Consider the following 72,089-nt stretch of genomic DNA (forward strand, 5'->3'; position numbering starts at 1 on the left):
AAAAAATAATTCACAACCTCCTTTTTGACCCTCAGGACCCCATAGAGAACCCCCAGTCTGAAAATGTCAAACGACTAACTGAAAGGCATTTTATCAGTCTAATTCCCTCCACAACAACACGAGCTAACGTGCAAAAAAAATGCCGTGTCTGCGCCAAAAATGGGCGACGCAGAGATACCCGTTACTTTTGTCCCTCATGCACCTCACAACCAGGCCTGTGTATTTCTTGTTTTGAGAGATACCACACTGTTGTTCATTATTAGAGCTCTTCCCCAGAAAATATTCCACTTCTAATTTTGTGGTTGCCACCAAGCCCCATTTTTTGCATAAACCTGCAAATTCCTATTGTTATAAACTCTAAATTCCCTAAATTATACCCCTAGATGAATACATTGGGGAACAAAAATACTAATTACATTTTTTGCATAAACCTGCAAATTCCTATTGTTATAAACTCTAAATTCCCTAAATTATACCCCTAGATGAATACATTGGGGAACAAAAATACTAATTACATTTTTTGCATCTTTTTCAACATTTCACAAAAAATCTGGATACTCTAAGAAGATGCTACAGCACTTATTGAATGCCTGCAAACTATTCTAGCAAAATCTGGCCTACAAAATCCAATTAGCGCTCCATCCGTTCTGAGAGCGACCGTGTGCCCGTACATTCGGGTACCAGCACATATGGGGTATTGTCACGTTCGGGAGAAATTGGGTAACAAAATGTGGGGTGCAATTTCTCCTTTAACCCCTTGTGGAAATGCAAAATTTGGGGTAAAGCAACATTTTATAGCAAAAAATGTCATTTTCCCATTTGCTGGGCCAATTCTGTGAAACAACTGTAGGGTCAAAGTGCTCAATATACCCCTTGATAAATTCCTTGAAGGGTCTAGTTTCCAAAATGGGGTGATATTTTGGGGGTTTCCACTGTTTTGGCACTTTGGGGGCTCTGCAAAAGGGACATGATGCCTGCAAACTATTCTAGCAAAATCTGGCCTACAAAATCCAATTAGCGCTCCATCCGTTCGTACATTAGATTACCAGCACATATGGGGTATTGTCACGTTCGGGATGAATTGGGTAACAAAATGTGGGGTGCAATTTCTCCTTTAACCCCTTGTGGAAATGCAAAATTTGGGGTTAAAACAACATTTTATAGCAAAAAATGTCATTTTCCAATTTGCTGGGCCAATTCTGTGAAACTCCTGTAGGGTCAAAGTGCTCACTATACCCCTTGATAAATTCCTTGAGGGGTCTAGTTTCCAAAATGGGGTCATTTTGGGGATGTTTCTACTGTTCTGGCACTTCAAGGGCTCTCCAAATGCAACATGGTGCCTGAAAGATATTCCAGCTAAATTTGCCCGCCAAAATCCCAACAGCGCTCTTTCTGCTCTGGACCTTACAGTGTACCCATACATCACTTTACAGCCACATGTGGGGCATTTCTGTAGTTGGGGGAAAATGCGTAACAAATTGTGGGGTGCATTTTCTCCTTTAACCCCTTGTGGAAATGCAAAATTTTGGGTTAAAGCAACATTTTATAGCAAAAAATGTAATTTTCCAATTTGCTGGGCCAATTCTGTGAAACTCCTGTAGGGTCAAAGTGCTCACTATACCCCTTGATAAATTCCTTGAAGGGTCTAGTTTCCAAAATGGGGTCACATTTTGGGGGTTTCCACTATTTTGGCACCTTGGGAGCTCTGCAAATGGGACATGGTGCCTGCAAACTATTTTATCAAAATCTGGCCTACAAAATCCAATTAGCGCTCCATCTGTTCTGAGAGCGACCGTGTGCCCGTACATTAGGGTAACAGCACATATGTGGTATTGTCGTGTTCGGGAGAAATTGTGTAACAAAATATGGGGTGCAGTTTCTCCTTTAACCCCTTGTAAAGATGAAAAATTTGGGGCTACAGTAACATTTTATTACGAAAAAAGTAATTTTTCATTTTCACGTCTCAATGGTAAAAAAAATCTGTGAGACACCTGTAGGGTCAAAGAGCTCACTATACCCCTTGATAAATTCCTTGAAGGGTCTAGTTTCCAAAATGGGGTCACATTTTGGGGGTTTCCACTATTTTGGCACCTTGGGAGCTCTGCAAATGGGACATGGTGCCTGCAAACTATTTTATCAAAATCTGGCCTACAAAATCCAATTAGCGCTCCATCTGTTCTGAGAGCGACCGTGTGCCCGTACATTAGGGTAACAGCACATATGTGGTATTGTCGTGTTCGGGAGAAATTGTGTAACAAAATATGGGGTGCAGTTTCTCCTTTAACCCCTTGTAAAGATGAAAAATTTGGGGCTACAGTAACATTTTATTACGAAAAAAGTAATTTTTCATTTTCACGTCTCAATGGTAAAAAAATCTGTGAGACACCTGTAGGGTCAAAGAGCTCACTATACCCCTTGATAAATTCCTTGAAGGGTCTAGTTTCCAAAATGGGGTCACATTTTGGGGGTTTCCACTATTTTGGCACCTTGGGAGCTCTGCAAATGGGACATGGTGCCTGCAAACTATTTTATCAAAATCTGGCCTACAAAATCCAATTAGCGCTCCATCTGTTCTGAGAGCGACCGTGTGCCCGTACATTAGGGTAACAGCACATATGTGGTATTGTCGTGTTCGGGAGAAATTGTGTAACAAAATATGGGGTGCAGTTTCTCCTTTAACCCCTTGTAAAGATGAAAAATTTAGGGCTACAGTAACATTTTATTACAAAAAAAGTAATTTTTCATTTTCACGTCTCAATGGTAAAAAAATCTGTGAGACACCTGTAGGGTCAAAGAGCTCACTATACCCCTTGATAAATTCCTTGAAGGGTCTAGTTTCCAAAATGGGGTCACATTTTGGGGGTTTCCACTATTTTGGCACCTTGGGAGCTCTGCAAATGGGACATGGTGCCTGCAAACTATTTTATCAAAATCTGGTCTACAAAATCCAATTAGCGCTCCATCCGTTCTGAGAGCGACCGTGTGCCCGTACATTAGGGTAACAGCACATATGTGGTATTGTCGTGTTCGGAAGAAATTGTGCAACAAAATGTGGGGTGCATTTCCACTTTTAACCCTTAGTAAATGTGTAAATTCTAGGGCTAAATGAATATATTAGTGATAGAAATTGAAAAATGTAAATTTGACCTCCATTTTGTTTTAATTGCTGTGAAATGCTGAAAGGGTTAAAGAACTTTCTACCTGCTGTTTTGGATTCTTTCAGGAGTGCAGTTTTTAGAATGGGGTGACTTATGGGGGTTTTTATTACAGAGGCCTTTCAAGTTCCCTTCTGAACTGAACTGGTCCCTTGAAAATTGTGTTTTGGAAATATTCTTGAAAATTTGGAAAATTACTGCTTGACTTGTAAGCCTTATAATATCTGAAAAAATTTAAAGAGTGATTAAAATTTGATTGCAACATAAATGAAAGACATGGTTAATTAGATTTATGAAAAAATTTGGTTGGTATGACTTTCTATTTGGAAGACTTGCAATTTCAAAGTTTGAAAACTGCATTTTTTTCGAAATTTTCGCCAAATTTCATATTTTTTAATAATCAAAGACATAACATACCGACCAAAATTTACTATTGACATGAAGTACAATGTGTTACGAAAAAACAATCTCAGAATTACTTGTCTATGTTAAAGCGTCTCAAAGTTATTGCCATTTAAAGTGACACATGTCAGTTTTGAAAAAAAAGGCCTGGTCTTTAACATACTTTTGGGCCTGGTCCTTAACCGGTTAAAAAAAAGTCCCAGAAGATTCTTTGCCAAGCCAACATATGGGTAAATATTGCCATGTTGGAAGAACTAGCAAATTCAATAGGTACAATTGTAGCATTTATTCAGTTAATAGTTGATATGTTTTAAGGAGGAAGACTTCCTCGGTCATCAAATTATAATAACATGTTGCAAACAATTCACATCACATTTAACAACACAGAAAAAAAGGCGAGCAGGTGGAGACTCGAACCTCGGCCCCCTGTGGATCACAGAGACATCATAATCAATAAACAACCTGAGGGCCCGTTCACACGGAGATTGTGGGCGCAAAATCTAGCACATATACACGTGTCAGAGTTTGCGCACTGAAATCAGATTCCATTCATTTCAATGTCGGGTGACGGGCGTATAACACGCGTAATTTTGCGTGCGTAATTTTGCGCCCGCAAAATTACGCGCGTTATACGCCCATCACCGACATTGAAATGAATGGAATCTGATTTCAGCGCACAAACTCTGACAAGTGTATACGTGCCAGATTCCGCGCTCGTAATCTTCGTGTGAACGGGCCCTTAGGCTAAGGCTCCACGGGCCGTAATCGCAGCGCTAAAGCGCTGCGGAATGAACCGCTGCGTGATCGCATTGCGGTTCTTTCCGCAGCACTTTGAAGAGAAAGTTCACAGAGTTTTCCTCTGCGGACTTTCTCTTCCCATTATATCTACCGGAAAGCCGCCGGCGTTTCCGTAGATATAATTGAAATGCTGCGATTTGCAAAGCCGCAACGGCTTTGCAAATCGCAGCGTGTCCTCACTGCGTTTTTTTCCGCAAAGTGGGCATGAGATTCATATAAATCCCATCCCCTTTGCTTGCACTGTAAAATGCTGCGATTTTTCCCGCAGCCTCTCCGCTGCGGGAAAATCGTGGCGTTTACGTCCTGTGGGGCCCCAGCCTTAATGTACTAACGTCTGCTAGTAGTTGTGGAATGCAAGTCCACTTCAATGTCCAGAATCCTAGGATGAGTTTTCTGCTTTTGGTCAAAGCTCAGTAAAAAAAAAAAGTGTCGGGTCAATGTCGTTCATTGTCTCAGTTGCCAAGGGGACAAGTCCTCATTGTCTGAGTTGCCAGTAAACCAATGCCGGAGTTTCAGGAGTTGTGCGGTTCTTTCATTGTTTTGGCTTGATTTGTATTTTTCACATCAAAGTACATTGAGATGGAAAACAACTTCTTTCTGAACAGTATGATGGCTGCATGGTCTCATGGTGCTTAAATTTGCGTATTATTGTATAAACACATAAACATGGTACTTTCATATGTTCAGAAATTGTTCCCAAAAATGGAAAAGACTTGTAAAGGTTACTAATTCATTTTCTGACATCTTAGCTGATTTCTTTTCATCTTCCCCTGGTGTCATGCAAAGAGGCAAGTGGGTCTCGAAGATAGGCCTTAACCCCTTATACTAAGGCCCCAAGTAGTGAAATCCTGCAAAAAAATGCTGCAGAAAAAAACACGGTTTAAACGCTTTTTTTGGGAAGGGGTGTCAGGATTTTTCATTGTGTTTACATTGAATGTCTAAATTTCACTTCCTATTGTATTAAAAGGATTCTATTATTGGGAAACCACTTTTCACTAACACCACGTCGTCAGAATAACCTTTAGAAAGACTATTCTTCTCCTACTTTTATTTTTCTGCTCCGCGCCGCCATTTTGGAGAATTTTCGTTTTTCTTCTTTATTCAATTGAGTGTTGAGAAAGCATAATACATAATACAGTGGGGGCAGTACTGATGAGCATATAATACAGTGGGGGGTACTGAGGAGTATATAATACAGTGGGGTGGGGGGAACGTACTGATGAGCATATAATGCAGTGGGGGTGTACTGAGGAGTATATAATACAGTGGGGGCGGTACTGAGGAGTATATAATACAGTGGGGGGTACTAAGGAGCATATAATACAGTGGGGTGGGGGGCATACTAAGGAGCATATAATACAGTGGGGGGCGTACTGAGGAGCATATAATACTGTGAAGTGGGAGGATGTACTAAGGAGCATATAATACAGTGGAGTGGGGGGTGTACTGAGGAGCATATAATACTGGTGGGGGGCACTACTGTGGAATATATCATCTTAATTTTTTTAAAACTATATTTCGGCCCTCCAGTGTTTTGAGGGACAGTGAACTGGCCCCCTGTTTGAAAAGTTTGAGGACCCCTGTTACACTTCCTTGCTCCACCATATTTTGAACAAATTTTGACTATGCATTACAAGAAACTATACCTTATTATTACAATTGAATTCTTCCCCCATCCCTTTATGTGACCTAGTATCTACCAATTCCCAGAACTCTTTTCATGTGTTTCTACTGTCTTGGTACAACCCGAAATGTTGTAATCATAACACTATTAAACTATCTAGAAGCATAACTTTTTTGGAGTGCGGTTCAACTTTCTTTGTTTGCCCCTCTGAGCCCTGTGACACCAGCTTGTAAGGAGTTAAATGGAGTTTGTCACATTGTTATCAAACCAGTCACACTGCATTATCGGGGACATTATGCTGAGCATCATCATATCTTTAGACAGGTGCAGTTGTTAAAATATACAAATAAGGCTCAAGTGCAAAAGGTGAATGTCAGAGCCCCCAAAGAATTGTGTAGGCAAAGCATCATTTGCATATTTTTAAAAATGACTTAGATGGTGCGTTTCTAATACTGTATCGCTAAAGGTATGATGGTGCTCAGTATTATGTCTTCTACCATGCACTGTGGCTGGATTTATGGGTTTCCTGATGATGACTATCTGTAAATCACCAGGACCAGAGCTATTTCCACCCCTGGGCTTTAGAACCAGGTACCCCATGGGCATATCTTCCAAAGTAGCAGACATAGTAACTACTATGGGGCCCCACAACTGTGGGGGCCCATTTCCACTGAGACCTAGGGTATAATTTCTGATCATTATGGATGATGCAAGTGGATGTGAAGAATAGATGCTCCTCCATTACTTTCCTACAACAATAAAACACAATGACAGTGGCACTCCCTGGTATAATACTGATAAAACATTCTGTGTGTGACAGGGACAGGAGGGAGAGGCTCTCACTGAATCCACTGAATATGGAGCGCACGTCAGGAAATGAAGTTACCAGCTGCTGCTCACACCTTGTGATACTTCAGAGAAGACCACCTTGGGATGAAGTGGCTTGAATATACACTTGTGGTAATAAACTCACATTTTGTACCAGCGCACCTCCATTATGTTCATGGAACATCATAATGTCTGAATATAACATCATTATAATCACTTTCTTCATATTCTGTTATGTCACAGTGTACACAGTGAGAATTTGGTGTGTGTATTATTCTTATACTATGATGTCATAGTGAGCATTATCCTTGTACCATGACTTTACTGTTTTTAGTATCCCAATACTGTGACATTAGGATATGCATTATCCCAATACTTTGATATCAGTGTGTGTAAAGGAGTGTAGTTGCTGCTTAAGGTGGTCAAGGTAGAATGAGGCCCAATTACATATTGTTATTCCCCTGCATGTACCAGCTGCATTATATCATGGTATAAATATCACTGCACCATTATATTATGGCAGCAAGAATTATCTATCTTTCCTCCATGCTGCTATCTACTATTATGGTGCATAGCAGAAAAGGGATAAAAAACAGTACCCTTGAGGCATGCAAAAAGTGTTGTGAGCCTATCTTTAAAGAGGACCTTGCACCACCTTCAACAAGTCCAGCTTTATTTATCAATTAATAGTCGCTGCCCCACTGATTCTGGCACAGATGGAATTTTTCCTCTAGCCCCTACCGTACCCAGGCAATGAGTGTTGTTAGTTTTGGTGCCTGATATGCTATTTAGGCTCTGTAGTGTCAGGAGGGCGGGGTCAGACAGGAGCTGCCAAGGGGAGTGATTCTGAGCTCTGACACTGGCTGCCTCTGATTGGAGCTGAGAATCACGCCCCCTGCCTGACACTGCCCTTCTAACATTATACAGCTGAAATAGCACATCAGGCACCTAAATTACCTGTGCTTGTTGTTCTGAAACGGTGAGGGCTACAGAGATAATTCCAAATGCACTTATATCAGGGAAGAGGCAGCTATTAACAGATGCTAAGAACTTGAATTGCTGGAGGTGATGAAAGATCCTCTTTATGTAAATAATTCACAATCTCTCTTAATATATAAAGGCAGGGATTCTCTTTTTTTTATAAGGTAAAACAAGAGTGTTATGCAAAACAATATATAAAATACGAGTGCTATGCAAATCAAGCTCCAATTACATATGCCTGGTATATCCTAGTTCAACAATGTATCTGTTTACTTTAAGGCGGTAATGTTGATATAGCATCATCAGACTATTCGTAGTTACACAAACATTTTTATACCGCTCACTTCCTATTTTACGTGGCAATAAAGGTCAACGTGTTTGTAGTAAAAAAGAACAATATTTTTGCCATATCAACCATAGATACATAGATATTTTTGCAATATATCAAGATGATTTATTTTGTGTTTGCAGCACAGATAGAGTAGGTTGTGTGCACAAGCCTCTGCACCTGGCAGAGAATCTTAACCACAGTCAATTCAATGGGACTGAGCTGCTATCACACCTGTATGTATAGTGCTGAGCCTGTGTAAACCATGATGCACTGGTTTCTGGGGTCAAATCCCCATAGATAAAAAATGTTACAATATTATAAGGATAAGGATTGATATTACAGTCTTGGAAAACCTCTAACCATTTCAGGACTGAAGCATTTCCCAGGTTCAGAACTGGACATTTTATTTTTGGGGGGTACATGTGGTTTTGAGAGTTATAGCATTTTTTTCATTGGGATTATTCAAATAATTTTTCTATCTTTTTTGATGACACATTGGGCTTTATTTTTGTGTTTTAATAATATCTGAGAATGCAATTTTTAAAAAATAATTTTCCCTGCCTGTTACGCAATTTTTTGTAGGTGACACATAGGGGTAGATTTATTAACAATGGCATTGTCCCAGCGTCAGAATGGAAATCTAGGCCAGTTATGGGTGTTGCTAGATTTGGAAGACTAGAACAATGGACAAATGGACTGCTAAAATAGTGGTTCCATACAGAGCTCAAAGGATTCCATTGACCATAATGCGGTCCATTGGTTGTCCGTTATTTAAAGACTGAAAGCAGAGGACAAAATAGTGCGAGTAGGACTTAAAAGTACTTGTACAAGACCTTGTGGAGATAGATGTCATACTTGCACACATAAATGGATGTACATAGTCAACGCGTGATTGGCTAGGGACACACTGACCATACATACATGCTCAGTAAAACTGACAGCAATAACTGACTTTTTGTACTAAGGCCACTTTTACATGGTTAGTGTTTCACATCAATGTTTAGAAGCCAAATCTAGGAGGGGGGTCCAAAAGACTAAAGAAGTACAACTTTTTCAGTAAGACGTTTACGTTATGTAGGTTCCATATTGCAGATAATGCTGTGTGAAAGTGACCTAAGTTTTTATTGTAAGAAATGCCCATGTGGCCAGAGCCTGAAGGGTACGTTCACATGGCAGTATACTGCTGAGTATTTGCATAATTTTCTTTTTTTTCAAGCCAGTAATGGATGCTATAGACAAAATGTATTATGGGAAAATTGGCTTCAGTGTAACTCCAGAAGAAGCTGCTGGAGCAGAAGAACCAGGAGGCGTGGGAAGACCCTGGAGCATCGGGGACAGGTGAGTATGCAATTTAAAAAAAAAAAAAATTCATTTTGTCCTGGCTGATTTAAAAGTTAAAAGGGTTGTCCATTTTTGCCTGGACAACCCCTTTAAAAAGGAGCAAGGAGAAAATCCTTCTGGGGGCTAAAAAACCCTTTAATATTGAAGTCTCTGTTTTATTTCTAAACGGTGTATTTTTATTCCTCTTTATGCTGAATATAAAAGCAGAGCCTTATACATGTACAGTATATGCTATGCACCTCATTGGTGATGAAGCTTGTTGTAAAATTTTATGATGTATGAGGCTGAGTTTATACTTAAAAAAATCCAAACATTCTATATAACATAATTTTTGAACAATGATACATTGCTTAATGCAGCACTAATGTAAGTTCAGTTTTGTTGCAATCGATATGGTTTTGTTGGAATGGAACTAAAGAAAATCCTGAATGTATTCATCTCTAGAATAAATTGCCAGAATACAGTCAATGCTCTGTTTGTTAATCTTCTGTGCAAAGATATTGGCCTAGTTTCATCAAAGAGTCAGCATTAACACTCCTTATTCCCCAAAGGAAAGCAACTGAGTGCCTAGATTTAGCATGATTTTATAAATCTAGGCCACTGCTCTCACATGCCAATGAATGGGAAACAAACAGCACATTGGCTGTCACTGTACTTTAAAGTAACTCATCTCAAATCATATTATCCAGTGCCATTTTCCATAGGAAAAATTACTGTTTTTAGTATATGTTTTACATAAAACATGCATGTCAGATTACATGTATAATAAAATAGAGCACCAGGGAGATTTACACATTTGCTGAACTAATAAAGGTAATATAAATCATCATCATGCAGATTTGGCTTTGTCTTTCCCTATATAAAGCTTTGAAAAATTAATAGGATGGTCTTGTGTAATTTTTAAAGGGGTTTCTGAGACTTACATATTAATGACATTTCCTTAGGATAAGTCATCAATGTGTGATTGGTGAGGTTCTGACTCCTGGGACCCCAACAGATCAGCTGGATGAAGAGGCCACAGCATTCAAATGAGTGCTGCAACCCATTCACTCAATGCCAGGCACACAACTGAAATAGTCAGAAGGGAAAAGGGTAAAGAATAGGAAAAGAGTAGTGGAAGGAAAATAAATAAAATGTTACTTTTATCATTAAACCTATAATATGTTTAAAAATAAGCACTAGAGTGAAATAGTTCCCAGTTATTCCCTCTTCAGGGTACAATTTTAAATAGGCATGAATCTATCTCAACATAATAATATTAATAATACATTTTATTTATATAGCGCCAACATATTCCGCAGCACTGTACAACATGGTACAACCACTGCAATCCAACCCTGCTATATAAAGGCACTAAGAAATGAACTTATAAAGTTAGTGTTGCTATTAGTAAGTATTCATAGTGTATGGCCGTCACTTCATGAATTTATAGCAGATCCACTAATATGTAAGTGCTACCTAAAATAACTGGGTATATAGTGGGTATATTTCAATATATTACCCGGTGCTTTTACCACAAAACCCCAATAGGGGAACCTTCCGTTTCCAAGTGATCTTGTTAACAAATGACAAAAGATAAGTGTTATGTACCCCCAACCTTAAGACACAGACCACTGCGGTCTCCCTTCATCACAGGCTGCAATTGTGAGCTACAAGACATTTGGAGAGACACTGTTTTCTCTGCCATCTCGTTGAAACAGCTCCCATGCTCGCCTAATATGCAGTGTGTGTCTCCTTATATCAATAGGGAAATCAAATTCAGAGGCAGCTAGACACTTGGTGAAACAGCCTGCCATATTACACTCTTGTCCACTGGCTGAGAGAGGTGAGGGAGGCCAGTGGATTGTAGTGGGTATAATTCTATGCACAATGGAAACATTGTAAGCTGTCTCTGCTTGTATAGATGAGCTTTTGCCATGCATAGTTTCCAGCTTCTTCTGCAGGCAAATTCACCTGAAATTAGGGACCCTTTTATAGGTTAAGAATCATAGACAGTTCAAATCACTAATCGGTGATGGAGGCAAGCACTTTGTATGCACTTTGTATGCATAATGAGTAAAATGTCCAAGTTCTCACTAGGATATGTCTTTGTGTATAGGAAAATAATAAATTTTTTAAGGGATTGTAAGGGAATTGCTAGATGAGCAACTCCCCAGTAGCTGTTGGTGAAACCTGGGAGGAAGGGAATGACAAGACAGAGACCTAAGACTGAACCCGTCCCCAAGGCCTGCCTATTTGCCTCACCTACCGTAGGCAGTAGAGGACAACTGGGCGACAGTCCCTTCCTATGATAACAGTGATAACACATAACACAGACAAGATGAAGAAGAAAAAACGGGAGGTCAATTAGCCAAGGGTCAGAACTAGTCAAGCAGTGAGGTACAGAATCGGAATCCAAGAGAGTAGTCACTAGAAAATTCAAAGGTCAGAAATATAAATGCAAACCATATAGAGACAGCACACACAGAAAGGCAATAGCAAGCATTAGGGAGTGGGCTGGAAAGATATTTAAAGGAATCCACCCTAGACCTGGCCAGGAGAAAGTCAATCAAAAGCACTAAGTTAACTCCCTAGTGACCAAAGGAACAAAAGCACTGTCTGGACTGACACACAGCAACGGATCCTCAGCTGTGCTACAACAACAGGTGCAAAGGATCACAACTGACACCCCCACACGCCTCATATCCTTAATCTGTAGCACTCTCCTCAGTAAGGCAAATCCAAGCGACCCCCCTCATACACCGAACCCTGGGAGCAGGATTTGCAGATGCACCTCTCTCCTGCTCACTGTTTACTTGTAAATTACCCATGCCATGTAGTGCTCAGGAGAAGAACTTTAAGGTTTTAACTTGGTGGTACCGTTGTCCAGACAGAATATATCCCGGTGTGTCTGATCATTGTTGTCTCTGTGGCATGGAGAGGGGCTCTCTCTTCATTATCCGGTGGAACTGCACAAGGATATGATCATTTTGGACATCTGTATTTGACCTGTATAATAAGGTTAGTGGTCATGCCCTTGCACCTTTTACTAAATTGGCCTTCCTATCCATAATTCCTGGAAAAATCTTTGAGGTAAAGGGTGACCTCCGGCGTCACTTCCTCATGGCAGCTAGAGCAGTCATCTCCAGACTCCCCAGGCGTAGTGTAGCCACCTCTTCTTTGTAGGAATGTCTCCAGGAATTCCTCCATATAGGGAAGATGGAGAAACTAGTCACACAGGACTCTGCTGACTCTTTAAACTTCGATGCTCCCTGGCGGCCATGGGTATTGTTCCAAGAATTAGTCAACTTTGCTAATTCTTTCTCCTGAGTTCCTCCGTCTTGTCTATAGCCTGGCTCTGATCCCTTACTTGATGATTTCCCTTTTTTCTCCCACTGTTGTGTCCCCCTGTCCTTGTCTATTTGTATAAGTTTCTGCTTCCCCTTATGTTTTAGTTTAGTGTATTGGCTCTTTCATCTAGTGCTCTGTGCCAATACTGTGTATTATCGTGACCCTTGATTTGGGTCTTTGTTTTCTGTTACATCTTGTTGGACCTGCCTGTTTTCCATGCCATGTTTTTGTGTGCCGTGTCTGTTATTCCATTATGTGATACTTTGTACTATTTCACTTTTGTATTATTTAAAAATCTTTAATAAAATTTGATTATACGTAAAAATATCCACATTGATTTCTAACCTTTTACCAACAATGCCATAACAATTCAGTACTCACCCACTGAACACGGAACACCAGGTATCTGAAGTTTGTGACAATGGTTGTCTTCCTGACCAGAAGGTTCACTGGCAGGAACTGCATTCATGCTAACATATCACAGCTGTAGTTCTGTCACAAAACATCTGAGATTTGTGTTAGAAATACTGTGTGACAAGAATGGTGAATATTATATTTTCTATACACAAATTTTAGTTAAAAATGACTTTTCCCAATGATAGAGGCCCTTTAAGACAAAGAGTAGCATCTATAAGGTTTCTGATAGTAAAGTTAGCCAACTGTGCAGGTAATCTGCCAGCTCCTTTACGTTTCTATAGCGTCAACATATTCCGCAGCAGTTTACAAATTGTAGGATAAAAGTACAGACAAAATAAGACTTTACAGTCTAATAAATCAATTCACACAATGGAACTGAGGGCCCTGCTCGCAAGAGCTTACAATCTATGAGGTAGAGGGGGTGACACAAGAGGTAGCAGGAGTGGCATAGGTAGTGGCATTGCTTATATAGTGGTCCAGCCATTTTTATGCTAAAAATGTATATTACTATGTACAGTATATTAGTATTATAGCTATCACCCATCGGATATTTGATATAAGTCATAACGGTTATAACACCACATTGCACCTACATACATATTTTATATATTTTACATCTCATCTACAATTGTTTTAGCACTGTTATTACATGTATAGCAGTGATCTTATTTACCATTATTGGATTCCTGTGTAGTGATAAACTATACAATATTTCTATAATCCGTGTTATTTGGTACTTTCTATGAGATTAATCCTGAATGTAATTGATATGCTGTACATGTTCTCTTATGATTTGAAATCTTGTTATTACTGTTTTTCTCAATAAGAAGTTGATCTGGACCTTTGGTTCAGTTCTATCCATGCTGTTACCATTTATCTATATATGTGACTATGCATTGTGTATATGCATGTGCATATTTGTACATATATATCAACATTTATGCTGGTCTTTGTTTAATACTGCGTACATATACTTACTGTAGAGTCTGAGGAAAGTCATGAAGTTAACCAAAACGCCACTCCAAATGTACTCTACAATCACGTGTAATGAATAAAATGCAATATTACATACCAATTTGGTTTGGAGTGTGAAATCCTCTTGTTACTGTACTGTATGGGTTGGGACCCTATTTCTACACTCTGCTTTGTTACTGGAGTGCAGACTACAATTTTGTACATAATATACTACCATGGCGCTCTACACAAGACAATCCAATCCATACACTCTTCCTTATTCCCTTGGTGACCGTCACATTTCCTAGTTCCAAATGGACCCATCATCTTGGTTCACAACATGGCATCTTTCTAAATTTTGGTCCACAGCATGGCTTCCTTCTCATCCCTAGTTGCCAGCATAGTTTCTTTCTTATTCTTGGTTCCGAGCACAGTATCCCTTCAAATTTTGGTCACAAATATGGCTTTCCCCTTCTTCCTAGTTGCCAGCATGTCTCTTCCTCTTATTCCTGGCTGGTCCCCATGTTATCCCTTTAACTCATGGTCTTCAGCATGCTTGGTGTGTTTGCTGGATAAACTGACCTGTCCTTCCAACCAGAAGTGGGAGGGACTCCTAGCATTAGAGGTATCTATGATGCTAGGAGTCTCTACATCCCAGCGACACACTGTGCCATACTGATTACAGAAGGATCTTTGGGACCACCTTAGCCTGCAGGGTGCCTGAAGATTTAAACATTTTTGTTTGAGAAATCATTTTTAATCTTGCAATAAATGTGTAATTTGACTGTATTGCCCCATTTTACACAATTATATATGATGTTTAAAGTGTACAAGCTATTATATGTTCCCTTTGAATGAATCACATACACTTGTGGATCTTTATTTCACTTCTTTGTTGGTTTAAGCTATGGGTGACGTATGGCTTTCATATGTTTTATAATAGTACTTTTCCATTATAGGTCTTATATCTATAGTAATAAGTATTTTTTACTGGTGAATGTGATAGTATAAGAATGTAACAGCTAGGTATTACAATATAGAGCCATGATGGGGAGCCTATGGCATGCGTGCCAGAAGAGGGTACACAGAGCCCTCTCTTTTGACACGCGCACCATCACCAGGAAAGCTCACTAACAGGAAAACCAGTACAGGATTTCCCATTAGTGAGTGATCACTTCTTTCATCTGTATGTACATTTCCACATACAGCTGAAAGCTGTCAGTGTAGGCCACGGGTCCACAGCTTACACTGACTGCAGAGTGTGACCTCTGCCCCGACACAAGTGCGATGAGGTAAGTCATCAGGGTCTGCAATCAGAAGGGGGACACCCGGCTGCTCTGCATGGGACTTCAGGTAAGTATAATATTGTGTGTGTGTGTGTGTGTGTGTGTGTGTGTGTGTGTGTTGGGGGCGGGGGCTACTGTGGAGCATATAATACTGTGGGGAGGGGCAACTGTGGTACATATAATACTAGGGGGGCTTACTGTGAAAAATAAAACACTGTATGGGGACCTACTGTGAAGCATATAATACTGTACTCTCTGGAGTCCACTGTGGAGTGCATTTTACTGTGTGGGGGCCACTGTGGAGCATAAAATTGTTATGACCCAGTCTTTGCAGTCTCAGCCTTTTAGGTTCAGGTGCAGAATGCCAGACTGGCATTCGGGTCATGAACATCTGACGCGCTGCAGAGGAATATTCACACTGGCCATGCAATTTCTGCGGTAGTACTCATGCATGGATGAGTTGCATTTTGGGTCAGTGCTTTAGTGTGTCTTTGCCTCTGAAGGGGTTAAGTCCTCTGCAGTGCTGAGAACTCATTACAGGCTGTGGACAGTTCTGCTTCCAATCCCCTCTCTGGTTACTCCTGCTATTGACTATTTAAATCCGCTTTGCATGCTGTCAGATGCCGGTCTTAAATTCCAGGTTCCAGTGTTCCTGAAATGATCTGTCTGCCTGAATCTGCTTCTATCATCAGTGCCTGAGTCCTGGCCAGTTCAGCTTACCTTGCTTCCTGTTCATACTATCTGGATTTTGATAAGTATTGAGCACATATTTCCAAGCATGGTGTTACGGGTGGACATTTTGTAGGGTTTTTTGTGTGATACTAAGTTCTGTTTTTCCTATCCCTTTGCATAGTGTCAGTTTTCTTTGTTTCACGTTTATTTTCTCCTCCATACTTTTGTTCCCTCATATTCACTGTCAGTTCAGTTGGACACCTGTGGGGGGCTTTTCTCTGTATCTTACTTCTACCTCCTAAATGTGAAACAAGACAGGTTTCTCTTGTAGGTGAGTTATTTCTCTGGCTGTGTTCGCACCCACTCAGGTCAGTTAGTCGGGCACACAGCTAGTTCTAGTGTGCAAGGCAGAGATTAGGAGTATCACACACAAGTTATTCCAAACTGCTCATTACACTAGTTTTTGTTTTTTTTCTTTTGTGTTTTTCCTTACACTTGACTATAAAGTTATCCGTCAGGGGCCAGTCCATGGTCAGAGATCCCCAAATCATAATAATAATACTGAGTGGGGGCCACTGTGGAGCACATTGTAGAGCCTGGGGACCACTAGGAAGCAGATTGTACTGCATGGGGGTCACTGCTTGGCAGATTGTACTGCATGGGGGTCACTGCTTGGCAGATTGTACTGCATGGGGGTCACTGCTTGGCAGATTGTACTGCATGGGGGTCACTGCTTGGCAGATTGTACTGTCTGGGACCCATTCACTATTTATATCACACAGTATCTGTTTTATAGTAGATGTGATATTAGTTCAGTCTGTAATAACATTGCACGGTCACTATAAAACAGATCCTGTACAATGAAAATAGTGAACATTAATTGTTCAAAGTACCAAATGCAGAGACCTTTACCTTTTAGTACAAAGTTGTTTGTATTATTGAAAGCTCGGTAAAGCCCCATTTACACAACTGTATTTTACGGGTCCATAACTGTCCGCACAGTATAAAGGTTAAATTGCTGTGTTGCACTTTGCGATAATTTAGTGGGTTTTGGGTTGCAGTTTGGGCACTCAGTCTCTAAAAGGTTCACCATCACTGGTATAGTGTATGTGCAGTGAGGACTAACTGGGTGATAGTATAACAATGTAACAGCTAGGTATTACTGTATAGAGTATGTACACTGAGGGGATCAGTAATGACTTCTGACATTATATATACCCCTGTACACATTGATTAGATTAATTTTAGCCACACGGTATACATAAAGACGGTCCTTATGCAGGTTTTATAAACGGCCAGGTCTCGTGAGTGATGAATTCCATAGACTGCTCCGGATACCCAGAACAATGTATAGGGTGTTAGTATATGAATCGCTGAATAAGTGGAATATGAAACATCAGGATATATGATTGATGAGATCAAATAGAGTCCGAGTATCTTGGAGTTCGTTTTTTTAAGTTTACTTACCTGACTTCAGTTGGAAAGATCTGTTGTTTATAGCCGATCGCTTGGAGCATTCCGAGAAGCGATCATGTGATATCCGAAGTCAGCTGACCGGAGGAAACAGGAACGCCTCCCAGATGATGTGGATGGGCTGGGCAGGCACAGATGAACGTGATTGGTTGTTTGTCCGGCAGTCGGCGAGAGAGGGGGGCATGGCCTAGATACGCTCGGCACTATATAACGGTGCGAGTATAGAGGCGAGACGTCAGACACTCTAAGTATTGGGGCACACCAAGAACCTCAAGAACTGCAGTTTTCACTGCACATCAAATTTAGTGCTTTCCATGAATCAATGAGGGTCATTGTACATACAATTCATCTAGCTCCTGATGAGCCTGTATAGACAGGCGAAACGCGAAGAGCCAGTTCATAGCTATCATATGTCCCAGATAGTGCTTTATATCGCTTCTGCTATCTGGGATACTATTCAGTTTGGAGCGTGGTCTATGTATTTATTAACCCGCCATTTATCCTCATTAATGAATGCATGGGGTCATTAGGAATTGTATATAGGCTATATTCCTCGAGTGGAACCACATCATAGCCTGGTGTAATGCCCCTATGACAGTGTGGGGTTAAGCCTTGAGAGATACAGCAGCGATAGCCAGCTACCATCTGTAGCTTATCGCGCTAGGACTGTATCGAATCATTACGGCAGGGTTGTTTGATATACATGGCCTTCATAGCACTGGTTTTTATCTAGAGCTATATGCTCTTCTAACCTCACCCGCTATGCAAGTGATATGGGTGATATGGCTCATTGATTTGATCATGTGCTGAGTCAATAAACCAAACAAATCTACAGCAATTGATCATATGTTGAGTCAATAAATCATATACACTCACCGGCCACTTTATTAGGTACACCTGTCCAACTGCTCGTTAACACTTAATTTCTAATCAGCCAATCACATGGCGGCAACTCAGTGCATTTAGGCATGTAGACATGGTCAAGACAATCTCCTGCAGTTCAAACCGAGCATCAGTATGGGGAAGAAAGGTGATTTGAGTGCCTTTGAACGTGGCATGGTTGTTGGTGCCAGAAGGGCTGGTCTGAGTATTTCAGAAACTGCTGATCTACTGGGATTTTCACGCACAACCATATCTAGGGTTTACAGAGAATGGTCCGAAAAAGAAAAAACATCCAGTGAGCGGCAGTTCTGTGGGCGGAAATGCGTTGTTGATGCCAGAGGTCAGAGGAGAATGGCCAGACTGGTTCGAGCTGATAGAAAGGCAACAGTGACTCAAATAGCCACCCGTTACAACCAAGGTAGCCAGAAGAGCATCTCTGAACGCACAGTACGTCGAACTTTGAGGCAGATGGGCTACAGCAGCAGAAGACCACACCGGGTGCCACTCCTTTCAGCTAAGAACAGGAAACTGAGGCTACAATTTGCACAAGCTCATCGAAATTGGACAATTGAAGATTGGAAAAACGTTGCCTGGTCTGATGAGTCTCGATTTCTGCTGCGACATTCGGATGGTAGGGTCAGAATTTGGCGTCAACAACATGAAAGCATGGATCCATCCTGCCTTGTATCAACGGTTCAGGCTGGTGGTGGTGGTGTCATGGTGTGGGGAATATTTTCTTGGCACTCTTTGGGCCCCTTGGTACCAATTGAGCATCGTTGCAACGCCAAAGCCTACCTGAGTATTGTTGCTGACCATGTCCATCCCTTTATGACCACAATGTACTACTGATGGCTACTTTCAGCAGGATAATGCGCCATGTCATAAAGCTGGAATCATCTCAGACTGGTTTCTTGAACATGACAATGAGTTCACTGTACTCCAATGGCCTCCACAGTCACCAGATCTCAATCCAATAGAGCATCTTTGGGATGTGGTGGAACGGGAGATTCGCATCATGGATGTGCAGCCGACAAATCTGCGGCAACTGTGTGATGCCATCATGTCAATATGGACCAAAATCTCTGAGGAATGCTTCCAGCACCTTGTTGAATCTATGCCACGAAGAATTGAGGCAGTTCTGAAGGCAAAAGGGGGTCCAACCCGTTACTAGTAGAGATGAGCGAACACTAAAATGTTCGAGGTTCGAAATTCGATTCGAACAGCCGCTCACTGTTCGAGTGTTCGAATGGGTTTCGAACCCCATTATAGTCTATGGGGAACATAAACTCGTTAAGGGGGAAACCCAAATTCGTGTCTGGAGGGTCACCAAGTCCACTATGACACCCCAGGAAATGATACCAACACCCTGGAATGACACTGGGACAGCAGGGGAAGCATGTCTGGGGGCATAAAAGTCACTTTATTTCATGGAAATCCCTGTCAGTTTGCGATTTTCGCAAGCTAACTTTTCCCCATAGAAATGCATTGGCCAGTGCTGATTGGCCAGAGTACGGAACTCGACCAATCAGCGCTGGCTCTGCTGGAGGAGGCGGAGTCTAAGATCGCTCCACACCAGTCTCCATTCAGGTCCGACCTTAGACTCCGCCTCCTCCGGCAGAGCCAGCGCTGATTGGCCGAAGGCTGGCCAATGCATTCCTATGCGAATGCAGAGACTTAGCAGTGCTGAGTCAGTTTTGCTCAACTACACATCTGATGCACACTCGGCACTGCTACATCAGATGTAGCAATCTGATGTAGCAGAGCCGAGGGTGCACTAGAACCCCTGTGCAAACTCAGTTCACGCTAATAGAATGCATTGACCAGCGCTGATTGGCCAATGCATTCTATTAGCCCGATGAAGTAGAGCTGAATGTGTGTGCTAAGCACACACATTCAGCTCTACTTCATCGGGCTAATAGAATGCATTGGCCAGCGCTGATTGGCCAGAGTACGGAACTCGACCAATCAGTGCTGGCTCTGCTGGAGGAGGCGGAGTCTAAGATCGCTCCACACCAGTCTCCATTCAGGTCCGACCTTAGACTCCGCCTCCTCCAGCAGAATTCCGAATTCCGTACTCTGGCCAATCAGCACTGGCTAATGCATTGTATTGGCGTGATGAAGCAGTGCTGAATGTGTGTGCTTAGCACACACATTCAGCTCTACTTCATCGGGCTAATAGAATGCATTGGCCAATCAGCGCTGGCCAATGCATTCTATTAGCTTGATGAAGCAGAGTGTGCACAAGGGTTCAAGCGCACCCTCGGCTCTGATGTAGCAGAGCCGAGGGTGCACAAGGGTTCAAGCGCACCCTCGGCTCTGATGTAGCAGAGCCGAGGCTGCACAAGGGTTCAAGCGCACCCTCGGCTCTGATGTAGCAGAGCCGAGGGTGCACAAGGGTTCAAGTGCACCCTCGGCTCTGCTACATCAGAGCCGAGGGTGCGCTTGAACCCTTGTGCACACTCTGCTTCATCAAGCTAATAGAATGCATTGGCCAGCGCTGATTGGCCAATGCATTCTATTAGCCCGATGAAGTAGAGCTGAATGTGTGTGCTAAGCACACACATTCAGCACTGCTTCATAACGCCAATACAATGCATTTGCCAGTGCTGATTGGCCAGAGTACGGAATTCGGCCAATCAGCGCTGGCTCTGCTGGAGGAGGCGGAGTCTAAGGTCGGACCTGAATGGAGACTGGTGTGGAGCGATCTTAGACTCCGCCTCCTCCAGCAGAGCCAGCGCTGATTGGTCGAGTTCCGTACTCTGGCCAATCAGCGCTGGCCAATGCATCCCTATGGGAAAAAGTTTATCTCACAAAAATCACAATTACACACCCGATAGAGCCCCAAAAAGTTATTTTTAATAACATTCCCCCCTAAATAAAGGTTATCCCTAGCTATCCCTGCCTGTACAGCTATCCCTGTCTCATAGTCACAAAGTTCACATTCTCATATGACCCGGATTTGAAATCCACTATTCGTCTAAAATGGAGGTCACCTGATTTCGGCAGCCAATGACTTTTTCCAATTTTTTTCAATGCCCCCGGTGTCGTAGTTCCTGTCCCACCTCCCCTGCGCTGTTATTGGTGCAAAAAAGGCGCCAGGGAAGGTGGGAGGGGAATCGAATTTTGGCGCACTTTACCACGCGGTGTTCGATTCGATTCGAACATGGCGAACACCCTGATATCCGATCGAACATGTGTTCGATAGAACACTGTTCGCTCATCTCTAGTTACTAGCATGGTGTACCTAATAAAGTGGCCGGTGAGTGTATACATACAGCCATTGATCAACTATTGTGATTGGGCTTAATGTTGGGATTATATATGTTGATATGATAGTGTACCCACTTTCAGCTCTTATCACTACTTACTGTATATCATAGGCTGATTCAGTGCTGGAGTAGGGAGGCACTCTCTCCCACTCAGCAAATGCAATACATGCGGGTGTTATATATGTAATGTGTGTGGACGTTTTTTAGCCTAGGTGGCAATTAATAAAAGTTACATTTTATTTATTTTTTCATCAGTTTAGATACCATTCAGCCAGACTGTGAGATAGTGTATGTACTGTGAGAACTAACTGGGTGATAGTATAACAATGTAACATATAGGTATTACTGTATAGAGTATGTATACTGAGGACTAACTGGGTGATAGTATAACAATGTAACAGCTAGGTATTACTGTATAGTATATATACTGTGAGGACTAACTGGGTGATAATATAACAATATAATAGCTAGGTATTACTGCATAGTATATATACTGTGAGGACTAACTGGGTGATAGTATAACAATGTAACAGCTAGGTATTACTGTATAGTATATATACTGTGAGGACTAACTGGGTGATAATATAACAATATAATAGCTAGGTATTACTGCATAGTATATATACTGTGAGGACTAACTGGGTGATAGTATAACAATGTAACAGCTAGGTATTACTGTATAGAGTATGTGCAGTGAGGACTAGCTGAGTGACAGCATACTATAGATAGGGGCAGGATTTCCCTAAATTGGAGCACTGTGATGCTGCTGTAGGTCAGACTGTCATATGATCCCAGATGCAATACAGGCAGGAATCAGAGCCACAGAGTTGGTGCAGCAGTGAGGACACAGCAGGGGCTTGAGGAGCCAGGGCTGGAGGTGACTGTGGTAGGGGGTGTTCCTATGACAAGTACAGAGGCGAGGTACGGTGCACATGAGGAGGGGCGCTGAATGCAGTGCCAGGCTCTTGGTCCCGCTCCGGACTAGTACACAGGGTATCACTATGCGGCTCTGACACTTGGCAGTATGGGCAGGAACCAGGGAGCCTGGAGGCGGCAGGTGGTCAGAGCCCGAGTCAAGGCTCCCGCAGTGACCATCTCGCAGCCGCTGCCGGTATGGATGAGGCTGTATTTCTATGGCATGCACGGCCTGACCCTGGATGTGCTGAGCTCCTGTATACGGCGCTTCCCGCACAGCCAGGACTACAAGCTGCTGGGCTTCTCCTCCCCATACCGCTGCCTGCTCCATGCCCTCGCCCACCTGGCCCTGGAGAAGATCTACCTGCAGAGGAAGAGCTTCCCGGACAATGCCCTGGCGTTCCACTTCGTCTTCTACCCCTCGGTGTATGTGGGCCTGCAGATCCTGCTCCGGAAGACGCTGCTGCAGTGCTGCCCCCAGGACCGGGCACTGAGTGCGGCAGAGCTGGGGCTGCAGTATGCCCTGGCCATTTACTACTCACAAGTCTTCCTCCGGAGCTTCTTGAGGTTGCAGTACCACAGCTGGGAGGGGCAGGGAGACGTGTGGGCGAATGTCGGGCACCAGCTGCCGCTCAGCCTGCGCTTCCTATTCTTTGGCATGCACGGCTTCATGGATGAAGTCTTCTTCACGTCCGCCTTCAACCTGCTGGAGAAGCCGTGGAGCCTGGTGAGCGGGCACACGTCCCTGTGGTCCTTCTTCATGTATGGCAGCTGCAGCCTGATCGTGGAGAAGCTCTTCTTCTACCTATGCTATGGCCGGGGCTGGGGGGCTTGGAGGAGGCTCCCTGTCTACATCCTCTTCGTCTACACCTGGGAGTTTTCTTGGGGGTTAGGGCTCCGCACTTGTAATGCTTGTTCTTGGGATTATTCTCATTACCCTCTGAACTTTATGGGCCTGGTGACCCTCATGTATTTACCAGGATGGATATTTCTAAGTTTCTACCAGGACCTGCTGTCCAAGGTGCTGCTTCGGATACGTTATGTATAACAGTGAAGCCTACAGAGATCTTGAGGAGTTTGCAGCCTGGAGCTCCAGCACAAACTGGGGACATCTAGTTTACAAGACTACTTAAAAAGAAGTTGCATGGACTTTCAAGGAATGATGGTATGAGAGGACTTAGGAAACTTCTCCATTTTCACAGCAAGGTTTTAGTTAACCCTTAGTGCGACCAGCTGTTTTCTAATTCTTACCAGTTGTAAGTAGAAGACCCTGCTTACCTTCTGTCTGCTGGGTCCATATACAGTTTACAAGCTTTGTGATTTACCGATTCCTATTTTCTTACACTATAAATCATAAAACTACTTTATAAGATATCCTGGAAAGTTTTTCCTTCTAAATTAAAAGTGGACCAATTCTGAAGGTGATTTTTTTTTTTTTCTGGTGCATCCAGTTATAATGGGGATTGTGATTTTTAAGAGCTTAGACTTTGTATAATAAAGAAAAATATATAGAATTTTTAAATACAATCATTGTGTCCTCAAAGTTTCATTGTGTCAAAATCAGTGAGATCTGCAAACATTACAGCTGAATTGGACCTTAAAAGGGACGTGGGGCTTTGAGGTTTAGAATGTGCTACACAAGGTCAGAGGTCACAAGTTACTGAAATTAAAGCAGCTACTTTACACAGAACTGATTTTCTATAAATATGTAAATGTGCAAAATTAAATTGATTTTACAAGTTACACTATACTAACTTATCCTTAGGAAAATACTTCAAAATCAGATCTGTGGGGGGTCCAACTCTCCACATTAGGTGTTTGAGGGTGCCATGACTTCTTCAGTGTTTACATCAATCTGTCTACACACAGTCTAGTACTAGTGCCGGTGCAGGGTACTGCAATGTTGTCCCATTCAAGTGAATTGAGCAAAACTATATCATGAACAGACAGAACCGATACTCCACAGTCAGTGCCACTACATCACTGATTCTTTCTGCTATTTATTGTTTATGCCTGTCAAAGAGCCAGAACATTTTTATTTTTATTGTGACGTGTGTGTGTGTGTGTGTGTGTTTGCATGCTGTATTTTTTATTATTTTTTTTTAATTTTCCATATAATGTACTAAACGGTCACTATTTGTTGGTCAAAAGCTTCCATTTTTATGGCATTCTCTAGTAATAGTAAAATTAATATCTGAAAGGGAGTCCTTGACCAGGAAAACCGATATCAAACTAATGACCGTACCTTCTAGTGTGGCTTCTACACTTACCAAAGATGCCTTTCTTATTATGCATTGCAGCTCCATTTTCATGAAAATCAGCCTTTAATCCTATGCAAATTATCTGTAATGGAGTGTTTCTTCTGTTGCAAAGCCTTTAGTCTTTGCTTTAGATAACTGTCCCTAACTGCTGAAAGCCCCTGCCCTGCAACCCCCATTGCTTGAGTGACACCTCCCACTTGCATACTCTTTCTGCAGTTAGGAGCAGTTATCTAGAGCAGACAGAAAAACCCTTTTCAGATAATTTGCAGAATAAAACTCTGATTTTCATGAAAGAGATACAATGCAGAATAAGAAAGGCATCTTGGGAAAGTGTAGAAGCAACCCTGCAAGGTATTGTGATTAGCATGATAATTTTCCTGTCACCAAGGTAAAGCGTATTAACCCACAAACACAAGCTCTTCATGACAGCCCTTACAGATCCGGAGCGATTCACTGTTGAATACACTATTGCACTATTGACTACACATTGCAGCTTTCAATTCCAGACAGCGTTTTTGACAGATTCGCTCTGAATCTGTCATGGCTATCATGAAGATCTAATTTTAGAATGAATCTAAAATCATTTTCACAGCCCTAACTAATCCTGAGATATGGGGCTCTAAAATGTCCTGCCTCAGGTAGCATCTTAAGAGCTGCAGTAGGAGGAAGGAGGGGGAAGGAGCAGCACTACAGACTGCCCAGAGGTGATAAATCATCATCATCATCTGTGTATAACCTGTATGTGACAGGGGGTAGCATGGACTTCTGTCCTCTCCTATCAGTCAGAGAGCATTCTATACTTTTGCGCTTTGGTTGTCATATAGAGGGATAATGTAATAACCAGGAAATTTATTGGCGCTGTGATCCAGATGTTTACCATTGTCCAGGTTGCAGCACCAAGAGAGTTGCACCAAACACTTAGGGGGCATTCACACTTGTGCCTGTGTCCACCTGCCAGGTCTCCTTCGTATTCCCTGAAGAAACTGAATAGGGGACGGCTTCCCGGCGGTTAGTTTTAAAACGCATTCATTTGAATGAGTATTTAAAGCAAATCGCCTGTGTCTATATGCAGCCTCGCCGCGGGAAAACCATTTTTTGTTTTTTTTTGCACGGACACAAAGTCGAGATGCAGGACTTTGTGTCCGTTCAAAAAAAAAAAACGGTTTCTTTGCAGAGACACTGCATATGGACACCAGTGGTTAGCTTTAAAAACCTATTCAAATGAATGGGTTTTAAAACTGACCGCTGGGAAGCCGTCCCCTATCTAGTTTCCCTGGGGAATAGGATGGAGACCAGACGGGCGGATACAGGAGCAAGTGTGAACGCCCCCTTACACAATAAATGCACAAAGTCATAAATAAAGTTTACATTTCACCCAATCCCTGTCCTATCCATACCTGATCTTTTATAGAGTAAAATACATCCACCACCTCTCTAGCGATATCCTTTACACGGTAAAATGGTGATAACAATTATCACTTATAAATTGCTACAATTTTTATATGGGGATAGAAAATTATATTTTTATGTAAACTCCTATTTAATTTGCATGCACAAAATTGGTTGGTGCGGGTCTGCGATTTTTGGCGTTTCTTTAACACCCGCACCTGTAAATAAATAAATTAAAAATATATATATATATTATATGGTATGCATGAATTCTTCAGGGTTTTTTTTGGTAAATTTGTTTGCAGAGAGGGATTGTTGAGCCGCACTTTAGAGGCAAATATGAATTTTTATGCAATTTTTGCTTGTAATCTCTGTTTGCTGCAAAGATGCATGTAGGTGGTTATATATATATATGAAACATTAAGTTGTGTTTTTATACACTCTATGCTGTGCAATCTCACAATCTCAAAAATGTTAGATTTTGGTGTCACATTTAGTTTGCTAGGTGCAGTATAGATTTTTAATCGTGAACAGCAAATTCTTGCTTGTATTCTGTATCAGTGTTTTTGAGAGTATAAGCTCTTGTAGTTTATGTTTGTGAATATATATATATATACTGTATATACATACCTTAATCCATGTTTTGTGTGTGAATGTGCAATTGAATATGCGATTTAGATACAAATATGTTTTAGTGCATTCTTCTAAAAAAAAAAAAAAAAAAAAAAAGATTTTTTTTTTTTTGTTAGCCAAGGCCATCTTCATGTAACTTTGTGACAATTGATAACCCATTGAGACAAAATCTTCAGGTTGTCTACTTTCAAAAAAATATATAGGGTTTTGTGGAGCACTTGCTTTTCATGGTGTGTAATCCCTACATTTTATAAGATGATATTTTAACATTTCCAGCTTCAAAGCAGATTTTTGTTCCTTCCAGTTCTAGTGATTTTATGAAGACATGTGCATGCGGGTGCAGGCCATAGTGATATGTATGAACTCTGCACATGTTGAACTCTTATTTTTAGGACGTTTGGTACATATAACTTTTTGTTTGGTTTCCACTTTTAGCAAGTAATATACACTGCTCAATAAAATAAAGGGAACACTCAAATAACACATCCTAGATATGAATGAAATATTCTCATTGAATGCTTTGTTTTGTACAAAGTTGAATGTGATGACAACAAAATCACGCAAAAATCATCAATGGAAATCAAATTTCTTAACCACTAGAGCCTGGATTTGGAGTCACCCCCAAAAAAAATTAAAGTAGAAAAACACACTACAGGCTGATCCAACTTTGATGTAATATCCTTAAAACATGTCAAAATGAGGCTCAGTAGTGTGTGTGGCCTCCACATGCCTGTATGACCTCCCTACAACGCCTGGGCATGCTCCTGATGAGGTTGCGGATGGTCTCCTGAGGGCTGGCACATCAATGCAAGCTATGGCAAGAAGGTTTGCTGTGTCTGTCAGCGTAGTGTCCAGAGGCTGGAGGTGCTACCAGGAGACAGGCCAGTCCACCAGGAGACATGGACGGGGCCGTAGGAGGGCAACAACCTAGCAGCAGGACCACTACCTCTGCCTTTGTGCAAGGAGGAGCACAGCCAGAGCCCTGCAAATTGACCTCCATCAGGCCACACATGTGCATGTGTCTGCACAAACTGTTAGAAACCAAGGATGGTATGAGGGCCCGACGTCCACAGATGGTGGTTGTGCTCACAACCCAACACCATGCAGGACGCTTGGCATTTGCCACAGAACACCAGTTTTGGCAACTTCGCCACTGGTGCCCTGTGCTCTTCACAGATGAAAGCAGGTTCACACTGAGCACATGTGACAATGGCTGGAGACACCGTGGAGAGCGATCTGCTGCCTGCAACATCCTTCAGCATGACTGGTTTGGCAGTGGGTCAGTAATGGTGTGGGGTGGCATTTCTTTGGAGGGCCGCACAGCCCTCCATGTGTTCGCCAGAGGTAGCCTGACTGCCATTAGGTACCGAGATGAGATCCTCAGACCCCTTGTGAGACCATATGCTGGAGCGGTTGGCCCTGGGTTCCTCCTAATGCAGGACAATGCCAGACATCATGTGGCTGAAGTGTGTCAGCAGTTCCTGCAAGATGAAGGCATTGAAGCTATGGACTGGCCTGCCCATTCCCCAGACCTGAATCCAATTGAGCACATCTGGGACATCTTGTCTCACGCCATCCACCAACATCACATTGCACCACAGATTTTCCAGGAGTTGGCAGATGCTTTAGTCCATGTCTGGGAGGAGATCCCTCAGGAGACCATCCGCAACCTCATCAGCAGCATGCCCAGGCGTTGTAGGGAAGTCATACAGGCACGTGGAGGCCACACACACTACTCAGCCTCATTTTGACATGTTTTAAAGTGGTATTTCCACGTTGCTCGCTCACCAGTTTGCTGGCTGTAAACGCAGTTGTCTTTCTGGTTTCCTGCGTTAATTGGTAGGCGGGGTTTCACATGCAAAGCCAGCGGCGAGTTGACATTGCTTCTATGCCACTGGCCTTGTGTTCGCACTCCCGATATATGTATGTGTGAAATACAAGCTGCTCCGAGCACTCAGCTCCCCTCCTGAGAGCCTGGAGCTATGTCACTTGTCTGGGGTGGGAGATAAGATCATCCCAGGGCATGGGTATGGAAATGCAGTGTAAACAATGAAGTGAATAAATTAAGATAGCAGGCAAACAAAGCAGTTTTGCTGAAGCAATGTATTTAGGAAAAGTCTTAAATCCACATAAACTAGCAGTAAAGATAGGATCCTTGAGATGGGACAACCCCTTTAAGGACATTACATCAAAGTTGGATCAGCCTGTAGTGTGTTTTTCCACTTTAATTTTTGAGATGGGGGTGGGGGGGCACTCCAAATCCAGGCCTCTATTGGTTAATAAATTTCCATTGATGATGCTGCAGGTGTCTACTTTAAGAAAATATATGGGTATGGGGGATTAGCATGATTTTTTTTTCTATTTAATGTTGCAATTTAGGTTTTAGTTGCCCATCTCAAAACTGTGAAAATTGCTTTGGCTACCGGTAGTGCAAAAGTTCCAGAGACCCCTGGCAGAAAAAAGATTAAAAGTGATCAAACAGTGGTAAGTACATGAAAATGGTAATAATAAAAATAAATTGTCCATCTTTGGAGGCTCAGACAGCCATATTTCTTATTCATATGCAATCAGTCAGCAAGGACTAGACTCAGACTCCACATGGACCTACTGTAGTGAACAAGGCCATACATTCTTCAGTGGTAGTGTTTTTTTAAATTTATGTGGATCAGAATAGTTTATATATGCAGCTCAACTGCTTAGTGACAACCCACACAAATGTACAGATATGCACAACAGAGGATATATACATTTGCATAGAACTGCACGACCATACTGCGCAATTCTCTACAACAAAATGGCGCTCAGAACAGAGCGGTACAGCACATGCCCGAGATTTTAACTGCCGGAGCGAGAATGAAGTGTTACTGGCACTTCATTCATTTTGCAGTACAACTGGCTAATACAACATTAGTACCAACATAATATAGTGATGTTTTCAAGACAGTTTAACTTTGAAGATGGTAGAGCACAACAAGGTATACTAGCAAAGCAATGGGAACAATCTAGGCATAACCATTTACTAATACTCAATTTTTTTTTTCACAGACCAGGGTTAGAACATTTCCACAAAGGGCACACCACCTGTTACTGCAAATTGCAAAGAAAAGGGTCTATGCTATACGCGCGTATCACATTGAAAGTAATAGGGTAAAAAAAAGCAGCCCATTCATTTCAATGGGGAGCGCACGTATGCCGGCTCCCATAGAAATGACTGGGATATGCTTTGTACGCGCTAATTCTGAACGTGTTTTACGTTCAGAATGAGCTGAGCGTATGCTCAGTGTGAATGCACCCTGAGGGTGCATTCACACGGAGTTTTGTGGCACTGATTTTGCCACAATAACTCAAAAACTTCACTGGGTTCATTTTTACGGGCACACTCAGCCATAAGAGCTCTCATTATAACTAGCGTTGATCGAATAGTATTCGTCAAATACCTCACTGGCATAGGCATGCGTGTAATCGGCCGAACACCAAGGGGTTAAATGCTTTGAAGATTCGATGCGTTTAACCCCTTGGTGTTCAGCCGATTACACGCATTCCTATGCCGGTAAGGTATTCGGCGAATACTATTCACTCAACACTAGTTACAACCAATTTAAGCTGATCATACCCATGCACTTTCAGCTATATACAGTATGTATGCTATACATCAGTTTGTTTCCCCTGAATAATTATTTATTTTTTTAAATAAAGAATTGGTCTAACATTTACAAGATATGGTCCTTGCAAGGTTACAAAATGTGAGTAATCTTGTTTTTCTCAGAGAATAATAGGTATTGGCTGGACGGCATCCCTGATCATAAGGTGTGGTGTGGTCAGACATTAGGAAGTGGAGCAAGTGGGACCTAGACTGCCTGTGGACCAGAGGAACATGGGATCTTGAAGAATATTTTCTATATATACACATACATCTATATACTAATATACAGTACAGACCAAAACTTTGGACACACACCTCCTCATTCAAAGAGTTTTCTGTATTTTCATGACTATGAAAATTGTAGATGCACAGTGAAGGCATCAAAACTATGAAGTAACACATGTGGAATTATATACTTAACAAAAAAGTGTGAAACAACTGAAAATATGTCTTATATTCTAGGTTCTCCAAAGTAACCACCTTTTGCTTTGATTACTGCTTTGCACACTCTTGATGAGCTTTAAGAGGTAGTCACCTAGAATGGTTTTCACTTCACAGGTGTGCCCTGTCAGGTTTAATAAGTGGGATTTCTTGACTTATAAATTGGGTTGGGACCATCAGTTGTGTTGTGCAGATGTCAGGTGGATACACAGCTGATAGTCCTACTGAATAGACTGTTAGCTGTTTTTTTTCTTGCCATAATACAAATTCAAAGTAAAGAAAAGCTAGTGGCCATCATTACTTTAAGAAATGAAGATCAGTCAGTCCAAAAAAAATGGGAAAGCTTTGAAAGCGTCCAAGTGCAGTTGCAAAAACTATCGAGCGCTACAAAGAAACTGGCTCACATGAGGACCGCCCCAGGAAAGGAAGACCAAGAGTCACCTCTGCAGCGGAGGATAAGTTAATCCGAGTCACCAGCCTCAGAAATCACAGGTTAACAGCAGCTCAGATTAGAGACCAGGTCAATGCCACACAGAGTTCTAGCAGCAGACACATCTCTACAACTGTTAAGAGGAGACTTTGTGCAGCAGGCCTTCATGGTAAAATAGCTGCTAGAAAACCACTGCTATGGGGACAGGCAACAAGCAGAAGAGACTTGTTTGGGGTAAAGACCATAAGGAAGGCACATTAGACCAGTGGAAATCTGTGCTTTGGTCTGATGAGTCCAAATTTGAGATCTTTGGTTTCAACCACCGTGTCTTTGTGCGACGCAGAAAAGGTGAACAGATGGACTCTATATACCTGGTTCCCACCGTGAAGCATGGAGGAGGTGTGATTGTGCTCTGCTGGTGACACTGTTGGGGATTTATTCAAAATTGAAGGCATACTGAATCAGCATGGCTACCACAGCCTCTTTCAGTGGCATGCTATTCCATCCGGTTTGCGTTTAGTTAGACCATCATTTATTTTTCAACAGGACAATGATCCCAAACACACCTCAAGGCTGTGTAAGGGCTATTTGACCAAGAAGAGGAGTGATGGGGTGCTACACCAGATGACTTGGCCTCCACAGTCACCAGACCTGAACCCAATCGAGATGTTTTTGGGTGAGCTGGACCACAGAGTGAAGGCTAAAGGGCCAACAAGTACTAAGCATATCTGGAAACTCCTTCAATACTGTTGGAAGACCATTCCAGGTGACTACCTCTTGAAGCTCATCAAGCGAATGCTAAGAGTGTGCAAAGCAGGAATCAAAGCAAATGGTAGCTACTTTGAAGAACCTAGAATATAAGGCATATTTTCAGTTGTTTCACACTTTTTTGCTAAGTATATAATGCCACATGTGTTAATTCATAGTTTTGATGCCTTCTGTGTGAATTTACAATTTTCATAGTATTGAAAATACAGAAAACTCTTTGAATGAGAAGGTGTGTCCAAACTTTTGGTCTGCACTGTACATCTATTAACCATCTTTCCAGGGATGGAAAGCTCTATTTCATAATCCCTGTAAAGTGAGAGATTAAAGAAAATCTCATTGAAGGGGGGAGTGAATAAAAAAAAAAAAAAAAAAAAAGCAAACAAGCGGAAAAAACAGCAGAAATTGCACTTTTTTTTTAGCTTTGATTTCCTACAAGTTGCCAAACGCCTTGAACTGGTTCATGCTATGTGGAGGCTAGCTAATAAGAATTTAATCTGGCTATTAGAAGCAGCTTCTTGTCAATAACACTAATGGTTTCGAGTACATCGTAGCAGAGCGTCTCTGCTGTACCACAAGTTGAGAATTTTGCTACTGGCTGTCCATTGTAGATTGCCCAGTGCTGGATTCTGGCTAGTACAGCTGATCAGCACAGGGTCTGAATGTTGGACCCCCATCAATCAGAGACTAGAGAACCCCTTTCAGTTTTATAAAGGTAAGTATGCACCAGAGTCACAGATGGATCATCTTATTTTTCACCTGTATATATGAGGGAAGCCGAGCAGTTCGTCGTACAGTTTTGATGGAAAAGATCCGGTACAACTTGTAATTTATTGATCTAAAGATCAGTTCTTTCTGACCTTAGGTGTCTACTAGGCATATTCCATGACTAATGGAGGTCTCTGCAATTAACTCATAAAAAGAAGTCTGTTAACCAGTAACCCCTACTTGTAATTCAGCCTAGCTGAATATAGGGTATCTGCAGTGCTGCTATTAAGCCCTTTCCGACGGAACAGGAGCACTGCAGATACCCAATATTCAGTAGACCGGGCACTTTCACACACAGAGATACCTAATGTGTTTGTGCTTCACAGTCATTTTCTACTTTTATATGTATTCTAGGGAAAGGAGCGATTTACAACTTGTATTTTTTTAAAGCTTTTTTTAGTTTCCACTATTTTATGGGAGACTCCATACATTGATATTGAGGCTGGTCATAAACCCCCCCCCCCCTCCTAAAAATAAATTATTTTTTACTTTTTTGCTGACTCGAGTATAAGCCGAAGGGGGCTTTTTCAGCATAAAAACCGTGCTGAAAAATTCGCCTTATATACTCGAGTATATACGGTACCCCTTAAAATGATTCAAGAACAGTAATAAAGAAACAGAATTAACACTAAAGAGCACAGAAAATCTCTCCACCTTTTTTATTGAGACAAAAGTTCATCCAAATGTAACAACCGATAGCAGTTGACATGCATGGACAAACATCAATACTTAATAAGAGATTCTTAATAATTTATTACCATGGTATAATACAGCTGAGTTTTGTGCCTTAGGGCAGCTTGTGATAGAGCAGCAAGTTATAGGCACAGAATCATTTTCACTACATTCACATACTGTACTACAACAGCAATACCACAAATAATAAACTAAAGAATGTGTTGTCAGAGTTTCCATGTTGGATTTTGAATTGCTGCTTGGAAATCATGGGGACAAGGAACATGGCCCTCCTAAAGTGCTTATTTCATAGTGGTGGCATGTCTGGCAAACTAATGCTTTATTCACATCATGTTTTTAACATCTAACAGATGCAAAAAAGACAGGAACAAGAAAACATAGTATACAGTAATCACTATGTAAAGAGATGGCCATCATTTTGCATCAGTTAATGTATTGTGAATAGACCCCGACATACATGTCACCTTGTATAGCCCATATGTGTTATTTGAACGTAACACAATCTAGAGTAAAAATTTCTAAACCGTGTGGATTGATTCCTATGGATTAAAAAAAAAAAAAGGAAATAATTTGGGCTAGTGAAAGTAAGAGCGATATCAAGAATAAGGGCTTTCCAAGTGCTCAACGCTGAAATTAGAAAGAAAGTACATAAATTAATAGCTACAACATTTGCATAGGGTATAAAAAGGTATTAAACATCTCACATGCAATGTGTTTTTTCCTTTTTTTGTCTTCCATTTCAATAAAGAAATGTGAATTGGAGAGAGTGATATTATATAGGCTGTAAACGCAATTTATTGTAGAATTACCAACAATGATTGAACACGTTAAGAAAATACCTTTGGCAGACACACACCATTATGCATAATATATTTAAGGCAACCCTGATGAGTTCTAGTAATATTTACAGCAACTTAATTAAAAAGTATCCAAGGCAAATACGTACACATTCATGTTCTTCTCATCATTGTTTTTACTACAAAGATAGATATAAGGATTTGGTAAGTTGAAGCAATGTCACATGTAGCTTATATATATGCAATACATAAATCCAGTATACATGGTTGAGAGCTGTAATTGCACAGAAGGTAAATTATGTTTGCACTGGCAGGAAAATGCACTTCTTTGTTAACCCATATCGCAACAGGGTCCTTTTACCATCTGCATAATATGGAATATATAGGGTTAAATTTAAATGTGCACCAATTACCACCAGAAGAAAATTCTGTTTAGGTCATCCTATAGATAAGGGCTAAAAGGGTAAGAAATGCCGACTATAAAAAGGTCAACAAACCACATTTCCAATTCTGCAAAGGAGAAAAAAAACAAAAAGCGTCAAAAACCAGCAGTTGAACCTTGCATAAACTGCTCCAAATGATGTGTGAATTCCAGTAGCAGCCATCTTGGTTTTGAATTTTCATCTGCCAATATGCAACAGGCAGAATGGAAAAAGATACTGGGAAACAGAGTATGGTGGTGGAACTTCAGTAATGCCTGGACTTGGAATGCTGAATAAGCCACTGCAATGTGATGTCTGAAACAGAAAAAGTCTATTTATTCAGAAGTCCAACATATCATACCCAAGGTAAAGACACAAACTTCTTACAAGGTACACAACTATCAGGGAATGGATGAGGTATTAAAATGAGAAAAATATCAGTAACATTTTGCTGCTCAAGATATGGAAGTGAAATGTTCTTAATTTATAACTGGCTGGTTCTTGTAGCTACATACCCTGCATGATGCTGGTACCTGAATACAAATAGTCAAAGGCTTCTGCAACATTGCTTAAGAAAATAGGAAAACAAAAAACCCAAAATGTATTCAGCTGCTTTGTTCCTGCATGCACAGTATACAAACTGCTGAATATGCTACTAACAATAATGTGTGCTGTGATCACCCCTTCACATCTGGAAGTCAGAAGCCCAAATGAAAAGACTTAATGGTTTTTAGCTGTTCGTTGACTGTGACATCTGGTTTTATTACAAAAGCGTGCAACTTTCACATAAATAGTTAATGGCTGCACAGTTTTAATGTGTAGAACTGCTGTTTACTAGGAAAATTGTTCATTCCGTATTGATCAACTTTGAAAAAAAATAAATAAATAAAAAAAATATCACATTTGTTGCCATATCCCTAGCACCCCTCATGGTTGTAGCTGCAAATGAGAAAAACTTAAATAATCGCCATTCTGTAAGAACAGGATGACCAGATAAAAGACAATACCTATATTATCTTTCTCTTTACAGGAAATAGAATAACAGCAGATTTCTCTATCCTGAATTGCCGAAAGGTTTCTGAAAAGAAAACATAATACAGAATGATTAGTATCTCAAACAAGAGAAGCATACTTATGAAAAAAAAAATGTCTCTCTAATATATAGCATTGGTACACAGAAAAAGAAACCTTAAAATTAAAAAGCGCATGAATGCACATTTATCCATACGACAAAATTCTTTATACTGTGAGAAGGCACTGCAAATTAAAAACTTAAAAGAAAATAAAATCCTCAATTATACTTTACTGTAGTTTTTTTTTTTTTTTTTTTTTAATAAAACAAACTACTGTACTTTACAAACCATAAGATGCACCTAGGTTTGAGAGGAAATAGGCAAAAATAAAATTATATATATATATATATATATATATATATATATATATATATATATATATATATATATAGTGTTAAAATATTTAATATATGGGAGATTAAGTTTTGCAACAGCATCAAGGACGTAGGTGTCTATTTTTTGCGGGGCCAATGTCTATTGCTTTAACCATTTTTTATTCAAATCCAGGGTAAAACAGTGAAAAAACAAAACAGCAGTTCAGTACTTTGGATTCACCCCCCCTGTTCAGTACTTTGGATTCACCCCCCCTACCCTACAGGAAAAATTTACAAGTTTGTAGACCAGGCATTTTCAGACTCAGGGATACCTAATGTGTATGTGCGTTACTGTAGTTTTCTATGTATTCTAGGGAAAGGGTGATTTAGAATTTTTTTTTTTTTTACTATTTTATTAGGGAGCTTGGACCTACAATCGTTTAATTGCAAGTCCCATAGACTGCAATATAACTGTAGTGCAGTCTATGGGAGATTCTGTACATTACTATTGAGGCTGGTCATAGCCTTCATTAGGCTCCCAGCTGTCACAGGAACAGGTTGGCTCCACAGTATCGCCGCACAGGAGCCAGCCTGAAACTTCAGAGGTATGGTACCAGTGGGGATAAAGCCCTTGGGCAGTTTTAAAACTTTGTGGGTAAGGGAGGGAGCTTTTAGGTAGTAAAGCCTACGATCAGAGTGGACTCTGATCACGGGCATTACATTACAGTGGAGACTCGGTAGCTATGGTGACCACTCTGCAGCAGAGCAGCCGCCATGAGCTTTACAGACCCAGCATCCGCTGTGATAACCCTCTCCCAAAGTCCAGGGCCCGCACATAGTCTTACTCCTGCCACTGCAGGCAGCAGCAGGAGTGGGGTGATGCTGCAACCCCGCTCCTCCACCCCCTCCTCCCCAACGCCCACATGCAGACTGCAAGACACCCATCCCATTTTCCTTATCTTATAATTTTTTTATTTTTTTTTGTACTATATTAGTGTACCTCTAGGCTGTTACCTATAAGAGTAGCATAGTGCAGCAGCAGCAGAATTATGAGCATCTCCCCCACCCCACGCTCTTCATAGACTAATATATAAAAATTAGCTCAGCCTGAGAAGTGGGAGGAGAAAACCTATTTCTTCAATAAAATAAATTATAGAATTTCTTATATTTACCTGCACAATTCATTTCTGAAAAGTTGTTTACAACCAGAACTATGCATAAAATGTTAAATCCTATATACCGTAAAATGGGCCTTACACTTAGTACCACAGTAAGAACTTACAGTTTCTCAATAAGTTGTTTCTCATCCAGTGCACCCGGTAGGTCTCTCTTGTTTCCCAGTACTAAAACCTGTTAAGGGAAAATAAGGAGGAGAAATCAGCCAAAAATACTGCAATGTGAGACCTTAGCCAAAGGGTTCCCCCCCTTTAAAATTGGAGCCTCAAAGAGGTAGGTGATAATGCTGTTACTGCGTAAAAAAGACCTAATTTGTCACTTATTACACAATTTAAAAATAAAAAAAATATATATATATATATATATATATATATATATATATATATATATATATATATATATATATATATATATGGGACAAATTAGCAATGACAGGGGAACATAATGATAAGTGACTGACTAGATGGTATGAAGGCGTAGACTTGATGTTTTGTATATGGCAATATTGACTATACTGCTTATCATGGTTTTCTTCTGTCATATTACAAACACTATTCATGGGAGGTTTGGGTGAAGAAATGATACAGCTTTTGAGCCCATATAACATACACAAGATACAATCTTCTCTCCAAGTATCTCCAAATTTTAATCACAAGGAGTACTTGTATACAATTAGATTTCTGTAATTCAGGGTTACCAAAGGAGAAAAAAAAAAGTCTATTCTTGGCATAATACTGAACGTTCTGTTACTTCTAAAAGAGAGATGGCTACATGGAACATTAGCAGAGGTAATAATGGGTTTTAAATGAACAGAACACAAATAGAGAAAGCTGAAAAAAAAACAAAAAACACTTTAGTGATACTAGCCTAAAGATGTTATGAGACCATACAAACTGAAATGTATATTTAGACACCACGTTATTGCCTTCAGTTTATCGTATGCATTGTGACAGCTACAAACACGTATAGTAAAATCCACCTATAGATCTCCAGTCACCCAGAGTCTTTAAAAATAAACAAAAACACACACAACATAAGTTTTTGTTAAAAATCAAAAGGCTACACCATTCTATACAGTCTATAACAGGGGTGCCCAATACATCGATCGCGATCTACTGGTAGATCGCAAAGGACGTATGGGTCGATCCCCGGTGTCTGCTTGTTCACAGTGCAGGCTGAGAGTCATCTCCGGATACTGGCCCCAGCCTGCCAGTGTCCAGAGACAACTCTCAACCTGCGCTATGAACAAACAGACACTGGGGATTCCTGGGCGGTCACAGAACGCCGCCGTCTCCTACGCTCACGATCCGCCTGGCCCCGCCCACAGACAGACCCGCCCACAAGCCCACCCCAGTAGATCTTTTGCCTTGGTCAGCTAATAAAGTAGCTCACACACTGAAAAAGTGTGAGCACCCCTGGTCTATAAGATATATTTCTCAGTGAAATGCATGGTGTCATAAGCGCTATATCAGAGAATAACTATTTTGTGGAGAAGGGCGACAGAGAAATACCACAGCCGGGAGGGATAATACAAGAATGAAGAAACATTGTTATTACAAAAGATTGTGGAGAGTGAGGGGAGGATTGATTAGATAGATTTAAAGGGGTGTTGAAGCTTTTTTTTTTTTCCCCCCCCCCCCCCTTTAACTCCAGAGGAGTCTTAGAGGAGGACCCATCACCAAGCCCAAAATGCTAAATGACATACATTATTTCATTGCCATTGCCCCCCTGGAAGGTTTATGTAAATGAGTTTTCATTGAGGGGACACACACACACACACACCTTAATCCACTTAAAGCAGTTACCTTTGGAAACCAGCAGACCTCATTATAGTCTATGGGGGCAAAAAAAATGCAGACAAAAGAGCGTTGCTTGCAGGACTTTCCTCTTCACATAAAACAGAATGGGGAACAGAATCCCCAGGTGGAGAGCAGGTGCATGTGTGAACCAGCACCAGACACCTCTTCGCGTTTTTTGTATGTGCGGTTTTGAGGGCTGTAATATTTTTATCATTTGCATTATTCAACGAAGTTCTGCGTCTTTTTGGTGACACATGGGGCTTTAGTTTTAGGTTTTAATTTTACAAGTGTTTTAATATTTTAATATCCAGGAAAATAGAAACAAAAAAAGGATGGAAATAGTGTCCGTTTTTCACTTTTTTTTGTTACAAAAACACAAAACCACACTTTAAAAGGTTAAGGCCCCACTGGACAACCCAGAGCTATAGGGCGCTGTAGGAAAAGCCGCAGTGGCAACACATTGCAGTTTTTCTCGCAGCCTTTTAAACAAAATTCTCAGGGTTTTCCCTCCGCAGACTTTGTTTCAATTATATCTATGGGAAAACCGCCGGTGTTTCCGTAGATATAATTGACATACTGCTATTTTCAAAACAAAGCCAGTATTGGAAATAGCGACGTGTCTGTGTCGCAGTTTTTACCACGACGTGGGCATGGAATTCGCAAGAAACCCATCCACTTCGCAGTCACTGTAAAACGTTGCGATGTTTCAGCTGCGGGCAAATTGCGGCATATTCGACCCATGGGGCCCCGACCTAAAATAGTTTTTACTCTCAGTTACTCAGGTAATTTTTATTATGTATTGTTTTCGGTGGGGGTGGGGCTAGAACCTTTATTAAGGGCGTTTTAGTGACACTATTTTATTTTTTTTTTCCTACACATTGTGTACTCATAAAGTCATAATAGACCTCTGGGGACATCTAATCACTGTTTGTTTGTTTTTTTTGGGGGGGGGTCTTGGGGCAGCTGTATACACAGCAATTGGGAACGCAATAAACCTTCCCTGCCTCCTCTCTGGGAGTTCTGGTTGAAGTTACAGCCGACTCCCTGTTTCAGCAGCTGCTGAAATCTGCTTGAGCATACCGGTACATCCTTGCAGAACAAAGCAACTACCTTCTGGACATAAAGACCCAATGGGTGGTCCAGAAGTGGTTATAGAGGACCTTTCACGTCCTCATAGAGGTACGGTATTATATACTGCTAGAAAAACGACACTGTAATCAGCACAGTCTGTTTTCCCACTGCTGGACATATTGGGAAGGCCCGCCTTTCTGCCAGTGGGGAGATATGGATACCAAAATTAACAGCACCAATATCTCCAGCATCGGGGTGCATAACGGGAGTGTGGACAGTGCGCTGTCACCTTTTTCTAGAGGTATATAATACCACACATCTAAGAGGACATTACAGATTTTCTTTAAAGAAGACCACTTCCACAATCCATATTTACAATGCTATCGGTAAGAAAATGTGGATTTTCAGTGTAGAACAAGAACCAAAAATATTCAACAAGTAGTACAATTGAAATGAATGGGGATTTTCAGAATCCCTTCACAGATAGAATAAATCTACAGGAAATTACAAGCACATTACAGGTTTTAAAAATACAGAGCACATGTCAATACACATTTTTGTAGCAAGTTTTTTTTTTCCCCTGGAAACTTGCTTTTTAGCCAGTAAGTCCTAAATAAACCAAACCTCACTGAGAAGGATAGCATGCAAGGAGGCAAAACACACTGAACTACCGTCAATGACTGTCAGCCATGTTACATGACGTTTATGGTGTTTTGACTAGACATATCAAAACTGTGCAATAGTTACAGGTCCCTTTAAAACATGTAGCCAAATAGCTGCACTGCAATCCTGAGAAAGCAAAACACACAGACCATTATCTCCATTACATACATACTTACAGGAATGCCATGCAACTGAGGCTTGTCAAGCAAGTTGTGCAATTCATATTTTGATGCTTCCACTTTATCCAAGTCTGCTGCATCTACCATGTACCTGGTGAAAAAAAAAAAAAAAAAAAATTAAAAAAGAAGACATTCAAAAGATGCATCTACGATTTTTAATCGGGAGAAATTCAGGATGAAAGCTTCATTTGATTTGCAGAACAAGTACATGCTTAGGACATAGCAGGTGTGAACACGTTAGCCGGCTTGAAAAAGTATCTGCTCTCTATGTGACTACTGAAGGATGTATATCTGGCAGTCCCATAACACATGCACAACTACGGATCCATTTTAGGGCTACAAGGGATCCAGTTCTTATGAATGGCATCTCAATTTTAAAACCCCACTCATTAGACACTTATACCAAACCTGTGGATAGGGGATTGGTTGTTTTATGGGAAAACAACAACAACAACAAAAAAAAAAAAAAAAAAAAAAAACTTTAAATACTCATCAAAAAAAATAAAAAATAAATCCACAGAACAACACAGACAGCCTTACTTACACAACTGCATTAACACCTCTACAGTAGCGCTCCCACATACTACGAAACCTCGGCTGACCTCCAATGTCCCAAACCTGTAAAAAAAAATAAAAAAATAATAAAATCATAAATTTAAACTAATATAATGACAAGGGGTTAATTTAGGAATAACACATTTAACCCAGTTCACCAACAAAACCTACCTAAACCAAACATCTAGAAACAAACACAAACAGCATTGAGCCACACATGGTAAAGTACCGTAGGATAGGAGTGATAGTATTTATGGCAAATAACGCTCACCTTTGTTGGTTGTGAAGAATTCACAGCTACTATAATAGATTTAGAACCGCTTAACAGAGGGTTTCTTTCTGGGTGATGTTGAGCTGCAGGATCTGTGCCACCAAAGGGTGGCAAGTCAATGTACCAGAAGGACCAAGGGATTCACCGCGCTTCAACCAATATCGTAAAAGGTCAAAACTTCTTTATTGTAGTCCAAAATAAACACTAAAAACACTGGTGTTTATTTTGGACTACAATAAAGAAGTTTTGACCATTTACAACATTGGGTGAATGGCGGTGATCTTGGAATCCCTTGGTCCTTCTGGTACATAAACCCAACATCTGTCATTTGCAATATTTTTTATGGAAGCCCAAGCAAGTAAATGATTGGGCTTTTCCTGAAGAATACATTACTTAACTTCTACAACTTTTCAATATTAATGAAGCACCTGAAAACATGAAACATGACCTGCCCCTCATAGGCAGGGATTCTCTCAGCTATTAGGGAAGAAAACATCATCTTCCTCCTCAACCAGTGTAACAGAGAGGGAGCACAGTATGTAAGAGCACAGAGATTCGGCCATTAGGAGGAAACAGCTTATATTAGGTTGGCAATCTGGCAGATAAAAATGGGGCTGCAGCTATCAGCAGTTATAAACCGTAAAAGGCTGAAAAGTTAAAGAAGATCAATGTATGCATTACTGCCAATGCCACAACTGACTAAGCTTATTAAAGGGGTTGTCCAGTTTCAGCAAAAAAAATTAGTTAACCTATGTATCAATTTCACAGTTTTCTAGAACTTTGATGTCATTCTTTGTTTCCTTCAAATGTATTAAAAAAAAAAAAAAAAAAAAAAACCACTAAATAAATAAGGCCATGTCATGTGATGAACACAGGTGCACAGCTCATTATAAGACAGGGGCGTGGACTGTTTGTCACATGATCATGTACTGATTATGCACTGGAAGGAAGCAAAGTGACATCAAGAACACAGAAAACACAAGAATTGATACAGAAAGTGAACTTGAAAAAAATATATACAAGTTTTCATTATACAAGCAAACCCAGTGCTCAGGTGTCTTGCCAGCACGGTCTGGTCCTGCTGCTCCAGTGTCTCAAAGTGATCTCTTCCACTGAAGCCGCTGACTGGTCTCAGCAGTCACGTGCGGCAAGGAAGAAAACAACAAACCAGAAGGAGCTAGCCCCTTTGCCACCAAAAAAAGAAAAAAAAAAAAAACATTTACAATTATGGTTTCTATCCAAAGTACTCTGTTTGGTATATTTGTAATTGAATATGTCCAAACTACACATTTGACAGTACTCAATATAATAGCGTTAAACCAATATGCAGATGTTACATTTTCCAAAAATTAGACTGTCCATTGTCTATGAAGATATAGAGAGAAGCTGTGAGGAGAGGTCCATCGCAATGGGATGTAAGCATCTCGGTCAGAGACAAACAAAATAGGGAGGAAAGCATCTAGCATCGGAAACCAGATAACCTAAAACTTAGTTTTTAATACACCATATAAAATGTTACGTTTTAGGTTATTACTCTGGTTTCCGATGCTGGATGTTTTTCTTCTAATCGATTATATATGGCCGTACTCTACCTTAAAAACAAACAAGGATTCAGCCAGCAAATAAAGAATCAATGAAGAGATTTACACCATTCTTGATCTCTCCCTCCTCAACAAGACTAAGACTCTATTCAGATCACGGTTTTGTTTTTTAAAATATCCTTTTAACGGATTAAAAAAAAAAAAAAAAAAAAACACGGATGAAAAGAGACACAAATGGATGGCCATCCGTTTAACACAGAACTGAAAGTTTAAAAAAAAAAAAAAAAAAAAGAGAAACAGATCCGATAGACTTTTTTTGGATGAACACAAATATAAAAGTTAAAATAAAGGGCCAATTTCTGTCCATATTTATTTATTTATTTTAAACATTGCTCTCTAAGTTTAAGAAAAATGGCTGAAAAATAGCTATATGCAAATACTGTCAATTATCATACATTTTAAGCTGGAAACTAGCATCACCCAGTGCATTATGTGGCACCAGCTAGAAGGGAAAATATGAATTATAGGCTATTGTATGTGTGTGTGTGTGGGGGGGGGGTGAAACAACACACTGGACACTGCAAGGAATTTTGCTTTTACTGACAAAACTACACCTCATGTGAATCCACCCAAGACTCTACATTTGGCAGCAATCTCCAACCACCTTCGGTGTCTAAGGTGCCGCGTGTGTTTTTATTTTATAAGCAACATCAAACTGAAATGCTCCATGTTACCACATCCACCTCCATGCATACAAGCCATGTGTTGTCAAACCCCCAAGTCACTACCACAGGACAGCGAGGAAACAGCGAATAGCTGGCCATTCATATAGTACCGGTTTCAACAGATCAGACAGAATATCTAAAAGTGAATTTGTTCAACCCAATTGTGAATCATGTTGAATTTCAAGAGGAGGTGTCTGGAAGCAGCATATTACAGTCTCCGTGAACATATGGTTTCCCAGTAATACATATGCTGTTTTGCACCCTAGAGATTATGAAAGAAATACATCTCTGCTGCTCAAGGAGACATTGATATTTCCATCTGAAAATCAATACCAAAATTTGTTCAAAGACAAGTGCTCATATACAATGTTTAAAGAGGACCTTTCACAATACAAATCCATTCAGCCAAACCAAAAATATACAGCCGTACTCAAACAAAGGTGTTAGGTCTGGGAAACACTCGGTACATGATGCATTTCCATAGCTGAACACAGCAATGTGAAGGAGCTCTAATGCAGTGAGCTCACCGAATGGCTACATCACTTACTGTACTGAGCTCACAGCTTTATGGGTAGGCTCACACTGCCATCATTCAAGTCAGATGGCCTGATCAGTTACAGGAGAAGAGCAACAGACAAAATGAGTAAGATGGAATGGATTTATCCACACTAAATGCCAAAATGCTCAGGATACTGTCACTATGAGGTAGGTCATTGGGCTTTTAAGACCTGGTGCAGGACCTCTTTAAGGCAAAAGCCCCACACTGCAGAAAAACGGCTTTATTTTCTTGAGCCAAAACTAGGAGTGTTTACAGAAGGAATGGAAATTATCTAGGAAGCACTTATACTTTACCCTTCAGCATAATCCAGTTTTGGCTCAAAAAAAAAAAAAAATTCAAAGCTTTTCCGCTGCATGGGGCTTTAGCCTAAACAGGACAGTCAGTCAGCATCTTAGTCTTTTGGTCTGATCCCATGATGTGTCAGTTCAGTACAGTAGTGATCGGACTGTTATTCAACTCACTGTATCATAACAGAGTTCCACTGAAACAGCCACATTCACCCTGGGAAGTACGGGCGATACAGAATTTCCTGGATGGAACACATACATGTAAACAATACAGTGGTGGGTAAAACTGATGTCTCTTGGGTCAGTGTATTATATATAATAAAGCTCTTCTGCCCACTTGGGAATGGGCTCAGGGTGACAGCACCTATCGAATGAAGTATGCTTTTGGGACCTGATGACAGATCCTCTAAAAATAATCTTAAAGAGTGTCACGAAAACCCTGCTTCACAGATCAGTTAGTCAGCTGAATGAACTGGTGTTTCTCGACTTATGAATCAGCACCTCCATTGCTCAGATCCCCATTTTGACAATTTGTAAACTATTTCTATGGCGTAATACAGTATGGTCAATATTCCAAAGAGATGCACTCGACACCAGCAGATACTGATGTATACAGAGCTTAGAATTATTTGTATCTGTGATCCATGTGCTCCTAGATAATTTCCTAGATCCTCCCCCTCTCCTTCTGTCTCTATCCCCCCTCCCTCATAGATTGTAAGCCCTCGTGGGCAGGGCCCTCTACCCCACTGTGCTAGTCAGTCATTGTTAGTATTATATCTACCTGTATATTTTGTGGGTTGTATGTAAACCCCCAAATGTAAAGCACCATGGAATTAATGGTGCTAATAATAATAATAATTTATAGCTAGTGTATGTTATTTTGATGCAGAAGTAATCGGAACACTTCAGTCACCAGCAAAAAAAATCCATTTTTTCACTGCATTATTTAGATTGAAAACTAAAAAAAAAGTTTCTAAAATGATCATATTCGTGAACTGAACTAGCTATGTGATGCAAGGGACATCTGAAACTTGCACATGATCAGAGATCACAATCATATGACTGACTATGCATAGAGCTTTAGCCCTGCACTTGGCTTGGAATTTTTACACTGCACTGCAATCATATGAAGCTTAAAATATCAGGCACAAAGAGTCAATGCATTCCAAGCTGTAGGTTGCGAAATAAAAGGTTTAAAAAAAAAAAAAAAAAAAAAAGTCAGAGAAAAGGACTCTGCTGCTAAGGATGTGGCTAAAGATTGGGGGAGAGGGTGAAGACACGTTTTCTCCAGATTTACATATGACGACATTACATATCATACCAACAACCTACTCCTGGTAAACACAAAGCATGCACTGCTACTCAAGATAGATTACAAGACATCATGCAATAAGTGACGCTTATAATGCAAAAAAAAAAAAAAAAAATTTTTTTTTTAAGAAGTGTCCCCCTTATACCTTATATGGGTGATATTATATGCCACTAAAAAGCTGTGGACTTTTCCAGTATGCGCCCGGTTGCAGGAGATATCAGTGCCAAAACTAACAGCTACATAGTCCAGCTGTAGTAGGGTGCGTCTGCCCTGACCTTATAAGAGGCAAGTCTGCAGCAACTCTAGTGTTTTATAGAGAAAACTGCATAGGATTATGGGAAATGACTATGGTATAAAAGGATTCCATTAGACACCAAGCTGGGTGGTAGTTGTTTTTTTTTTTTTCCTTGGTGGAGTTGATAGTCATTAACCTGCGGGGCTACAGCAGCCTGAATATTTTTTTTTTTGTTACAATTGGACTTCCTAAAATAAACTGTTGCATTTCTTTTCATCAATCAAGGTCTGACTTTTTTTTTGGGGGGGAAAATCCCATGCTTCACAGGGGGTGGCCTTCCTCACAGCCCTGTATGGATGCTAGGCTGTAAGGTCCACTCGCTTGACAGTGGAGATATCTCTGGCTCCCAGGCACATACTGCCAAAGCTGACAGTGCTCTGAATTCAGTACACCTTTTTAACTATATACACTTATAGACTCAGATTACTTGGAACAGAGTTTCCCCAACCTTTTCAGACTTGGGGCACCCACTTACCCCATTCTTGTCCCCTCAGAGCTCTGTTGCTTTGCTCTGCAGCAGGTCTTCATCAGAAATCACTAACTGATGCCAGAGTGTTACAGCAGGAAGCTAAAGGCTTCCTACCCCACCATTCTATTCAACTACATTGGTATTGTAAGGATGCCAAAGTAGTTGAAGAGAACATGCGTACAAAAGTAGTCTACAGACTAAATTATCTCCTAGGAAAAGAACAACCATTGTGATCAACTTACATCTAACCAAGGATGATTAACGAACTACATTTAAACCTTACAAAAAACATCTCCTGCGGCTAGCTGTGACTGGATGCTAGTGTAGTGCACCGGCATCCAGCTCCGATTTAGGCCCAAATGAATGAATCAGCCGTGTAATCCGTGGCAAGATAGGGCAGCTCGCTTCATTTTGCCACGAGTGGGAAAAAAAAAAAAAAAAAAGTGAATGGCTCCCATTGAAGTCGATGGGAGGTGTTTTTTGGAGCCAGATTCCACGTCAAAATCCGGACCAAAAACCTCAGTGTGAACTCCGCATAATTTTGCTTTTAGTCGAAAACTAGTCTGGATCTTAGTTCCAGCAGATCATGTATTAAGAGTGGTACAGCTGGGAGAGTTTATCAACCCAATCCACTCTGTTCTAGGTATGTCTCTAAGCCAGGAAGTAAAAGTACTCATTCTTTAAAGGGGTATTCCCACAAATAAGTTTGATTACTGTATATCAATATGCGGTTGCCATATTTCCAGAGCTTTCCTGCCTATGCATGGGAAAAAGCCAGATCCTCAATTAAAGTCATGTAAAATTACGAAGAGAGGGCTGCCAGACTTTCTAACTACCTCACCTTTAAAAGAAGTCCGTCACCAGAACATCATCCCAGTCCCAGATAAATAGGTTAGGGTTACCTGAATCAAATAGAATTTTCCCTTTGTAAATTGGCACCTCCATAGCATAAATATATTTTCTGTCAATATTCAAATAAGCCATTTGAAGCAATGAGGACGATGCGAATTTGGATCAATGGCAAAGCCTTTATTGTTGCAAATAACTAATTTGCATATTGACAAAACCAGCAAAATCTCTGGAAGAGGAACCAATTCACAAGGGGAAAATACTAACTCAAGAAACCCTACTAACTCAAGAAATCCAACTAGAAGGATTTTGTAGCTTTACTCTGCCCCCTCAATAGATTACCATGCCTCCGCCAATACTCAGGCCGAATCAGAGCTTTGATATGTTGGTTCACCCTTCGCCCTTCTGATTCATCCTATTCACATTTGGGCAGTATCCCCTCCTCTAGAAGCATGTGGCTACTATCTGATCTGCATTTACAGTATATTAGATTTCTAGTAATCATAAATATTGTGATACTCCATGGTGTCCTGTTCAGCAAGCTGGGGAAGAGGGGTATACAGGAAGAGAGAAGGCAAAGCTGCCGAAACAGGGAGCTAGGAAAACCCCTTTAACACAGGCTGTTACTCAAAATCTGAATAACATAAGTAACACACAGTATACACAAAACTACCACTGAAAAGCAGTTGGGTAACCTGCTGCCTCAAAAAAACACAAACCTGGAAACATATTATAAAAGTGTATAGGGCCTTAACAGGGAGCAATGATCAGCTCAGCCTGGTAGCTGGGGCTCTGACCACTGAGATCCACGTCTATCTGGGGAACACAGGTCCTAGGTTTAATGTCTCCACCCAAGCTGGCTGGTGAGGACAGGGAACAAGACAAGAATCAATCCTAGGGAAGGGATCCTATAGAAGAGTCTGGCCAAAAGGAGTACTGAATATACAGCGGTATTAATACAGGAAATAAGGGCCATACATGAGATGAAGAGCGCACTGATTTACCTTGATGGTCACGTTGCCTTTAGTAACTTTTCTCATATTGAAGCCCACAGTAGGAATCATGTCTTCTGTGAACTGGCCAGACTGCAGGAAAAGAGGAAGACAGACATTAGCATTACACAAGGACTAGCTGCACATGCCATGTGATACCAGGGTAGTATCCTGCAGTGGAGTCACTATTATACCAATATTACAGTCACTATGATGGAGTACAGTGGGGGGAGGGGAATGCCTCTAGTCTTCGGGCACATTCCCATATAATGAGGGCTGAGTCCAGACCATAGGTCAGGGTGTGCAGAGAGAGGGTCCAGCCTGGGCGTGGGCTGTGCACGTCTCCATGTACTACAGGCACACACCGGCTCACAACTACAGGCCGCTATACGACGAGGGACAACACTGCTTTTACCGCTATGACGTTAACGAAGGTTGTCTTCCCGGAGTATTGCAGCCCGACCAGCGTCAGCTCCATCTCCTCCTTCCAGAAGAGAGACTTGAACCAGTCGAGCAGCTTGTTAATGAGGGCCAGCATGGTGCCGCCGTGGACTCAGAGGTAGAAGAGCGGTGTAGTGGCGAGGTCAGCGAAACACAGCCGCTCCGACTCCCGGAACCCGACGGCTACTGCACTGCACAGTCCTGAGCGGCCGCAAGTCATATGACAAGTGTGACGTCACGCCCTATAGCACCGGCTTGGTAATGGGAGCTAGGAGCGCGGGGAGGCACATGATTCATCACGTGACTGCACATCACATGATGCTAAGTTTACTTCAAGTCCCGAGAAAGGGCGGGGCTGTGATGACGTTGCGCCCAGTGAGTCATGTGAGAGGACAATGGTTACTTACTGTGTGGGAATAGCAATGTCACTCACGTTTTGGACACTTTGCTCTTATTACTGTCACCCTGGTCCCTGCACTACACTTCAGTACGAGAGAATACTACATGTGACGTCATTTACAAATAGTATTTACATCATAGCTTACAATATATTGTCAATGTCCAGGTGTTTATGGCACTTATTACACAACACGCCTCGTTATTGGCTGCCATGCTCCTGCTTGTGATGTGACACAAACTCTCAGATTATGGCGAAAGGAACAACATGAAGAGAAAGAAGCCATTGCTTTCTGTTACTGTGACAACAGTGCTATGTTCTTGTAAACCTTATTTATAAGTAATAAGATGGTTTATTAATTATGCAGCACATTTATGTCATTGCTTTTTATTTTGTTTTTCTCTCCTTGTTGACTGTAAGCAGTTATAGTGAATTTGATGAGCTTGCATCATGTCTGACTACACCCACATCACTCATGCTGCATCTATGTTATGATGATGCTATTATTGCTGGGTAGCAGAGCACCTCCTCCTGTGCAAAAAGAACTCGAAATCTAGATCATTCAACCATGTGCTTGTGTCCAAATGAAAATAATGTTCTGGGCTTTCCCCAAAATACACAAATATATACATATTTCTTTATATGTAAATATAGCTCTTTTATATATATATATATATATATATATATATATATATATATATATATATATATATATAAAAAATGAGTTTCTGTCTGTCTGACCGTGCTTCTTGCGCGACTAAACGACTGGACCGATCTTCACCAACTTTGGCACACAAATAGATCAGGGGTCCGGGAAGGTTTAAGACCAGGCAGCAACTCGCTCGGACGTACCGTTCCGGAGATATAATATTCCCAAAACGATGACCGGCATTAACTGATGCAAACCTGCAAGCCTTTTATTTATATTCCAACTGCCATACTCCACATGTGCAATCCAACACTGTTATTCAAACTGAGATACACGCATCAAAGAATTAGATATGTGGCTCTGCACACAGTACCATACACTGGAGGATTAGATACGCATCTCACCATACAGTACCACACACTAGAAGATTAGATACATGCCTCACCACACAGTACCACATGCCAGAGGTTTAAATACAGGCTTCAGCACACAGTGCCACATGGTGGAAGATTAGATAATAATAATAATAATACATTTTATTTATATAGCGCCAACATATTCCGCAGCGCTGTACAATTTGTAGGGTTAAAATACAGACAGATACATTACAAAGAGAATCATTTCACACAATGGGACTGAGGGCCCTGCTCGCAAGAGCTTACAATCTATGAGGTAGAGGGGGTGACACAAGAGGTAGCAGGGGCGGCATTACTTATACAGGGGTCAGACACTTCTGTAATAGAGGTGACTGTCATTACACAAACATAAAACTTTATGAGCCGTCACCAGTCGTGGCCTGTAACATGTGGATGGAGCTTGGACCTATAAAGTTATCCTGAGATGACATCATATCATGTGGGGTAATGTGGGAGCGGGGACAGAGGACGGTTAAGGGTTTACGTTAGACATTGCGATAGACTTGTCTGAAAAGATGCGTCTTTAGTTTGCGTTTGAAACTGTAGAAATTGGGAGTTAATCTGATTGTCCGGGGTAGAGCATTCCAGAGAAGTGGTGCAGCTCGGGAGAAGTCTTGTATATGAGCGTGGGAGGTTCTGATAATAGAGGATGTAAGTGTTAGGTCATTGAGTGAGCGGAGAGCACGGGTTGGGCGGTAGACAGAGATGAGGAAGGAAATGTATGGAGGTGCGGCATTATGGAGAGCCTTGTGGATGAGTGTGATAACTTTATATTTTATTCTATATTGAATAGGCAGCCAATGTAGCGACTGGCACAGACCAGAGGCATCACTGTAGCGTCTAGTCTGATAGATGAGCCTGGCCGCTGCATTCAGAATAGATTGTAGAGGGGAGAGTTTAGTAAGGGGAAGACCGATTAGTAAGGAGTTACAGTAGTCAAGGCGAGAATGAATCAGAGAGACAGTAAGTGTCTTTAGTGTATCTCTGGTAAGGAAAGGGCGTATTCTGGAGATGTTTTTGAGGTGGAGGTGACATGAACGTGCGAGTGATTCAACATGAGGGGTGAAGGAAAGGTCTGCGTCAAACATAACCCCGAGGCAGCGGGCCTGCTGCCTAGGAGTTATAGTAAGGCCTGAGACTGCAATGGATATATCAGGGACAGATCTATTAGATGGTGGAAACAGTAGTAGTTCAGTCTTGGAGAGATTTAGTTTCAGATAGAGCGAGGACATGATATTAGAGACAGCAGAGAGACAGTCACTGGTGTTCTGTATGAGTGCAGGGGTGATGTCACGGGAAGATATGTATAATTGGGTGTCATCAGCATAAAGATGGTACCTGAAGCCAAATCTGGCAATGGTTTGTCCAATGGGGGCTGTGTAGAGAGAGAAGAGCAGGGGGCCTAGGACCGAGCCCTGAGGAACCCCAACAGCAAGGGAAAGAGGGGAGGAAACAGAGCCCGCAAATGATACACTGAAGGTGCGGTCTGAGAGATAAGAGGAGAACCAGGAGAGAGCCGTGTCATTGAGACCAACTGAGCAGAGCCTATTGAGGAGGAGATGATGGTCAACAGTGTCAAAAGCTGCAGAGAGGTCCAGAAGAATAAGAAGAGAGAAGTCGCCATTGGATTTAACCGTCAGGAGATCATTGGAGACTTTTGTGAGAGCCGTTTCAGTAGAGTGCAGAGCGCGGAAGCCAGATTGTAAGGGGTCAAGCAGAGAGTTAGCAGAGAGATAGCGGATTAAACGAGAATAGACCAGGCGTTCCAAGAGTTTAGAGATGAAGGGGAGGTTAGAGACGGGTCGATAGTTAGCAGCACAGGATGGGTCCAGGGAGGGTTTTTTCAATAGCGGGGTTATAACAGCATGCTTGAAGGAGGATGGGAAGATTCCAGAAGAGAGAGAGAGGTTAAATATTTTAGTAAGGTAAGTAGTGACAGCAGGCGACAGAGATTGGAGAAGGTGTGAGGGGAAGGGGTCACTGCTGCAGGTTGTAGGGCGAGATGAAGAAAGTAGTTGGGAGACTTCCTCTTCTGTAACAGGTTCAAAAGATGAGAATAGACAGTCTGAAGTGCGGTTGGTGAGGGGATCCTTGCTATGGTAGGTGGTGGGATCAATGCCACCTGCGGCTTGGGCAGTGATTTCCTGACGGATCTTATCAATTTTAGCATGGAAATACGTGGCCAGGTCATCAGCACTAAGGTCTGTGAATGGCGTCTGCACCTTGGGTGTGAGTAAGGAGTGAAAGGTTTCAAAAAGCCTTTTAGGATTGCTGGAGAGAGAAGAGATGAGGGCGGTGAAATAGTCTTGCTTGGCGAGGTGAAGGGCAGAACTATATGTTTTAAGCATAAACGTGAGCATTAGATACGTGTCTCTCCATACAGTACCACACATCAATGCTTTACTCCAGGTTTACATAGCAACCCAGCCATTTTTTTTTTTTATGTAGACTGTGAGCCCCACATAGAGCTCACAATGTACAATGTACACAAAGACATCAGTATGTCTTTGGAATATGGGATGGAAATCCACACAAACATGGGGAGAACATACAAACTCCTTGCAGATGTTTTTTTTGCCCTTGGCGGGATTTGAACACCCCCACTGCTCCCCCACAAGCTCCCCCACTGCTCTCTATGCAGTTTCACTAACAGAGTTGTAGGCACAATGTGACGTCATCACATCGCGCCTACACATCCACTAGCCGGAGCGCAGCAGCTAGTGGATATATTCAATTTGCATATGTATTCAACTCAGATCTGCGTCCTCCGGACGCAGATCTGGGTTGAGACCGGGACATACCTCCCGCCAACCGGGACCACGGGACAGGACACCAAATCCGTGAATGTCCCGCGGAATCCAGGACGGTTGGGGAGGTATGTGTATGTCAGCTTCAAATGGGCAGGGCGCTGCGGATGACTCTGTTACACAAGGCGACATTTACACAGCTTTACTCCAGGTATCCATAACAACCGATCACAGGTTTTTCACTGATATCCAAACTGAGATTCACATGATCACATGAATCTTATGGACACACACACAAACGACATACAAAATACATCAGTGCAAATCTGGGCAATTCTTATGGGGAGACAACACAAACAAAAAATGAAATATATAGAGAGCAAGAGAGATAGATAGATAGATAGATAGATAGATAGATAGATAGATAGATTTTTTGTGAAATCTACAGTCATTGACAAGCAGCACGGTCACACGAGGTTCCACATCTTTAATCCAGATGTTTTAAGGCTGGCATGTCGTTCACCAGTGTTAATAACTGAAGTAGAACTACTGTATACCTCATGCAAGAAAACTGTCATGAGTTATAATAAATTTGTTTGGCCAATACCTCCGGACGAAGCCTGCGGCGTTACGCGGCCATTTTCTTGAGGCCGTGGGGCATGCACATGGCCGTGGGGCATGGCCATTTTTGGGTAGCCGCTCTTGCAGTTCAATACAGCAGCCGGCCGGCGGCCATTTTGGGGTGGCTTCCCTATGCTCCTGTATCGAACTACAAGAGCAAGAGAAGCCAGAAGAGGCGGAGTTGCTACAGAAGGAGGAGGCGGCGCAGGAAAGAGCTCTCGGGCAGCAATGGGGATGCGCTCATCGGCCTTTCAGCGCTGGGGCCCACCCTCATTGCTGCGGAGAGCTCATTTGCATGCCGGTTAAAACCGGTATTTCTATGGAACGGCGTGGCGGAGACCACGTCTAAAGGTAGGAGACGAATAGCCTTTCTTAAGGCTATTCCGACGTGGTAATTAGAAAAAAAAGTAGTTTAATGGTAGAATCCCTTTAAGGATTTCTACGTGTTAGTCAGAAAAAAAGGGGTATCCAATGAAAGGATCCCTTTAAGCTGGGGGCTTGCTCCAGTCCAGTGATGGTTATACTCTAGTGATCAGCTACTCATGGTACCTGTAGTTCTACTGTCCATTTGGTTCTGTATCCTGGCTTTGTCTGCTAACTCTCTGGCCTCCTGTGCGGGTTTCTGTGTTGTGCTCTTTGTCCGTTTGTGGGTACTGTCCTCCTGAGTTTCTGTTATTTTGAACTCCAAGGTTCTCTGTTTTAGGTTCCTGTGAAGAGTCCTTTTATCAGAGTAAAACTATGGCGCTAGGCAGGTTTAGTCAGAATGATTGTTAGGGCTAGTTCCCCTGTTATTATCCACCCGCCTATTTTGCTTTGTTTTTCACTTATTTTGTCTGTTTATGTTTATTTTGCATTTCTAAATAAACCAGCTCATTTCACACGTTTGTTTGTTACTATTCTGTTCGGAGACAAACTTAACACATTGACTTGTGTAAAAGGCTGATGCAAATGAGGGTTTACTGTTTCATCAAGCAGCACTTATAAGACTAAACATTGTAAGTACTGTATAAAATGACTTTAAAGAGGTTGTCCAGGATAAAATGTTATTTTTTCATCAGTACAGGGGAAGGAGGAAAAAAAAAAACAAGAACTCTCCAGTGCCCTCCTAGAGCGGTCCAGTCCTGCTGCTCAGCTGTCTTCTTGGAGTTGAATCCTTCACCCGCTGTGATATCCCGGGTCTCTTGCCAAGCAGCGGTGACATGCTTCAGGGACTTCTACCGGAAGATAGCAATGGAGCTGCAGGACCAGATCGCACTGGGAGGCATCGGAGCACCAAGGACAGGTGAGTATGGTTTGGTGGTGGTGGGAAGGGGGGGGGTTCTGCACTCCAGCCCTTCCCCAAAATAAAATTTTAGCCTGGACAACCCCTATAACCCTAGTTCAGGAATAGACATAGGCTTTCTTTAGCACTACTGTCTTTAAAGGGAGTCTGTCAGCACAAAATTGAGATATAAACTAATCACAGTACCTTGTAGGGCTGTCAACACAGTTTACAATGATGTATTTCTTATTCAAGACCACTGCCCCCCTTCTTGTGAAAATTTTCCTTTGTTATGTAAATGAGCAGTAAAGGGCTTTAAGGGTCTGCATGCAGTTCACTCTAAGTATCACTGTATCGAAGTCCAAATTAGTACAATTGGTATATGAGCCAGCTCAGAGAATTACACACACACACACACACACACACACACACACACACACACACACACACACACACACACACTTACATACAGGAAGAGGTAGAGCTGTCTTATGTTTGCAGTGGCTCTTTTGAATCACCCTCTGTCTGAGCTCTGGACATATGTTTAGGAAGAGGCTTTATTTTAGCTCTTCCTCCTGACAAATTTTAGCGGTTGAAATAGACCTATGTGTAGCCTCTGCACATATATATTTCTTATTTTGCCAATAAGAGCGTGGGTGACAAACTAGACCCTAACGTGAAGCCTAGCAAAAAAAGGAACCCATTGAAGTCAATGGAAGGCTTTTTTTTTTTCAGCACTGAAATTCCACACCAAACTCCTCACCATTTTCCTCCGTGTGAATGGACCCATACACGGAAGAACAGGTGATGAAGAATATATGAAAAGCAGAGTCAGGAAGATAACCGAAGATCAAAAAGAAATAAACACAAAATCCTTGCAGGAACTGGATTCCATGGACCCTTGTTGCCATTCAAAGGGCTGAGCAAGTTTACATAGAAATGAGCTGCTAATGCTTGGCAGGGCTCACAGGTGTATTTGTTAAACTCTCAAGTTACTTAAAGGGACACCCTATGGACAGGCTCAGGTACATTAGCAACAGAAGGACTGCAAGATGGAGGACCATAGGCTGCACTGTGAGAAACCAAAAATAACCAGGGGATGGTGCTTGTTGGGAGTAGTGGTATAACAGCTATTTTACTGCTGTTGATACAAGTTTACAGCTTTTAAAACTTAAACCTGGTTTTTGGCTTCAGAAAGTGCAACAAGAAAACTTGAAAGTGTGTTCTTACCCTTACTGCATTGGGTAAGCAGTATCTCGACAGTTAAAAATGATTAGTAGTGGTACAAAACATGTACAGTAACTGTAACCCTGACCTTATCTGTGCTGAGAGAAATAGGAAACTGAACTTAGACTTTGATAAGCAAATCAAGTTTAGAATCTATGAGAAAGAATGCTAGCCAGTGCCACTAGTTCTCCAGAAATTACTACTAAATCATGGAAATATGCAGGCCTGGAGTTGGAGTTGCGACCAACTTTGGATGAAGTTGGATTTGGAAAAAAGTTACCAACCTCAACTCAAGTTTCAAAATAAAATCATCACTTTGAATTATATTATGCAGTTACGTATATTGTATCATTCATTAGATGCATAGCTCGGTGCATATTTACCATCTTAGGAACTCTGCTGTGGTATTTTGAGCCTAAGCCAGTAGTGGCTTGAGAAGGTAGAAGTATAAGAGCTTCCTGCATTTCCACAGCATAGGGCCACAGCCAAAATCAAGTTCTCTAAAAATGAAATCTATTTATTGGATTTATTATATCGTAAGGCTACAGGCATATTTCAGCTTGTCTCAGTGCACAAAGTTTATAAAACAGTAGTTGGATGAATATAGTGTGCAAGAACTTGACTGGCCCACACAGAGTCTGGACCTCAACAACATCATACTAAACTAGAATATAGTGACCACCATTCAAAATAAGTGATGGGCACAATTTATCTACACCCCTTCACTCCACAATGACCTCTACATAGGTTACAGGCAATGTCTACTCTAGAAATCTCTTCCATACCATGGATCTCAATGATCATCTCCAATTTGGTGTATCTATGGTCCATATGGCTGTCGTAAAGCATATGTCTATCAGCAGCTCAAGCAAGATGGCAGCCCCCATAAACAAGTACAAAATAGAAAAAAAAAAAAAAAAACTATCAGAAACTAAAAAAAAGTTTCCCTATCTGGTTACACAAATAAAAATATAAGTCTTACATTCCTTTTAAAAGTAATGTTCTATTACATGATAAATGGTTTTACTATTACATGATAAATGGTTTGTATACTAGCCTCTGCCCACGACTTTGTTTACGTGTTGTTGGCATTGATGATCTGACACGTAATTTGCTCAGTCCTCCTCAGCTCCACTTGAGGAGAGGTCTGTTGACTTCTGGCTTCCTTCATAGCTCTCGTTTTAGAATTTTGCGACAAATTAGATTCTCTTTTTCCCGGCATGTTTAAAATTGGCAAACTGTCAATTTGGATTAAAGGTGGTTTTCCTATATCAGTGTCTCAGCACTGGAGCAGATCAGATAATATGCAAATGCTTGTACACAATGGATTCAGTGTTATCTGTGTGTTTACATACAGAGATAACAGACCTGGCTTTATCAGCAAACTCCGAATAGCTGAGATAGTGCTGCTGGCAAGAGCAGTGTAATATAGTATATGAACATAAATCATAACAGTCGTGAAGTCATGTCATTTACGGGGATAAAAAGTAGCCTATATATTAACTAAGGTTACGAACTATGTGCCAAACTTCATCCAAATACATTCAGCCATTTTTGCATGATTGAGTTACAAACATACAAATTTTCACATTTATAATATTAGTAGGAATAGGAATACTATTAGTAGGATTTATAATATTAGTAGGATAGGATTTCTGCTGTACCTAGTTAGGACAGTATGGGTATTCCTTATATTTATTTAGTTTTTCTTCTGCTCTTTTATGGATTCATTTTATAGTGCACAAGATTCAGATTTGTGGTGTCTGCTGACAGATGTATACTACATCAGTGTTTCCAGTATCTTAGCAGTTTCTCATACAACATGAAACTGTAAAGTAATGGCATCATGCATGTCTGTGGCTGAAATAAAACTAGATGACAATTTTATATTCTGAATTCCAAACTATGCTTTAATATAATAGAGACATTTTACTACTTATGACTATTAACAGGGCAGTAACACATCATTTGTGTGCATAAAATGGCTATACAGTACGTAAGTTTAGGGTGTGACAAAGATTAGTGTGTCTAAACTACTTAAATTACCTGTTACTTCCTATAATACTGCTAATGAACTTCTCAACACATTACAATGCTGTGATTCATAGAAGAGAATTGTGACGTAAATGATGTTGATATTTTTAACAGTATGTAGAATAAAACTAACCTATAAAACCCAATCAGAGTCTAAATACAATTAATTATAGAAAACATTAGCAAAACTTTAAAGGCTCTATGAACCTGCAAGAGAAACTTGTGGTTCAGTGTTTAATGCTATAGGAAATAGAATAGTTATATATAACAACATTATTTATACAGAAACAAAAGAGTCTAGCTCTTTGCTACCTGAGGCTAAAATGAACATGATGTCGTCATAACGCAGCCTAAAGTGATGATAGATTTTTGACAAACACTTAATACCCGTTCATATCTCACAACTTCTAAACCACCCATTGTCATATCCAAAACCACATTGAATATTATATAATACAATAACAGATAGATAGAGATACCGTATATAATATTCAGTTCCAACCAAAAGTTCGGACACATCTGACTAAATGTCAGAGGTTTTTTTTTTATCTAAAGGCCTATGGATTAAATGCTTAATATAATGTTTTATACTTGTATAGATAGGGTAGTTAATACTTATGTGTTTTTATTATATTGAAAAGGCTTCTATCAGTAAAATCTCATTTTTTTTCTCGACCACATGTAGCCTACCTTTAGATGTCTTCTTCGCGCCACCGGTAGAAATCCCGTTTTTTGTCTGTATGCAAATGAGTTCTCTTGCAGCACTGGGGGGCAGGCCCCAGCGCTTAAACAGCACTGGGGGCGTCCCCAATGCTGCAAGAGAAATCCATCTTCTTCAGGAAAGGTCTCTCCCTGTGTCTTCTTCCGTCCTGGGTTTCAATCTTCTAGGCTTGCGCAGTTGGCTGCGTCTTCGGGCTTCAAGCAGAGCCAACTCATGCCCGGCAGCCACAAGAAAATGGCCGATTACACAGTAAGCTGGTGTAAGCAGCCATTTTCTTGTAGCTACCGGGCATGCGCAGTCGGCTCTGCTTGACCACTTCCACCAACTGCAGTTTTTTGCATCTTTTGCTTAGCCCAGATCCACTGATTCTGGCACAGTTGGAATTTTTTCTCTACTCCCCACTGTTCCCAAGCAATCAATGCAGTTAGTTTTGGTGTCAGATATAATAATTAGACTCTCTTCTGTCAATTAGTTGTCTAGGGCTAGAGCAATTAAGAAGGGTTGATTCGAATAAAAGGATGACAGAATCAGAATGTTCAAAATCACACCCCCTTGTCTGCTTTGGCCCAAGACCATCCAGGCAGTTCCATACAAAAAATCTCTCTGATGACTGATGGCCCCCTGCTTCCGGCTATTTATATTCTGTTCTCTCCTCCTCACTTCATATTGCTTTTATTTCCTAAATCCTAATAAATGCTAGAAAAGTTTCTTGATCACTGCCTCTGATAATTCTGCATGTAAAGCCAAAGATAACTGGGCAGTTTACAACAAGCACTAGCAAGCTACAAGACTGAGCTGAAAAGCAGGAAGTGGAGTGGAGAGGAGACGGGGGCAACCGTAATCAATTACATGGGAAAACTCCTTTAACTTTATGGGACAGGTAGAAGTTAACAGCCCTTCACATTATAGTTTAAAAGGGTATTCCAATCTACAGCATTATCTACATAATTAAACTTGAATCTTAAGTTAACCGAAACTATCTTATCTAAGGAGTGTAATTATCCCCTAATCCTGGTCCATAGTCTATCACTCTGCCAAGCCAGTATCCCTACACTGTGCTGAAGAGATCCAACAGATCAAAACAGTGCTGGCCATAGCTGGGAACTGGCTTGGATAAACCTCGCATCATAGAATAAAGACTTGTTGAAAAAGGCGTGCATGGGGGAAACACGGTAGCTCAGTGGTTAGCACTGCAGGAGGCATGCATGATGTTTAAGGGGGCTGCCAGTAAGGGGTAGCAATCAGAGGCACTGTTTTTCTATTTACATCTAGGAAAACAGATCTGCATATTTTTCCCATAATCCCCCAGTAGAGTGAAAAGGCTTATAAGACTCCATATGCCTGCGAAGGTGCACACTCCTCCCTAAGGAGTGCAATTATCCCCTATGATATCCATCTGTCAGATACAGCTTAATATACGTCCTCAGTGTTTGCAGCTTGTTGCATAGGTGTCACGATACTAGTGGTACGGGATCAGGAGTCCAGTCGTCGGGTAACACAGAGGAGGCTGGAGACAGCAGGTGGATGGCCCACAGGGGGCTGAGGTAGTAGTCCAAGATCAGCTGAGTAAAGACCAGGTAGAAGTCTGTAGTCTTTCAAGGGCTGTAGTAAAGCTATGGTGAGCTTGCAGGTGAAGGTCCAAAGAACTGAAGAAGATCTCCAGCAAGGAGGTCTCCTGGGTGTTCAGGCTGTATCCGGAATAAACAAAACACAATACCAACACAACAGGAAGTGTCAGAGTCACCTATATATAGCCAGTCCAATCAAGGTTAATACAGGGCAGGTTCCAATTATTAGCAGCAGCTGATGAGCCTCAGCAGTAGGCTCCACACAGACGTCCAACAGACCGTTACTCCACAAGCCTGATAGCTCAGGTAGCAAGGAGACACTGGGCAAGACAGCAGGTCACAGGTTCAAATCCTGACAATAGGTTTCAGACCATCTCTCCTGTCTAGGTCTAGTGAAGGGCTAATGACCCAGTCCCTGTTCTTGGCCACCTATATTCTCTCCTTCTCTTTTTCTCTTTGCATTTTGCTTTCAGTTGCTTAGCCCTGAAATGGCGTTCCTTGATCAGTGCCTATATTATCTCTATGTGTAAATACAGAAATAACAAGAACAGTGCTGCACTGAGCTGAAATTAGGAAGTGAAGGGGAGAGGAGAAAGGAGGGCAAGTGAAACCCTGAAATGGGAAAACCACTTTAGGCACGTAGCACGATGTAGCATAAAAGAACTGTGGGAAAAAACATGGCGGCAATGCATTGCATTTTTGGAAATCGCAGTGTGTCCACTGCTCGTTTTTTCCACAATGTGTGGATGGTTTACGCCACATGGGGCCATGGCTTTAAGCACTGTGACTGTGTAACTCAGTCCAGTCCTACATGGTAGAATTGCTACAAGAAATCCACTATGAGTCGAAATCTGTAGTTTGGTGTGATAAGTACAAACATTTATGTTTATAACAGTACATTCAATTTATATGTTTTCCGCCTCTGGATGGCTCTGCTAAAAACAGATGCCATCAGAAGGATTTCCATATATACAGGGATCAATGTAAAATAAAATAAAAAAATCTATTTTTTTTTTATTGGGCACAAAAGGATAGTTTTTGCATGTCCATAAACAGCAACATATCTATTTTTCTTAACATTGAACCCTATGTATGTCCTTCCAATAGCATCCCCTTTCAGTGGATTTGTTAAAATGGTCTTCTAGATGAATGGCAAAAACATGATGTAAATATACCCTTAGGCATTGTCACTTTCAAATGGTCTCACAGACAATAGTGCTTTTCTGCAATAAGCATATATTTATATAACAAAACTTCCAGTGTCCTTAAAACAGTGTCAGCCACAGAGTCATTGGTGACAGCCACTGTGCCACCAACAAGGTGATATTGTCTGAAAAACATGACAGACTGCATTATAGACAATGGGGCCTCTCAGGTGTTGAATGAGCTAGTGAAAACCAATTGTATAATACATAGTATGAAAAATAATTAATGTGAAATGTAAATGTAAATATCCCCTGTAATTAATTCAGCACTGATGAAAGTGTTGTCCCACCAAAGAAACATGTTCCCTGCTTATGGGATTGGGGGTAAATTGCAGATTGGTGGGGATCTGACTACTGGGACCCCAGCAATCATGAGAATGGAGGTGTTTTGCACCCCAATTTGAATGGAGCAGTAGAAAGGCCCCCACTTTTTCTGTGAGAACCTTGGAGATCTCTGGGGCCCCATTGAAATAAATAGAGCAGGACCATGCCTTTTTGACCATCACAGTGGATAGTGGATAAGTTGCTTTGGTAGGACAACCCCTATAATACCAATAGTATCTTCATCTGCATCAATTGCCATGGAATTTTTTTTTTATAAATTATTACACGTTCTGACACTAGATGGGGCTGGTGAGTTTTTTCATTCTGTTTATAATGCATATATGAGGCCAACTAAAGTTGGCTAAAGGAAACCAAACCAACAGAGATGAGCAAACAGTGAAATGTTTGAAGTTCGAAATTCGATTCCAGTAGCCGCTCAATACTCGACTGTTCGATCGAATATCGAGCCCCATTATAGTCTATGGGGAAAAAATACTTGTTAAGGGGCTATTCGACACTATTCGACTCAGGAGGGTCACCAAGTCCACTATGACATCCCAGGAAATGCAACTGGGACAGCAGGGGATGTATGTCTGGGGCATCTAACATGCCCAAGTCACTGTATTACGTCGGGATCCCTGTCAGCTTGTGATATGCGGGAGCTGACTTTTTCCCTTGCTCCACACTCAGCTCTGCTGCATCAGAGATGCCCTGAACCATGCTGCACACTCAGCTCTGCTGCATCAGATATGTAGCAGAGCTGAGTGTGCAGCAGGGTTCAGCGCACACTCAGCTCTACTACATCTCTGGAGTAGCCGAGCTGAGCGCACGGCCAGCTCTGCTTCATCTCCGGTGTAGCAGTGCTGGCCGTACGATCAACTTGGCTGTATCTCCGGTCTAGCTGAGCTGAGCGCACGGCCAGCACTGCTACATCTCGGCATAGGAATGCATTGACCAGCGTTGATTGGCCAAATGCCATACAGAGTACAGCATTCGGCCAATCAACGCTGGTTCTGCCGGAGGAGGCGGAGTCTAAGATCGGTCCACAACAGTCTCCATTCTGGTCCATTCTTAGACTCCGCCTCCTCACAGACAAGCCTCCGGCAGAAGCAGCATTGATTGGCCGAATGCTGTACTCTGTATGGCATTCGGCCAATCAACGCTGGTCAATGCATTCCTATGGGAAAAAGTCATCTCCCGCATATCGCAAGCTGACAGGGATCCCGACCAGATAGAGCCCCAAAGAGCTGTTTGAGTAACATTCCTACCTAAATAAACGTAATCCCTAGCTAACCCTGCCAGCACATCTATCCCTGTCTCACAGTCACATAGTTCACAGTCTCATATGAACCGGATATTAAATCCACTATTCGTATAAATTGGAGGTCACCTGAATTAGCCAGCCAATTACTTTTTCCGATTTTTTTCCGATGCCCCCGTTGTCGTAGTTCCTGTCCTACCTCCCCTGCGCAGTTATTGGTGCAAAAAAAGTGCCAGGGAAGGTGGGAAGGGAATCAAATTTTTAGTGAGTTTGCCATGTGGTGTTCGACTGGAATCGAACATCTGGAACAGCCTGATATCCGATCGAACATGTACTCGATCAAACGCTGTTCGCTCATCTCTACAAACCAACTAAAGGAAACAGAAAATGATAAGAACTAAAGATATTGAATTGCTAAGTAACTGATATATTGTAAATAAGTTTATTTCCTGGGAATCTTGTAAGCCTTCATTAAGTAGTTATTTATTTTCCTAATAAATCATTGCTTGTTTTATCCGCTGACGGTTTCATCCAAACCTTGTCCTTGATTAAACAGTCATTAGTGCATTGATGGACAAGGCGTTGACACATGACCCTCCATCAGCTCTCATATCGAGACTAGAGCCCTGCTTATACATGGAGTTTGTAGTGCCCACCCTCCTGTCAGATATGAGGCAAAGAGGTCATTGGTGGCCTTCATTAGGAAGCGCCATTGAGAAGAGATCATGCCTGCAGGCACCATTCGCCCATATCCTGCCAACCTGTCTGGGAGAAAAATCCAGTTAATCTTATGCAGGGACATAACTAGAAAATACAGGTCCCCATAGGAAAATTCTGACTGGGCCCCCAGCTCCCATATGGTATAATGCCCTGTTTACTGACCTGCACATGAAATATTGCCCCCTTTACAGATCTGCCTACATGGTATAATGCCCTCTTTATTAGCCGTCACATGATATAATGTCTTCTTTAGTGATCTGTCCACATGATACATTACCCCTTAATTGGCTTCATACAATATTTTGCCTCCTTTATTAGCACTCAAACAGTATACTGTACCCATTACAGGCCACCATATTCACACTGTGTATTCCCAGCTTTAGGTAACAACTGTTTTAGGAAACATATTTTACCTCTGAATTCGTAGTTTTTTTTCTTATGCCATTTTAGCTTATACCATATTATGGGTTTACAAGCAAAATTTGACAAAATTGTCAAACACACTCAGTTTACAAATGTTTTTATTATTTCAAAATATAACAATAATAATATTTTGCAGTAGAACATAAAGTTCCATTTATGTGAAATGTAACATGACTGATCCTTCTTTCCCCCAATTCAACTCAGGACACCCACATACATATATAGTACTTGACCAAGGTTTATCTAATGCAGCGAGCTCAAACATGTAGCTTGGAAGGCTGAACTCTGCAGCCCATGACCTTACCCCCGGTTTGGCCAATCTAGCTGTACGCTGCTTTTGATGGGAAGGCATTAAGGGCTAGTTCACACGTGAACTGCCCGCGCGGGTTTTGACACCAAGAGAGCCACGGCTCGCCGCGTCTCTCTCTGGCCAACACCCGCCTGCCACGACCATCGCGGTCGCGGCTTTCCCCTCCGTTGTCGGCTCAAATGAATGAGCCAACATAGGAGGGTGCTGCCGGGGGTGGAAGCCGCGCAGCTCAGCCCGCGCGGCTTCCGCCTGAATAAAGGGCATGTCGCTTCTTTTCTCTGCTAGCAGCAGCCGGCCGCTAGCGGAAAAAAGAAGCCTGGCGGTCTGCATAGACCACCATTGTAAGGGGAGGTTTTTGACGCGAAATCCGCTGTCAAAAACCTCCCCTTTGCTCACGTGTGAATGAGCCCTAAGGATAAATTCATCTATCTGTACAAAATATATGGCCCATGTAAATTAGCTCTCATTCTCCAAGTGGGAGGCCATATCTTTTGAATGAATGGATGGACGGATTTAAAAACATTTTCCAGGGCACTTCAGTAATGAAATAATGTATGTTGTATAGCATTATATACTTGGCGACAGGTCCTCTTTAATAATTATATAACGTATTGTCCCCTGTTGAGTAATTTTCCTAACCTGCCATTTAACATTTACCTGCTCTTGCTTTTCAGAACAAACACTCTAAACAGTCCCATCAGGCAAATAGGTGTCTACTAGAGCGTTTAGAAAATTAAATGTATAGTTTGAGTAAAACAATAATTTGCAGAACAGCCCCGAAGAACAAGCTGAAAGAATGGAACAATAAGTCTGATCCATTATGTGAGATATCTGATTTCCAATGGATGTCTTCTTGTTGTGGGAATTCACAGAACATCCCAGTCCATCCTTCAAAGCACTGGCACACAAACTTCTTCTTCATGTATTGAACATCTTCCTTTCCATGCTGCCCAGTCACATAGTGACCTTTACCAGACGAATGGGACTTGATGTTAAAATTCTTTGGATTCAAGTGCAGGTAAGCTGCTGACTTGGCATTTTTCCTTATGCATCTCCCATTTTTGTTACATAAGACCTTGCTGCAAAGTTTAGCAGCTTTAGTCACATTCACTATGTAATGTCCAAATGCTCCATCAATGTATTTCTTCACTAAATTGCAGCTGTCCTGGAAAGGCAAACCAAATGATATACAGTGAACAAATAACAGAAAATCCTAAAAATTAGCCATAGAGATTTTTTTAAAGAGAAATAATCTTACCGGTGTACTGGAGTATTCACTGCCTCCCCACAGTACAACACCAGCTGCGCCCATTGCTGCACTTTCCCCAATTGTATGCACTAAATCAATCTACAATAAAAAATAATGACAGGTGAAAGTTATTTGGATTGCTATTACAATATAAAGCATTACTTAAATGTTATAAAAGTATCTGTATACATTGTGATGTGTACAATATTGTAACTATAAAGCAACATATAGAACAATGTATCTGCCTGCTTGTTGGCTCATTGTCTGCTGAAGAGTGTTAGTGTCAGAGGCTATATGAATTGTACTTGGAAGCCATCCTTTTTACATTTCATTTATTTAAAGCATAACTGTAGTTTCAATATTTTTTTTTGTGAATGAATATAAGAATCTTTGTAATATATATTATCAGAGAAAAATGTTATCTGTTGTTATCAGCTCCTCTCCTGCCTGCTAAACTGCTCAACTGACTGGCATTGTACTGCACTGAAGACTCACAATCAGATCAGGTTAAATAGAAATCTATGGAGAAAGAGGTGTGAGTGGGAAGAAGCCAAGTGAGAAAAAAACAGACACTGCACAATTACACTAACCACAAGACTTCCATAAGTACCGGTCTTACATCAACGAGTACCGGCGGCTCACCATCAGAGTGATGCCGGGAACTGGAGTTATCACTGCATTTGTTTGTTTTGTTTCGTCTCTGACCGATCTATGCCACTTTTAGCACTATTTAGAAATCTAGGATAGGCAGTGCACGACTCCTGGTGAACCTGCTAATTCAGGGGAAACGCATTGAGTGATAGTTCAGCTATTTATAGATCATTGTCTTGTATCAGAAACTTGTCATATAGGAATAGGTTGTGGTCATCATATTGATCAGTAATTTTATCATCAACATGATCAATATGTGATTCTATTTGACCGATGTGCCTCATCTAGACTGTAACGACAAGGGATCTGAATATACCGCTGATCCATTGTTTCGGCACTGACCCGGCCACAAGAGTGTCATTCACTTACATATTGTAGTGGCGTTGGAGTACTAGTTATTCAATAGCCCATCGTATCCGGGAATTTTATGTTGTTAGAGTAAGAAAGGGTACATCTAGTTTATGGTGTTACCTAGTCACTGTATCATCTCTATAACTTAGTGTCTGGGTATGCATTTAGCCCCAGATGGATATTGATGGGTAACTGGTTGAGTTAGAAGAGTGCTGTGTGAGATCGAATATAGGTGGTGACATCACCTATATCGATCTGAATACATCGCTGCAGACACACACGGCATTCACAATTTTTGTGGCTGTTTTGACGTCTAACCCAGGAGTCTCAAACTCAACTCAGCATGTGGGCCGCAGAGCAAGATCCCAGCCAGTCGGCGGGCCACACCGCGGCAAATTTAGCTCCACCCACTTTTATGTTGACTCCGCCCATTCATTTTTCATGTGCCCCCACACTGTATAATCCTCCTACAGTCACCCGTAAACTATATGTCCCCCCTCCATCTTTCCCCCAGTTACATATACACCCTTCATCTGCCCCCAGATTCATGTCCCCCCATCTCTGCCCTCAGATTCATGTCCCCCCATCTCTGCCCCCAGATTCATGTCCCCCCATCTCTGCCCCCAGATTCATATCCCCCCATCTCTGCCCCCAGATTCATGTCCCCCCATCTCTGCCCCCAGATTCATGTTCCCCCATCTCTGCCCCAGATTCATGTCCCCCCATCTCTGCCCCCAGATTCATGTCCCTCCATTTCTGCCCCCAGTTTCATGCCCCCCCCCATCTCTGCCCCCAGATTCATGTCCCTCCATTTCTGCCCCAGTGTCATGCCATTCTCCCCCCTCCCTTCGTCTGCCCCCAGTGTCATGAGCCCCTTCATTCCACCTCAATGTTTAAAGAGGACCTTCCACCATTTTGCCCACAGGCAGTTCTATATACTGCCGGAAAGCTGACAGTGCGCTGAGTTCAGCACACTGTCGGCTTTCCCGATGTGGGCCCAGTGTGAAGAGCTTACGGTCCGGTACCGTAGCTCTTCTATGGTCAGAAGAGCGTCTCTGACACTCAGTCAGAGACGTCCTTCTTCACAGCACAGCCAATCGCGCTGTGCTGTGAGAGCCGGGAGGAACGCCCCCTCCCTCCCTGATAATGCTCGTCTAGTAATGGTGAAACGTCCGGATTCAACTTGGATCCGGCATCCCTAGGCTTGTGCGGGCCGCACAAAATTGTTCGGGGGGCCGCGAGTTTGAGACCCCTGGTCTAACCTATTGGGACTCCTATAATGGAGATTTTTAACAGATATAATTAAAAGTTACGTTTTATTTTTTTATCCAATTGAGAATACCGAGTTCTGTAGTTTCTTGTTACACGGACGGTATCAGACCCCTGTTATACTCAATCAAATCATGATTCAGAATACTTTTTTTTGTACTCAATATGGATTAAAAGATAAGCTTTATAATTTACGACGGTGCTGGAGTTTGAGGGATTTTTTGTTGCCAGATTTCAAGTCAACACCTGTACCATGTCGAGAAAAAGTGTTGAATATTCCTCATTATGGTGAGCTGAGGGTTTGTTTGCTTTTTTTTTTATTCCCCCAAGCGTAGATTGTGAGCCCCATATAGGTATCACAATGTACTTTTTTTTTTGTTATTCCTATCAGTATGTCTTTGGAGAATTGGAGGAAATCCACACAAACACGGGGAGAACATACAAACTGTTTGCAGATGATGTTCCTGGCGGGATTCAAACCCAGGACTCCAGGGCTGCAAGGCTACAGGGCTATCCACTGAGCCACCATGTTGCCCCTGTACATTTTTTTTTTTTATTGAGCTGAAGGTTTGCTTTTTTGTTATGTCCTATAGATCAACACTTGGTTTTCAAAAAAAACCTAGTGACGTTGTGTAGGTTTAAAGAGGACCTTTCACCATCTAGGGCACATGCGGTTTAATACACTGCTAGAAAGCCGACAGTGAACTGAGTTCAGCGTACTATTGGCTTTCCCGTTCTGTGCCCCTGTTAAAGAGCTATCGGTGCCGGTAATGTAGCTCTTCACCATCAGAAGGGCGTTTCTGACAATCAGTCAGGACCCCCCTTCCTCACAGTAGCGTCTATTGTGCTGTACTGTGAGAGCGGTGAGGAACGCCCCCTCCCTCTCCTCACAGTACTCATCCATAGAAAAGTATTGGGGGGGGGGGCGTTCCTCACTGCTCAGTGTCATCGCTGGGAAGTAAGCAACGTCCCCTTTCACAGTACAGTGCTATAGACACTAGCTGCTTCCTCAAACACATATACTGCCTTCCTTATAATTGATAAAAAAAAAAAAAAAGTTTTAGATATAATAAGAGGTTGATGTTAATGTGCATTTCCACCAAACTAAGGCTGCTTTCACACGGAGTAACAATCCGCTCATTCTGACACGTAAACACATGTCAGAGTGAACGCTGTAAAACAGAATTCCATTGACTTCAATGGGTGCCGTCTTATGCACGCTTCACATTGAAATCAATGGGTTAAAAAGCCTCCGATTGATTTCAGTGCGTAGCGCACCTAAGACGGTACCCATTAAAGTCAATGGGATTCTGTTTTACAGTGCTCACTCTGACATGTGAATACGTGTCAGAATGAGCGGAGCGTTACTCCGTGTGAAAGCAGCCTAATAAAAGAGATATCTACTTACCTGAGATAAAGTATGAAGAGTAAGTGAGTAAAAAGGCCTTGCATATGCATAAATTGGCAGTTCATATGGTTGTTTTGACATGGAGGCAACTCTTACTGCTTCTTCAAGACGATGATGGACAAATTTTTCAGCATTGGAGCTTGACTTAAGAACATGGTCTAAATAGATGGATGGGAAAAGAGCACTGCTGTACTCCCACATCCAGTGTAGGTAGTCATTGCGCTTTATTTCAATTGTTGGACATTTTCCTGTATATGAATAAGGATCCTGCTTATAATTATAATTGTAGCAATCAGGAAACAGGTAGTAGCCCCAAAGTCCTTGTGGTCTAATCTCTCGAGCTAGAAGAACAGAGTCTCTCATGAAACTTCTTCCAGCAGAGTCAAATTCTTCCTTGGCCTTTTTTATGATCAAGTGTATAGGCCAGTCAGGATGACGTTCTTTTACCAACAATATTGATTTATCTCTATAAATGCTTTTATTTCCCCAGTTTCTATCCCACTGTGGTCTCCAATTTTCCCAATCAATGACCCCAAGGCCTTGGAAACCTTTATTTGGTATACGCGTTATAATATCTTGTGTGGCCTTCCTGAAGTGCTCCTCGAAGCTTACATTTTGTGGCACACCACCATGTACAGACTCCCCGTCATCACTAACATAGGGGTAGTATCCAAAGTGAGTGTGATAAAATATTGTTACATCTTGACCACTTAAGGTCTCATTGGGGTTTGCAGTTATATCAAAAACACTGAGATCCAAATCAATTTTATATCGTTGTTTACATTGCTGTGTAGGTGCATTCCAAATTGCAATAAAAGGCCTGTTATTCAAAAGAGGTGATTTTGCTTGTTTAAATCTCTGGCCAGTGATAATGCTAACAAGTATTGCTGCAGAAAGCCATAATAGGCCCAATTGGCTGCTGGACGGCAACATCTTCCCACATTCAGATGTTACAATATTTCCTGGAAATGGAAGGAGAATCACTGGTGAGTAAAACATCATTACTTCATATTAGAAATAGAACAAAGGAAACAGACCCTTAAAATCAAATCTCCCTGACTCACAGGGTAAAAAGGCCAAATGTGCACAGATATTAGACAAGCTCTTTGAAAGATTAACACAAGGCTGTGGGATATATCAGTTTGGACAAGCAAAAGGGTAACAAAGTTTTGCATTTTTGACTTTTAGTCTCCATACCTCACCATCCTCTACAGCTTCGAATGTAAAACTACCTTCATTTTATGGACCGTCATTTTGGATATCTCATACATATAAGTTGGCTTGCAAATATGTAGCATATGATTAGTTATGCAGATTCTTGTCATGTAACTGCATTGTTACTATTTTGCTTCTGGTGGTGAAAAAATCTTTTTCTTCAAATTACAACTTTTCTCTCATTCCCTAATAGCTCAGTGTTTTATTAGATTGATTCCCAAGCAAAAGGTCACTGGCTCAAATCGAGGATCAGCCATGAACAAGATTTTCCAAGAAAAAAAAAACAGCATCGTCCACCTCATCGATAGCAGTCTCCCAGCCAAGATAATTGCCAAACTGTATCATGTGCGTTCCATGACAGTTAGAAGAATATGAAATGAAGTACGTCGATCCATTCAGAAGCCAAGAGGTGGACGTTCAAGCAAAATATCAAAGTCAACAAATTGGCTCATCACAGGGTCTATCAATTCTGGCACAACAAACATGGCAGTAGAGGTGACTGGTATGCTTCATGCAAGCTCTGAGCAATGTGCATTACACAACTCTGAATGGTGGCCAAAAGGTGAAGAAGCCTGTACTTCAATATCATCA

At 41.5% G+C, this 72,089-nt stretch overlaps 3 protein-coding genes across 3 annotated transcripts; 1 reads left to right on the forward strand and 2 right to left on the reverse strand.

Moving 5' to 3' along the window:
* Positions 1-22,568: 22,568 nt before the first annotated feature.
* Positions 22,569-24,113, forward strand: TMEM229A (transmembrane protein 229A). Its single transcript, XM_075274280.1, has one exon. The coding sequence runs from the start codon at positions 22,768-22,770 to the stop codon at positions 23,704-23,706; it is 939 nt and encodes a 312-aa protein (XP_075130381.1). The 5' UTR covers positions 22,569-22,767; the 3' UTR covers positions 23,707-24,113.
* Positions 24,114-33,621: 9,508 nt separating this feature from the next.
* LOC142203453 (ADP-ribosylation factor-like protein 8B-A) lies at positions 33,622-49,716 on the reverse strand. The gene is made up of 7 exons (XM_075274186.1): positions 49,446-49,716; positions 49,043-49,123; positions 41,720-41,793; positions 41,173-41,266; positions 37,570-37,637; positions 35,908-35,978; positions 33,622-35,215 (listed from the first exon to the last, which is right to left on the reverse strand). The coding sequence occupies exons 1-7, from the start codon at positions 49,566-49,568 to the stop codon at positions 35,166-35,168; spliced, it is 561 nt and encodes a 186-aa protein (XP_075130287.1). The 5' UTR covers positions 49,569-49,716; the 3' UTR covers positions 33,622-35,165.
* A 16,372-nt stretch (positions 49,717-66,088) lies between these two features.
* LOC142203016 (hyaluronidase-1-like) lies at positions 66,089-71,231 on the reverse strand. Its single transcript, XM_075273438.1, has 3 exons — positions 70,284-71,231; positions 66,614-66,703; positions 66,089-66,520 (listed from the first exon to the last, which is right to left on the reverse strand). Exons 1-3 carry the CDS (start codon positions 71,214-71,216, stop codon positions 66,089-66,091), a joined length of 1,455 nt encoding a protein of 484 aa, XP_075129539.1. The 5' UTR covers positions 71,217-71,231.
* Between the last annotated feature and the right edge of the window lie 858 nt (positions 71,232-72,089).

This window comes from Leptodactylus fuscus, chromosome 5, assembly GCF_031893055.1.
Source record: "Leptodactylus fuscus isolate aLepFus1 chromosome 5, aLepFus1.hap2, whole genome shotgun sequence".
Lineage (NCBI taxonomy): Eukaryota > Metazoa > Chordata > Amphibia > Anura > Leptodactylidae > Leptodactylus > Leptodactylus fuscus.

Coding starts and splice junctions, on each gene's coding strand:
- LOC142203016 (XM_075273438.1), bottom strand. CDS start 71,216: ATGTTGCCGTCCAGCAGCCAATTGGGCCTATTATGGCTTTCTGCAGCA. Junction 66,704..70,283: donor CTCTTCATACTTTATCTCAG/GTAAGTAGATAT, acceptor TTTTTATTGTAG/ATTGATTTAGTGCATACAAT. Junction 66,521..66,613: donor GTGAATACTCCAGTACACCG/GTAAGATTATTT, acceptor TTGCCTTTCCAG/GACAGCTGCAATTTAGTGAA.
- TMEM229A (XM_075274280.1), top strand. CDS start 22,768: ATGGGCAGGAACCAGGGAGCCTGGAGGCGGCAGGTGGTCAGAGCCCGA.
- LOC142203453 (XM_075274186.1), bottom strand. CDS start 49,568: ATGCTGGCCCTCATTAACAAGCTGCTCGACTGGTTCAAGTCTCTCTTC. Junction 49,124..49,445: donor CCTTCGTTAACGTCATAGCG/GTAAAAGCAGTG, acceptor CTTTTCCTGCAG/TCTGGCCAGTTCACAGAAGA. Junction 37,638..41,172: donor CTCAGTTGCATGGCATTCCT/GTAAGTATGTAT, acceptor TTCCCTTAACAG/GTTTTAGTACTGGGAAACAA.